Consider the following 72,089-nt stretch of genomic DNA (forward strand, 5'->3'; position numbering starts at 1 on the left):
TGAACCCTGATTGTAAGGGGATTTGACAGAGTACAGAGAATATTTATATTGTATGTTTGCCTAAAGAAGTATTTTAATACAAATCGTGTTGCATTAGTCTACAGAATATAAAGGAAAAATAAATGAATACCAGTATTTACCTTACTTTAGCTGAGAGATGTGACAATGCCAAGCTGCTGAAAGGTGTAAACTTCGAGACTGGGATGTGTGGTACCATAAAGGAGTCTGAGATTGGAAATCTCATCTTTACAACCTGTGCAAACAAGCTCACAATTCAGTTCAAGACAGACATATTTCAGACATTCCGGAGAGGGTTTGCAATGAATCTTAGACAGTTTCCATGGAGTAACCCTACTGGAGGCCCTGACTGTGATCCAGAACTCAATGGAATAGCTGCAGGAGGTGGGTTTTAGTCTTTAGTGGCTTTTCTGTTTCGTTAGATTTTGTAGAGTGGCCAGTATTTAGACTGAACCATATTTCATTGCAGCCAGATGAATATTTTCCTGTCACCAAAAACAAAAAATTTGGTATTTCCATGATAAATTATAGTAATATAATGGAAAGTGATTAAAAGTAAAGGATATTTGAGCCGTGCCATGGGAAAACCAACATAGTGGGTATGCGGCCAGCATGGATCCAGACCAGCCTGCGCATCCGCGCAGTCTGGTCAGGATCCATGCTGTTCGCTAATAGTTTCTCCAATTCCAATAGGCTTTAAAAGCGAACAGCATGGAGCCTGACCAGACTGCGCGGATGCGCAGGCTGGTCTGGATCCATGCTGGTCGCATACCCACTATGTTGGTTTTCTGATGGCACGGCTCATTTACATTTCAACCCTAGTTGATGTATTTGTTGCAAGCTGTACTTGGAAATCATTAACCCTTACCCTGCTATATTTCTATAATAAACTTGTCAGTCGTTCAGTATGAACAGTACCATTAACTGTTAAAAGGGGGGATTACCAAAAAGATACTGACTAAATGGCGAACAGTGCAAATCATGATCAGACTGCATGGATGTGCAGGCTGATCATGATCTACACTGGTCCCAAATGCAGAATTAGTCGTGACCAGCATGGTAAGGGTTAATATTCATGGAGGATTAAATGTCATGGACTTTGTGCTTTTGCCAAACCAAAACATTAAATCCAAAGGACCAAATAAAATTCCTATTGATTTTATCTTTAAATCATGGTGTCAACCAATTCTTGTCCACACAAAATACCTGTTTTGCCGGAAACCACATCTTTTTGCCCACAAAAATTATTTGACAGTAGTAGGACTCGAGCAATTACACATTAAAGTAAGTAAAATTCGAGCATTTATTTCACTTACATGAATACTCACAATTTTCGTGGAAACATTTTAGTTTATCTATATAATAATAAATCTTTGGATAGGTGGCATACAATCAGATTCCATATTTGTAAAATACTTCAAATAGCACTTTATTTTCTAAAAAATGAAATATTTTGTATGATTGCAGTTTGGAGGGACGGTACATTTAGTGAGTTCCAGAACACGTGGAATGAGCAGCCAATTATACCAGGTTACGTGCCGACTGGCACGGAGACAGACTACGATAAGGAAATCAATGGAGTACAGGTATCTAGCATATAATATTGTTCTCATTTTGAGTAATACAAATTCATTATTAATAGTTAAATCTGTTTTGCAGGCATGTGTTTATGTGTGGTGGGTATTTTTGATTTTCATGGATTTGTTTAATACTGTAAGATAATTTGATTTAGTGGGTACAAAATTTCTTGGTTTTGGTCAAAACAGCTATTTCATGGAGATATGATATTTCGGAGTCCAAGTTTTGAAGATTAGATTAATAAACACTGCTTTAAGCATTTGATTTTGTGGATTGACCCAGACACAGAATACATGAAAATTACTCCCATATGAAAATTAATGAATTCACTGTTACTGATTTATGCCAACAAGCATAAAGTCAAATGATGATAATTAAAGTTGGAATATGTCATTACAATATTTAATCAAAAGTAATTTAAAAGTTTCAAACGTAAGATTCAAATTCAGACATAATCTGGAGGTTTTGTCCACTTTCTGTGGACTTCATCAGTAGACTGACATGTTTCTGGCTAATGTGATTCTACACATAACAGGATTTGAAATATTACAGCCTTCCACTCATTTTGGACACTGTTAATATGGCTTGCAAAAAGTGTCAGGAGCATGTGACAAGGTAGTCTGCTGGTGAAGCTCATAGTGAGTGGACAAAAGCACCAGATACACTTTCAGTCTGGTGTTTGTGTTTCAAAGACTTGAATCAGGTTTGAAGTATAAATGATGTTATAGTAATCATTGCCTAATTACTGTCAATAATAAATCATTACTGGTTTGAAATGCAGGTTCATAGATATGGTAACTGAACTGTCAAAATTCATGCATTTCATAGAGGAGCCGGGGTGCTTTAGATAATGTTTAGTCTGCTCATTCCATACATCTCGGGTTCATGATCTAAATTTAAAGTGGTCATGTTCAGTTCATGGCTGTCCAGTAGGATGTCAATAACTAACTTATACTGTATTATATTTAGTGTTACGAGTGTACAAGTTGTCCAGTGGAACCATTTGATCCTGACAAGGATGGCACAGCAAAAGCCAGTAATTGTTACGTGTGCTCCAAGGTCTGGGATGATGGTAAGTTAATGGTTCACTTCCTCGGAATGTGTTCCATAATATTTCACATATATATTCCTTGATCCAGATATGGGGCCTCCATGGCCAAGTGGTTAATGTTACTGACTTCAGATCACTTGCCCTTCATCAATGTTGTTTCAAGCCTCACTCTGGGCGTTGAATTCTTCATGTGAAGAACCCATCCAGCTGGCTTACGGAAAGTCGATGGTTCTACCAATATGCCCGCTCGTGATGAAATAATGCACAGAGGGGCACTTGGGGTCTTCCTACACGGAAGACCCCAAGTGCCCCTCTGTGCATTATTTCATGTATTGATGGTGGACATCAAAGCTGGAAAGTTGCCATATTACCGGTAATTGTGTCGGTGCGACATTAAACCAAACAAAATAATAAATTGATCCAGATATAGCAGAACTCTAATGAATTAAAAGTTAATATGTCAATTTTTACAGAGAGCAAAGCAGTGATATTCATGTATCTGAAAGAGTGGATGTGCAGAAAAAAAAATCAAAATTCAAAACTAGTTTTAGTTACAGATTTACATAATAGTTATAACTGGTGTTTCTCTCTAGAAAAGTAGAAAAAGAGTGCAGGAGTTTATGTGACGTTACACCAGTAGGGTAAATGTTGCTAGGAATCTATTCTATCCTAAGTATTAGGTATTAACCTTTACCTTGCTAAATTTCTAAAATGGACTGGTCCATCATTCAATTTGGGCAGCACCATTTAGGCAGTATTATTTGAAGGGGTGTTCACAGGAATTTTACTTTCCGTATAGCGACTGATAGCAAAGGCAGAATCATTTGCCACCAGCAGGCAAAAGGTTAAACAGTCAGTGCTGCTGTTTAACTTTAAGAGGTAGATAGATTTTGGCAACAGATTGCTTTTGATGTAAAAAAAATTCAAAGTATTAACATAAAAAATAAACAGCAAGTATGATTGGAAATAGATAAATTTTGAATATTTTTTTTTTTTTTCACAAAATGTCTGTATACCCTATCATTTTTCTTAGCTGAATTTCCTTTAGGAACAGTGATGTTTTGAAAAAAAAATTGTTTAATAGAATTCTACATTATAGAACAATATTTGTTAAAATAGCAAAACTTATAGGAAAGACAACTTACTGTAGAAATTTAAATACTAAAATTCACTTCTAATTTTATTGATTACTTTTCAGAATACTACAAGGCAATGAGAAAATGCTACACAAGAACAAACTACCTTAGTGTAATACAGTCTATCAGAGGTATGCTTCCTTTCTATTGCAAACAAGTATAGTTTACTAAAGTAATTCCAGATAAAGTTTGGTCCCAGTTGCAGGCAGTTATTTTGTCTACATTCTTTGGTATTGAGTGGTGTCACGTGCTCCTACAAATAAATTGGCATTAACAACACTTCAGTAGGGTGGGTACCTCCATGTAAAGACAGATACTTTCTTTACCAGACGCCAATTTTCTTGTAGATGTTTTTCCCCAGAGCAACAACAACTGTACAGTAAACATTTTGGTCCACCTACTGGTGTTTCTCTAGACCAGTTTTGGTCTTCCCAGCAGTGTTACACTAGACAGGTTTTGGTCTTCCCACCAGTGTTACACTAGACAGGTTTTGGTCTTCCCAGCAGTGTTACACTAGACAGGTTTTGGTCTTCCCACCAGTGTTACACTAGACAGGTTTTGGTCTTCCCACCAGTGTTACAATAGACAGGTTTTGGTCTTCCCACTAGTGTTACAATAGACAGGTTATGATCTTCTCACCAGTGTTACTCGAGACAAATTTTGAGCTTCCCATTAGTGTTACTCTAGACCAGTTTGGTCTTCCCACTGGCATTACTCTAGATAGACTTTGGTTTTCCCACTTGTGCTACTGCAGATAGATTTAGTTTTCCCACTGGTGTTACTCTGGACAGATTTTGGTCTTCCACTGTTGTTACTCTAGATGATTTTTGTCTTCTCAATAAATTTGCCAATTTTATGTGTATTCTCAGCTTTAAATAACTTCTGTATGGCAGAGACAGCTGCTTTATTAAACTGTTTGCAACATGTTTTTTTTTATGGAAAAAAATGGCTTGCTTATTGACCTGATGCAAAGAGTAAAAGTATTTGATTAAGATTGTTGACCTCTGAAAAGAATGAATACATTTTCACTGTATGTCAATTTCAAATTATGATTTATAATTCATTTGTTGATTTCAAATTATGGTTTATTGTTCATTTGTTGTAAAAATAATTAATGAATTTTTTCATATCTGATTCCAGAGATTGATGAACCATTCCTAGGTTGTCAGAAGACAGCTGATGACTTTGGACGATCTGTGAACTACTGTTTCTGTGACTCAGATTTATGTAACAAGTCTGGGAGGATGATGATCAGTTACCTTGCAATGTCTTTAACACTGTTAATTTCCATCCTGCATATGTGCTTCTTGTGACTTGGAGTATTGATTCAGATTTGAAAGTGTATTAATGCAGTAAGAGACATTATACCTGTCAGGGACAAACAGGCATTATATCATTGTATTTCAGGAATGCTGTAGATAGATTTTGTCAAGTACTGAATTTAAGGTCAGAAATAGAAGTAAATCAGACCACAGTAGATGTAAAATCAACTGAAACTTTCTACAAAACATGCGGATTTTGCGTGATATCTTACAATTTATGTTGTGAAAGAACTTCCGTAGTTTATATATACATGTAGTGTAGTCACCATAAGTTGACCAGGCTTAAATTAGCACTCAAATTAGTTTTACCATTTATTTAGCTGATCTGAACTGAAATTTCAGGGTGAGCTATGGGTATAAGTGGATGTTCAAGCATCCAGTGTCCATCGTTCACAATTTTACATAAACTTCACTTCTGAAGCAACTGGTCAGAATTACACCAAACTTAGTCTGTAGAACCCTGGCAAGATGCTCTCTCAAGTTTGTTCATATGGTTCCCTTTTTAGGGGCTGCTAGAGCTGAAAATAGAAATACCTTTAAACAAATTCTCATGAACCACTTGATAGATCTTCTTCAAACTTAATCTATAGCATCACCTCAAGGTTCTATTCCAGTTCATTCAATTGGGTCAATTGACCCCATTTTAAGTGTGGGTTGCTGTAGCTAGAAATAGGTATACCTTAAAAAAACCTTTAAACAACTTCTTCTGGTAAAATGCTTGATGGGTCGTCATCAAAGCTGATTAATGGCCTCATTTTAGTGGTCTCACCCAAATTCATTCATATTGGGTGCTTGGTCCCCTTTAGGGTTCACTAGCTCTGATTAGATCGTCAGCAAATTTGGTCTGTAACATTATTATGAGGTCCACTTCCAATTTTGTTCAAATAGGTGCATTAGGCCCCTTTTAAGGGACAGCTATAGCTAAAAGAAAAGGAAGTATCTTTAAAACTATCTCATGAAATGCTTGATGGATTCTCATCAGATTTGGTTTATAGTATGGTTTTAGTGTCCTCTCAGAAAAGAGGCGCTTGGACGCTATTATGAGCCGCTAGAGCTAAAAATAGAAATACATTAGAATTACGGATCTTCATCAAACTTGGTTTGTAGCATCATTATAATGTTATTTTCCAATTTGTTCAAATGGGGGCACTTGACCTTTTTAGGGGTTGCTAAAGCTAAAAATAAAAAAACAAAACAAAAAAACTTTAAATTACTTCTAATGAACTGCTTGTTGGATCTTCATTAAACTGGATCTGTAGCAACTGTCACATTGGAAAAATCAAATTTCATAATTAGAAATACATGTACTATTTTACATATTGTCACAGAATACACTTCTGTTTTAAATGCGTTCATAGTAACTACAAAAGAAAACTTTATTGATAACATATTTTCTGTCAGATTTCTTACATGACTTGACATTACATTTTTGCTTTACTATCTTTGTATCAGCAAAGTCCATGTTTACTATGATGTGATGTGTGTATACACATTCCAAAGATGTTTATTTGGTTTTGGTTTTAAAAATTACATTTTTAGAATGCTGTAGTTTTGTAGTAAATATTTCAAAGTAAATATAATGAGCCGCGTCATGGGAAAACCAACATAGTGGGTTTGCGACCAGCATGGATCCAGACCAGCCTGCGCATCCGCACAGTCTGGTCAGGATCCATGCTGTTCGCTAATGGTTTCTCTCATTACAATAGGCTTTGAAAGCGAATAGCATGGATCCTGAACAGAGTGCGGATGCGCAGGCTGGTCTAGATCCATGCTGGTCGCAAACCCACTATGTTGGTTTTCTCATGGCACGGCTCATTTAACTTTGATAGATAAAAAAGAGCCTTCATTCATTTTGTGAGGTAATACAAACATCTTTTTATTTGAATCAGTCCTCAGGGTCGAGTGGATACGATACATCACTTCAGATTGTACAGTTACTGCGTTTTTATCTTTTGATTGACATTATTAAATTGTATAAATACATATCATAGACTAATAATGCTCATTTTAAGAACATTCCATACATTTGTTTTTATAATAATTATCTGTATGATATTTACATTTTTTTCTGTGATTTTTATTAGGGAAATTTTTATCATTGTATCAGCCTTATATTAGTAAAATTGGAGTTTCATTTTAACCTTTAGCCAGCTAAATTTCTAAAATGGACTGGTCTATCATTCAAGTTAGGCAGTGCCATTTATTATTTGAAGGGGAGTTCAATGAAACTTTACTGATTGAATAGCAAACAGTGCAGATCATGATCAGACTGCACGGATATCTGTACCTTTATATGTTGATTTTAAGGAAGTTCTGCATGTTTGGTAAACCAAAAATAATTGCGTTCCATCATTTATATGGAAAAAACAAAGAATAACACCTGGATTTGGCACCCGGAAATGAAAATCATTTTGTTCTATGAATTAATGGTAGTGAGTTCATTTACGAAAACAGCAACATTTCTATTTTTCAAAAATTGAAGAATTTGACATATGAAATGATTTCAAATTGTTTCTTAGAATAGGCTTGAAAAGTGCATATCTCTTTAACTATGGGCAGATATCTCAAAAACAAGCTTACTGACCTATACATTTTATTTCACCATATTATAGAATATATATATTTACGACTGTGAGAATTTTCATTAAAATCTACATTCAATTTGTAGAAAATATTTACAATAATTGTGAACCATGTTGTTACAATGATACTTCATCATTTATATAATACATATCATTGTCTTACATTCAAGTCTTTTATACTATGAGCCGTGCCATGGGAAAACCAACATAGTGGCTTTGCGACCAGCATGGATCCAGACCAGCCTGCGCATCCGCGCAGTCTGGTCAGGATCCGTGCTGTTCGCTAACGGTTTCTCTAATTGCAGTAGGCTTTAAAAGCGAACAGCATGGATCCTGACCAGACTGCGCGGATGCGCAGGCTGGTCTGGATCCATGCTGGTCGCAAAGCCGCTATGTTGGTTTTCTCACGGCACGGCTCCTATATATTTTTATATCACTTGAATTTTGTCTTTTAAATGTGAAATTTTCATTATTTATCAATTGCAATTTACATCATTAGTGATTATGTCTCGTAAGTCCATACACCCTTCTCAGTTTATATGGAGTTGGTTTCATGGTCATCAATTTGCTAGAAATTTCATTATCTTGTTTAACTCTGGGGCCTCCGTGGCCAAGTGGTTAAGGTCGCTGACTTCAAATCACTTGCCCCTCATCAATGTGAGTTCGAGTGAGACTCGGGGCATTGAATTCTTCATGTGAGGAAGCCATCCAGCTGGCTTATGGAAGTTCGGTGGTTCTGCTCAAGTGCCCGCTCATGATGAAATAATGCAGGGAGGGGCACCTGGGGTATTTTTCCACCATCAAAAGCCGGAGAGTCACCATACGACCTATAACTGTGTCGGTGCGATGTTAAATCTAACAAATAATAAAAAATTGTTTAACTCTCATGAAATTAATTGCTTAAAGTTGCTGAAATACTAACTTGATAACATGGGAATTTTTAGAATTATTTTTTTAGGAAAGAGAAAGAAATTTTTAGATTTAACTTAGCTGAAGAGCAGTAGTGTTGGCTGTTCTCTCTGTAGGTTGTGAGTTTCAAGTACAAATGATGATAAGGGTTTGTTACAAGGACTTTACATGACAAAATTTTCCATTTGTATATATTTTAAATAGCTTTTTTTAACATTGTAAATACTGTATATTGAAATTTTGTAAATATGTCATTGTACAGTGATTCAAATATTGTACAAAGATTTTTGTTTTCTCTTTTTATTTTTATAACATCATGTTTATTTTTATTCATTCACACATTAGTGTTGACAAAATATTTATTTTTTGTGCTGTCATACCAAAGTAATTAATAATTTCGAAGATTTCTGACACGAAAGACAGTGCATTTTATTAAATGTAACATGGTCAGCTTTTAAGTATCTTTGACCTTACATATGCCTGCATGGTAGGCTTTGTACAATGTATCTGGAGCACTGAACTGTTGATTTATAGGTTGTGTATTCAATCTGCTGGGAGGAAATGTTGCCCCTGGTTTTTCGACCAAAGAACTTTAAAATACAATTTCACTATGGTCAATGATTGGATGGAAGTCTGACGTTGAATCATATCAAGTAAAAAAGTGGATCACTATGTCATCAAAGGCAATTGTTAAATGGAAAAGGGTCTCTATTTCCCTTCAAATATTTTACATGCAGAAGACTGAAGTTTCATACATGTACATTTTTAGCTCATCTGATTTTTTTTTAAAAATGACGAGTTATTGTCATCACTTGATCGGCTTCGGCGTTGCCTGGTTAAGTTTTATGTTTAGGTTAGCTTTTCTCCTAAACTAAACTATCAAAGCTACAAAATCAAACTCCATCCTTCTTTTTGCAAGATTTATGGCCCCTTTTGTACTTAAAAAAATATTAGATTTCTTGGTTAAGTTTTATGTTTAGGTCAACTTTCCTCCTAAACTATCAAAGCTATTGCTTTGAAGCTTGCAACACTTCTTCACCATCATAAGCTGACCCTGTACATCAAGAAACATACCTCCATCCTGCTTTTTGCAAGAATTATTGCCCCTTTTGGACTTAGAAAATCAGTTTTCTTGGTTAAGTTTTATGTTTAGGTCAGCTTTTCTCTTAAATTATCAAAGCTATTGCTTTAAAACTTGCAACACTTGTTCACCATCATAAGCTGACCCTGTACAGCAAGAAGCATAACTCCATCCAGCTTTTTGCAAGATTTATGGCCCATTTTGGACTTAGAAAATATCAGATTTCTTGGTTAAGTTTTATGTTTAGGTCAACTTTTTCTCTTAAACTATCAAAGCTGTTGCTTTGAAACTTGCAACACTTGTTCACCATCATTTGATGACCCTGTACATCAAGAAACATAACTCCATCCTGATTTTTGCAATAATTATTGCCCCTTTTGGACTTAGAAAATCAGTTTTCTTGCTTGAGTATAATGTTTAAGTCAGCTTTTCTCATAAACTATCAAAGCTATTGCTTTAAAACTTGCAACAGTTTTTCACCATCATAAGCGGACGCTGTACATCAAGAAACATAACTCTATCCTGCTTTTTGCAAGAATGATCGCCCATTTTAGACTTAGAAAATCATGGGTATGACAATATTTCTATTATACAAAAAAAAATCAGATGAGCGTCAGTTAATTTAGAACTCGCGACACCTTGAATCTGTCCCAAAAATGGTCATTGAATTTGAAAAATATATTTTTTTTATAGTAAGAAGTGAGTATAACATTAAAGCATTATGTTAAAAAATTTCATTAATAATTTACTGATCTGATATATTCAAATAGTTGCTTTTAGTTGATTCAGTTGAAGCATGTGAAGTTTTCTTCTTTATTTATAAATCTGTATTTGATTTTAAAACAATGAATAATTTGCATAATAGTTATCTGATTAATACCCTAAAATTGATACAGGGCAAAAGAACCACCCAGTTATTTTGAAACATGTATTTTATGTTTGCTTATCTTTTTTTACCAGTTACTTTCTTAGGTAGATAGCCGGTAGGTCTACGGATCACGGGGTTGTGAGTTTGATCCCTGGGTGAGGTTCATGTTCTTTGTTACAATTTGCTAAAAGATATTTCATCTGAAATCATTCATCCTCCGCCTCTGATTCATGTGGGGAAGTTGGCACTTATTTGCTGAGAACAGGTTTGTACTTGTACATAATATAGGAACACAGGTTAGGTTACATAATTTGAAATACTGTTGAAAAACGGTGTTAAACTCAAAAACAAAAACAAAAATTCTGAGGTTAATAAGGTTGTATATCGTAAAGAAGTGTAATGATTATTTGTTATGAACTGAAGCAGGTTGCATTCAATGACTTTAGGGTATCGGTTGTGATTCTATTAATAAACAATGATAAATATGAAATTAAAAATGGTAAAAGTGCATTTTTGGCTTGTGTTTTGTTTTCTCCAAACATTACTAAAGGTTTTTTGACTGATAATGAATGAAAATATGAGCATCTCGGAATCATTTGCTATTCATATCTACCAAAAATTATTTGAATTTGAAAAGACAATGTTTAAACATTTTCTGCCTGAAAAGAGAGAGTTGGGGATAGTTGGGAGGTGAGTTAGGGGAGAATCTTATGGATATGAGATTTTTTTTTGTTGGGGAGGGGAGATTTAGACAAATTTATTATACAAGTTTCCTGAAGTTTTGTAAAAGGTTAAATTTCATTATCTTTAGCAAATCAGCATGTTTTACCTTGTATAAAACAGTTTTGCCTCTGTTTTAGTAACTGCCTTAACACCAATACATGTATTGAATTTGTAATTAGTGTCCTGAATGGTTCCAAACCTTTCATTTAATACGTAGTTTACCATCAGTTTATTGCTTTGGCTTTGTGAGGATTGTGTTTTCACAGGAAATAAAAGATGTTTTAGAGTAACAAGGCATGTAATAGTTACCTACCTTCTTAATACTAAAACCCAAGTACTTCAGTTGGTAGGTATGGACAGGTGTAATGGCAGTTACTTCCATCCTTAGGTATGGTCTGGTATACTGGCACACTTACTTTCATCAGTAGGTTTTGGTTATGTGTGGTATACAGTGCACAGTTCCCTTCCATACCTTAGGTATGGTCAGGTATACTGGAACAGTTACTTCCCTATCAGTAGGTATGGTCTATGGTCTGGTATACTGGCACAGTTACTTCCATCCTTAGGTATGGTCTGGTATACTGTCACAGTTACTTCCATCAGTAGGTATGGTCTATGGTCTGGTATACTGGCACAGTTACTTCCATCCTTAGGTATGGTCTGGTATACTGTCACAGTTACTTCTATCAGTAGGTATGGTCTGGTATACTGGCACAGTTGCTTCTATCAGTAGGTATGGTCTGGTATACTGGCAGTTACTTCCATCGGTTGGTATACTGGCACTGTTACTTCCATCAGTAGGTATGGACATGTATATTGGCCCAAGTTACTTCAATCAGTAGGTTTGGACATGTATATTGGCCCAGTTACTTCCATCAGTAGGTATGGTCTGGTATACTGGCTCAGTTACTTCCATCAGTAGGTATGGTCTGGTATACTGGCACAGTTACTTCCATCAGTAGGTACGGTCTGTATACTGTCACAGTTACTTCCATCAGTAGGTATGGTCTGGTATACTGGCAGTTACCTCCATAAGTAGGTATTGTCTGGTATACCGGCACAGTTACCTTCCTTCTTATGCCTGGGTCAGTATACTGGCACATGCAGGTAAGATACGTTCCTCATTCATTCCGGTATCTGGGTACTGTTACCTACCTCAGAAATCTGGTACTGTATACTGGAACAGATGCCTCTATCTGTAAAGTCTGTTCTTGATTTAGAAACAGATGCGTTTACCTGTAGGTCACCTGTAAGTCTAGTCTGCTATCAAGGCACAGTAAGTCTGGCCCGGTATAAAAGCAAAGTAAGTGGTCAGTAAATCTGGTCCGGTATCAAGGCACCGTAAGCTCGTCCAGTAACAAGGCAACGTAAACCAAGTCTCGTACCAAGGTACAGTTACTTCCATCCGGATGCTTGATTCTGTATTCAGAAACTTTAATATATAGATTTGCAGTCTTGTCCGGAATCCATGCACCTCCGTATCAATTTACTCATGTATGGCAAGAGAAAAAAAGTGCTATAAAAATTTCATAATGAGAGGATTTGATAACGGTTGTTGCTGGCTCAAAATCATTTACCGATATAACATGAACATATATGTGACTTTGCACTTCAACTCTCTGGGTAACAGAGTGACGATCAGTTCATATTTGTATCTTATCGAAAAAAAATCAACTAAAACAAAAGATTATTGTGTCGCTTGAAATTCGATCCTTTTTTACTTTCGCCAATAACATAAGCATACGTTAGAAAGATTAAATACTTTTGTGGATTAACCCACTGCTAGTGTTGTATTAGTAGATTAAAATAATTTCTAAAGAGGTCATGTATCTGATTGGGGATTATTTTTTTTTAAATATCCGCCTTTCCATTAAACTCACGAAAATGGTTTGTTTTAACTGTGTGACATGTGTTGATAATATGAAAGATGGGTTGTAAATTTTGTATTCCGTGTAGAAGCGGAACGTACAGTGCTAATCCGGGTAACCGACGGTTCAGTCGGAATGGAAAACGCATTCACCATGGAGACGAAATCCGAGAACGTTACGCCATTCCAGAAGGAACTTATCACGTTAAATTACGCGGAGAAAAGAACTGTATTATAAATAGTGCTGCATTTTTACCGACAGGGGATGTTATACTGTCTGATCTTATTAACAAGAAAATAAAAATGTTTACATGTAATTTTGAATTTATAACGTTTATCGAATTTCCGCTGCCAGTGCAATATGTGTGTGCGTCGCCAAATTTGCCGTTAATTTACGCGGCTTTCCCGGATAGGATACGCCAAATTCACGTCGACGGTGTGCAACTAAAGAGAAGCGGATTTATTAAAACCCCTGGTGTCTGTAGAGGTGTTTGTATAAATAAATTTGACGGAAAAGCAATAACTTTAAGTATGTCGGAAGACATGGGACAGGTGAACCTGCTAACCCCCGGTGGAAATTTACAAATGGAAATTTCTGAGGATCCCGACGGGAACAATTTATTTGTAAGACCTGAATCTTTAGTAGTGACCCGGGATTTAAACATTGTTGTAGCTGATAAAGGATCTAACTCTGTGATAGCGTTACATCCCGACGGAGAAATAATATTCGTTTATAAAGGAATACGATATCCGACGGCCGTCGTGTGTGACGAACAAAACTACATATACGTCGCCGGACCAAACAATATTCATCAGATAAATGAATACGGGGAGCTTGTGAAACTATTCATCACTAAAGCTGAAATAGGTTTTTCTCCTCTCAGTTTGTGTTACAATGCTCAGAAGAAACATTTACTCGCTACCGGGAAAGGCGCAAAGGTGGCGCTGTTCAAGCTAACGTAATTCTTCACTTTTCATTTATATTTTAAATTAAACACGCATTTAAACTGATTACTATTAATAAATCACTCCAAGTATCACTGAAGTCTTCAATTTGTAAGTTGTGTGTCCCAGTGCATTTGTGACTCAATACAGGAGCGGCCAGTTTGATGAACTTATCAAGTTTTGCCCCGCAGTCATCTCACTGGACCATTGCGAAGGTCTGCTCCAAAGTCGTCACCCAGAACCAATCAGTAGCTCTGCTTCACTTTCATCTCGCTGAGCCATTGAGTAGCTCACCTAGACCATTAATTAGCTATATTCCACAGACATCTCTCTAAACCATTTAGTCAGCGCTACATATAATGATGTCGAATGTTGTGAATCAACAAATTTTTACGAGTGTCCGGTGAAATTTAGCTAAAGCGGCAATAATGTTAACACTTAAAAGTCTGATCTGCGTATAGAGACCACTTGGCAATAAAACCACTAGTTTGCATTGCAGTTTATTGGAACAGTGAATAAAAGCTAGATATAATTACAAATGACTAGCCAGCTCTCACGTTGTTTTATACAGCTTTGTCTGCATTAAAGTCGAGTTACATTCATTTTATGGTAAATACTCCCGACAGCAGTTTCGTTTTCTCAAGACTTCATAGAACTTCATGTAACATTATAAACCCTTCAAAACTAAAAGTGTCATTTTCGGTGCAAGATCACTTACACCATTCACGTGTCTTCTGTTCACTTTTTATCTTGCCATATAAAAGCTCTCTTCTATCGCAGACAAATCAATAGCCTTATCGATGTAAACGAAATGTTTAGGTTTTAGTGTTCATTTCAAGCTATATACCAATAATGAAATTGTTCTTGTTAATAAAATTCAGCTCTTCAGAACAATTTTGTTACAGTTTCTGAATTTCACTCCGTCTAGACCGTTTTCCATAAGATACCCATAAACATTGCTTCCAAGAAGAAAAAGAAAAAGGGGTGCTGAATGTATGCAGTGAAATGCAAGTCAGAGTCGAAACCTCATTTGCCGCATTCAGTAGCGGTCCGCAGAAAAACCCTACTTTCAGTTTCAAGTAAAAAATGCGAATTTACATGAAGTCCATATTTTGCCATTTGGTCCCCGATTTCGCGCAAATGCGCGAAAAATGGAAAATTAGGGATCTGTTTATTAGGGACTTTTCGAAGCAACATTTGACCGAATCACTCATTGTAACTCAAACCAGTGCAGGGAATTGTGCTAATAAATAAGAAAAATTTCTGTAGCGATAACGCATGTTTCCGTGTTATAACATTGCAGAATCCGAGAGATTGGTTGGTGCCGAGCCGGTACCTTTGCCACAGACGTCCATATATACTACATTAGTATAAAGTGTTTAATAGCACGTGAGCGCAAAAATCGCAAGGGCCACAACTCAGGCTGAATGAAATCTGTAACAACCCCAGTGAACAACTGCAATGTGAATAAATTCCTTTTTATAATTTCATAATCTGGTCAAATACTTTTTGAGATACTGCGTATCAACTTAGGTATTTTATGCATACTCTGTCAGAGCAACACCTTGGATAAAATATCGATGTTATGTAGAGGTTTTGTTCAAAGTAAATTTGATATATATTTCAGCTTAGGGAATTTTGATGATGTTGTTATAGAAGTTTTTTCTAGAGAGGCCGCTCTGAGAGGTTTACTGTATATTTTTATAGTCAAGGCATAATGCGGTCTGGCTCTGTACGACTTCAAATGAAAACACAAGGTATACAACTTAATGTGATAAACACAATCTCCTGAGTTTGATGACTCTTGGACTAATATTTCTGACATATGCACAAAAAATTCGGACCGGTGGTTGCTGGGGTGGGGTTGGGGTGGAGGGTGCGCTTATGAATAAGAGAAAATGTCTTAGGTAACAAAGTTTTCTACGACTTAACACAGTGATCCAATTTTTACTTCAAGTAACCCAGTTTTGAACATCAATACCTAGATTTCACAGACTTACATTCTGATAAAGTTTTATAAAAATTAGTCATCGTTTTTTAACCTAGCGACCTATTTTTTAATTTTTTTTACATTTCCATGACCTAGTCTCAAATTCATCAAAGATGTGAATGAGAGAAACATACTGACCAAATTTCATTAAGATTGGGCAAAATTTCTGACAGGAAATTTTTTGATAAAACATGATGATACATGGGTATCACAATAGTTCACCATGTTAAAACAGTATGTAGGCGGTGAAATTTATTTACAAATCGCCTAAATTAGGTATTAATAATACTACATGGACCTGAAACAAAGACGAACAAAAAATTTAGTATTCAAATACCGACAGTAGTAACCAAATCAAGCCATATATTCAGTTCCTTCAGTAGTTACAAAACACAGTTAAACAGAGGTTCATATTTTGGGCCATATATGTAATATAAAGGTCAATGTTGGTGAAATCCTTGCAAAAAAAGCAAAGGGAATATACTAGTTTGATATCAATTATTCACTAGGAATTGAAAAGCATAAGTAAAAAAAAATGATTAACTATCTGCAAGTCGTTATTTTCAGAGCAGTAAATCACACTAACCACTTGATTTACCGACAAATGACAGTATAATAAAACAATAATTATTCATTTCATTTTTTCCAAAGCAGTCTTTTATTATGACAAGTTACGGCAAAACAAACCTGGAAACTTGAGCTGCTTTTGAGAAAAGAGCAAGTCTCCCACAACTGCCTAATCATCTGAATAGTAGTATATGAGACAACCATGCACCAAGACCTCAACTGCCTATCAGAATTTCAGTGCTTTGATTATCAAAAACAAGTTTCAATGGCCATAATTCCGAAGTGCCTTGGCCGATTTGGCTAGTTATCGAACTTGGCCGAGGACTTATTGGCAAACACATTTTGTTCAAGTTTGGTGATGATCGGATGAGAAATGCTCAACTTAACGAGTGCCCACAAGATTTGTGACAGACACAGACACACACACAGACAGGAGTAAATCAATATGTCTCCTACACCACTGTGTGGTGGGAGACATAACAAGAGGGTCATGATGACCCTGGATCGCTCACCTGAGTAATATGAGCTACATATTTCAAATGTCAAACTGATGCTAGAATATTAAGAAAGCAGGTCAGCAGGTCATATTCATTGTCGCTGAAAGTCAGTTTTAAGATCGGTGTGCAAAACTTTATTTGTCATCCAAATTTCAAGGCTTAAAAAACAAAAAAGTAGGTCAGTAGGTCAATGTCAAAGTCAGTCAAGTGACCCCTAATTACTTGGGCTCATCAGGTAATTATAATAAAACAGTGTAGGAAATATGATAAATTTTTTTTAAATTTTTTAAAGTACTTTTATCTATATAACTGATATAACAAGTGACCCCCCGGGACAGGGCCTCTTTTCACCCCAGGGGCATAATTTGAACATTTTTGTTAGAGAACCACTAGGCAATGCCTAGGCCTTGAACTTTCAGACAAGAAGATTTAAAAAAAAAAATCCTATATAAGTCTATGTAAAAATCCCCACCCCGGATGGGGCCAATTTTCATCCAAGGGTAGTAATTTGAACCATCCTGGCAGAGGACCATAAGACAGTGCTACATACTAAATATCAAAGGTCTAGGTCTTGTGGTTTCAGACAGAAAAAAAATTTAAAGTTTTTTTCCTATATAAGTCTATGTAAAATTTGGACCCCTTGGGTGGGGCCTCTTTCTACCCCAGGGTAATAATTTGAAGAATCTTGGTAGAGGACCACCAGGCAATGCTACATACCAAATATCAAAAGCCTAGGTCTTGTTTAAGAAAGAAGATTTTTAAAAAATTTTCCTATACAAGACTATGCAAAACTTGGGACCCCGGGGGCAGGGCCTCTTTTTAATCCAGAGGCATAATTTGAACAATCTTGGTAGAGGACCACTAGATGACGTCACATACCAAATATCAAAGCCTTAGGCCCTGTGGTTTTTCACAAGAAGATTTTCAAAGCTTTTCCCTAAGTAAGTCTTTGTAAACCATGTGACCTCCAGGGCGGTGCCATATTTGACCCTAGGGGGATAATTTGAACAATCTCAGTAGAGGACCACTAGGTGATACTACAGACCAAATATAAAAGTCCTATGAACTGTAGTTTTGGACAAGAAGATTTTTAAAGTTTTTCCTTTCGGTTGCCATGGCAACAAGAGTTCGGCATGAAATTCAATTCTTTGAATAATTTTGAAAGGGGACCATCCAAGGATCATTCCTGTGAAATTTGGTGCAATTCTGCCTAGTGTTTTTCTAGGAGAAGATTTTTTTAGAAAATGATGACGGACGGACGACGGACATTGAGCGGTCACAAAAGCTCACCATGAGTCTTTGGCTCAGGTGAGCTAATAACTATAAAAATGTATTTGAAGCATATACAAAAAGCCATAAGGGTAAGGACTAGAGATACGACAAAACACAAGGATGCTTTAAAGATTTGTACAATTTATTTGGTTAATATATGTTTATTACTCAACATAGTAAACTTTTACAAATTAAGTTATCTGGTCAACAAGTAAGCAAGTTCTATATAACAGTGCTATTAAATTATATCAAATATTGATGTGTGGCAAGCTCATATAACTTTGGTATCATTTGAAAGTGTATTATCTACTGAAAAAGAAAATATAAATTACATGACAAAAATATGTAAAAGAATTTTTCTTTTCTTCTTTATAGTTTTCAATGATACTTCAACAGAAATCCAGTTATCACAGTGTAAGAATTATCCTTTTGCAGTCAAAAAACATTACTTTAGTGATTCAAGCATATCATAATGGTCATCTTATTTACTAATTCTTGTTAAGCAGACACAACTCTTTCAAAGGATACCAAAACATGAGTGCCAGAATGTCACAATATACGCCCGTCACAGCAAATTTCTTTACACTAGCACCTGTATTTGCAAATGGAATTTTAATTTTCTAGTTGTTTACAATGTTGTTTTTTTTTTAGAAATTATTGTAATTCTTTTATTTTTTTAAGTCCACAAAAAAAATCCTTACCAGGTAGAGATACCTTAAAATACACCCAAACTTTGAAAGTAACATCCATGTTGTACCACAGAAAAGTGGTCTTGGTTTTTCCCTACGGTCAATTATAAAAAAGTTACAATGTAAGTTATTTATAGTAACAACTAGGGAAGTTAACCTTTAAAGAGAAAAAAAAAAAAAAAAAAAAATTACAAATCCTTACCAGGTAGAGATAGCTCAAAATACACCTCAGAATTGGATGTAACATGCATGTTGTACTACAGAAAAGTGGTCTCAATTTTTCCCTACGACTTGTAATGAAAAAGTTACAATATAAGCTATTTTCAGTAACAGCAAAGGGAAGTAATTCAAAAGAAGGGACCAGTGCATGACACTCCGTCTCATGATGGTGTACAATTGTGCCAAGTTACATCAAAATCCCTCCATGCATGAAGAAGAAATGCTCCTGACAAAGTCATTCTTGTATCTGACCTTTGGCCTCTAAGTGTGACCTTGACCTTAGACCTAGGGACCTGGTTCTTGCGCATGACACTCTGTCTCATGCTTGTGAACATTTGTGCCAAGTTGTATCAAAATCCCTCAATGCATGAAGAAGAAATGTTCCGGACAAAGTTTTCATTCTTGTATCCTTGACCTCTAAGTGTGACCTTGACCTTACCCCTAGGGACCTGGTTCTTGCGCAAGACACTCCGTCTCATGATGGTGAACAATTGTGCCAAGCTACATCAAAGTCCTTTCATGCATGAAGAAGATATGCTCTGGACAAAGTTTTCATTCTTGTATCCTTTGACCTCTAAGTGTGACCTTGACCTTAGACCTAGGGACCTGGTTCTTGCGCATGACACTCCGTCTCATTATGGTGAACAACTGTGCCAAGCTACATCAAAATCCTTCCATGAATGAAGAAGATATGCTCCGGACAAACTCATTCTTTAATTTTTCATTCTTGTATCCTTTGGCCTCTAAGTGTGACCTTGACCTTAGACCTAGGGACCTGGTTTTTGCGCATGACACTCCGTCTCATGATGATGAACAATTGTGCCAACTTTCAACAAAATCCCTCTATGCATGAAGAAGATATGCTCTGGACAAAGTCATTCTTGAATTTGACCTTTGACCTCTAAGTGTGACCTTGACCTTAGACCTAGGGACCTGGTTTTTGCGCATGACACTCCGTCTCATGATGGTGAACAACTGTGTCAAGTTTCATCAAAATCCCTCCATGCATGTAGAAGATATGCTCCGGACAAGGTCTGTGGACGCCGCCCGCCAGGGGCGTTCCCATAATACGTCCCGTTTTTCAAACTGGCGTATAAAAAAGGTGGGGTCACCAGACATCGAAATGTATTCTTGGATCGGATTCCTTAATGAATGATTTTTTAACGCCATGTCACAAGCATTTGTATTTGTTTAAGAAGTCAAATTATTTATTTCTTGGTATCATTCCTTTAACCTTTAGCCTGCTAAATTTCTAAAATGGATTGGTCCATCATTAAATTTGGGCAATACCATTTATTATTCTTAAGGGTGTTCAGTTAATATTTACTGACTGAATATTCTATATAAAAGACAGTCTTCACTGTATCAATGCAAAAATAAGCAAAACTTTATAAACAAGAGCTCGTCGAACACGAAATGCCCCCTTTGATGCATTTAGTAATTGCACAAGGAACAGAAATTATATGCTCAGTGTAAACAAAAGTTCCACCATTCTGGTTTAATCTGACCTTGACCTTTAACTTAACAAGAGATTACAAAGTGATCTTGGTGCCATCCACTGAGCCATTTTTGAATGTTCCAAATTTCAAGAGTAGCTCAATGTCTAAATCAAGGTCAAATTTCATTTCAGTACAAAATAATGTGTATGTGGTCCAAATATGAAAGCTGTGGCTTGAGAAATGTGAAAGTAGGTCACTAGTAGCAGATCAATATCAAGGTCAAAGTTCATTTTGGTAGACAGAAATATGCATGTGCTTCAAATTTGGAGGCTGTAGCTTGAGAAATGTGAAAGTAGGTAGTAGGTAAAAATCAATGTCAAATTTCAATTCAGAACATAAAAATATGCATGCGGTCCAAATCTTAAGTCTGTACAATCAGAAATGTGAAAGTAGGTCACTAGGTCAATCTCAAGATCAAAGTTCATTTCGGTACACAAAACTATACATGTGGTCCAAATTTAAAGGCTGTAGCTACAGAAATGTGAAAGTAGGTCACTAGGTCAAGGTCAAGGTCAACTCATGTCAAGGTTCATCTTGCCACTCAAAACCATACATGTGATCAAAATTTAAATGTTGTAGGTTATTGACAAGAAGATTTTAAAAGCTTTTCCCGATATAAATCTATATGAATCATGTGACCCCCAGGGCGGGGCCATATTTGACCCTAGGGGGATAATTTGAACAAACTTGGTAGAGAATCATTAGATGATGCTACATTACAAATATTAAATCCCTAGTCTTTGTGGTTTGAACAAGAAGATTTTCAAAGTTTTTCCCTATATAAGTCTATGTAAACCACGTGACCCCCCGGGCGGGGCCATATTTGACCCTAGGGGGATAATTTGAACAATCTTAGTAGAAGCCCACTAGATGATGTCACATACAAAATATCAAGGCCCTAGGCCCTGTGGTTTTGGACTAAAGGTTTTTCAATATTTTTCCATATACAAGTCTATATAAACCATGTGACCCCGGGGCGGGGCCATATTAGACCCCAAGGCAATAATTTGAATCATCTTGGTAGAGGACCACTAGATGATGCTTCATACTAAATATCAAAGCCCTAGGCTCTGTGGTTTTAGACAAGAAGATCAGAAACCGTTTTAACTGTTCCTGGCCAATATGACCTTGACCTTTGACCTAATGACCTCAAAATCAATAGGGGTCATCTGCTGATCATGACCAACCTAACTATCAATTTTCCTGACACTAGGCCCAAGCGTTCTTGAGTTACTGCCCGGAAACCATTTTACTGTTCCCGGTCAATGTGACCTTGACCTTTCACATACTGACCTCAAAATCAATAGGGGTCATCTGCTGGTCATGACCAACCTCCCTATCAACTTTTGTGACCCTAAGCCTATGCGTTCTTGAGTTAACATCCAGAAACCGTTTAACTGTTCAGGGTTACTGTGACCTTGACCTTTAAAATATTGACCTCAAAATCAATAGGGGTCATCTGCTGGTCATGACCAACCTCCCTATAAACTTTTAAGATCCTAGGCCAAAGCCTTCTTGAGTTATCATCCGGAAACCGTTTTACTATTCAGGGTCACTGTGACCTTGACCTTTGACATACAGACCTCAAAATCAATAGGGGTCATCTGCTGGTGACGACCAACCTCCCTATCAAATTTCATAATCCTAGCCCAAGCATTCTTGAGTTATCATCCAGAAACGGATTGGTCTACATTCCGACCGACCGACAGACCCGACCAACCGACATCTGCAAAACAATATACCCCACTTCTTCGAAGGGGGGGGGGGGGGGGGGCATAAAAAAGGAAATAGTTTTAAAAACTGACCACTCCTTTTTAAAATTTAACAATTACATGGCTCCTTCTAAAGGCCTTAAAAATATCCTTTGAAAAAAGAATCATAAATAATTTGGCAAGTTTAAAAATTTACCATCAAATAAGCGCTATAGTAAAATTCTGCAGCATAGAAGAAAACATACAACTTTTAAATATGGTCAGTAAGACACAGACTTACATTAAGTTAAACAATATCTCTGTGTAGGTAAGACGTGTATGTACATCAAAAATATCTCCCTATAGGTAAGACATGCATGTATACTTGCAATATCTCCATCTCAGTAAGACATATACGTACACTAACAATATCCTGTCATTAAGATACTGACATACACTGGCGGTAGATATGCAGATACACTTAAAATATATCCATGCCTAAAAGACACATACAAACACTAACAATATCTCCATACCTCGACATTAACAATATTTCCATGCCTTAACACACATACATTAACTGTATCTTCAAGCCTCAAGACACATACATTTACTATATCTCCATGCCTCAAGACACATACATAATCTATATGTCCACATACATTATCTATATGTCCATGCCTCAAGACACATATATTACCTATCTCTCCATGCCTAAAGACATACATTAATTATATGTCCATGCCTCAAGACACATACATTATCTATATGTCCACATACATTATCTATATGTCCATGCCTCAAGACACATATATTACCTATCTCTCCATTCCTAAAGACATACATTAATTACATGTCCATGCCTCAAGACACATACATTATCTATATGTCTATGCCTCAAGACACATACATTATCTATATGTCCACATACATTACCTATATGTCCATGCCTAAGGACACATATATTTCCTATCTCTCCATGCCTAAAGACACATGCATTAAATATATCTCCATTCCTCAAGACACACCCATTAACTATAATTATAGCCATGCCTTGTTTAATGACATGAACCTTTATGGCACTTTACGATTAACTTCTGTTAATTCACCTCGGCGATATATGACCATTTTGTGTCGATTCGCCGTAAAACCCAACTCACTCACTCACTCCGTTAATTCATAATTTTGTGGGTTTTACCAAAATAGCAATTCTGTAGGGATATGAAATTACATATTTCAAGTTTTGAAAATAAAGTGAATAGAAATTTCATGTGTTCACTGGGATACAATTTTGTGTTTAGATCGATCCACGAAATCCATGAATGTTAGTCCCCTATATGAATATTAATGATTTCACAGAATGCACAAAACAGCAATCAGATAAACATGAAACTGACTTTAACCCTTTTCAGTAAAATGTAAACTATTTAACCCTTAGCCTGCTGGCCGCAGATGATTCTGTGCAGTCTGATCATGGTCTGCACTGTTCGCTATTCAGTCAGTAAATTTTCAGTGCAAACCCCTTTAAATAATAAATGGTACTGTCCAAATTGAAAGATGGACCAGTCCATTATAGAAATATAGCAGGGTAAGGGTTAAACTGTTCTAAGAAAATAATATCTTCTACTTATAGTCCTTACAATATACCTCAAACCATTATTTAAACCATAGAAAGTAAAAACAATTTCTGCTTCCCTGCAGAAAGAGGAATTAAGTAAAACCAACATACTCAAAATTGTGATAAGTTTTAATTGAATTACATGTTTATGAAGGTATTACCCCCTTTCTGAAAATCATAGGAAGTCTTATAATACATCAAAACATCAAAGAAAATGGGAGGAACTATATAAGTTTTCTTTCGTTCTAATCCCTTTCATCTTTATGTTATATATGTATACTTGTAAAAGTTTGACTTGTTGTTATTTTCGAAATAAATATGTTTAAACTAAAGAAAATTAAAACCAACAAAAATCTACATAAACTTCCTACCTCCAGCGCAAGTTGAAACCAGTCTAATATCAAATTCTTAACTAGCGCAGATAAACAAAAATTTAAGCGAACTTTAGCTATATCAAATTCAACATATTAAATTCTTAACTAAATGCAGATAAACAAAAATTTAAAATAAACTTTAGGTACATTATACCAAATCCAACATATAAAGTTCTTAACTAGCCACATTAAGAAACGAGTTACCAAGTATTGCAGTGGCAAAACATAAGTTCCCTACCGGACCTTGACTTTTAACCAGCAAGCATAATCTTGCTTGCGTTGACACAATGGTGTGTAGCACTAAGATAATCTATCAGTGCATATAAAAGTTATACAGTAGAATCAATTTTTACTTGACCTTCAAAAGTGACCTTGACCTTTGACCTACAAGCATAATTTATGTATGTGCATAATCTACATATTGCCCTCTACAAACATACCAAGTTTTATGAACCTAGCTTGAATACTTTTCCAGTTATTGCATGACCCAGATTTGCGGTCACACAGACAGACGGATGACATTCCTATAGTCCCCTCCCCCTTCAGTGTTCCTAGGTAGGGGACTAAAAATTAAGCAAACTTATAAATGTATACCAAATCAACATAATAACTGAGCCATGCCATGAGAAAACCAACATAGTGGCTTTGCGACCAGCATGGATCCAGACCAGCCTGCGCATCCGTGCAGTCTGGTCAGGATCCATGCTGTTCGCTAACAGTTTCTCTAATTGTATAGGCTTAGAAAGCTAACAGCATGGATCCTGACCAGACTGCGCAGGCTGGTCTGGATCCATGCTGGTCGCAAATGCACTATGTTGGTTTTCTCATGGCGCAGCTCATATTAAATTCTTCACTAAATGCAGACAAAGAAAACAAACTTCAGCCACATTATAAATGTATTTCAAATAACATATCAAATTCTTAACAACATTATACCAGTTATCAAAATATATATGATCCCATCAATATTACCTAGGTTATATAAGGAGTACATATTGCATATGAAACCTATGCACTTGCTTAGTAAAAATACAAAGCTCTTGGGTATTAAAAATTACAAAATGAGTCATCGTGTACAAAAAATTCCATAAATAAGCAATTCTATTGGTGCGGTCTATACTCTACGTGGCAATTTTATGCTTCATTGTGTCTAAAAGGGCGGATGGACCATTATTAAACTTAAACAGTGACTGACTGGCTATTCTACTGATTCTTTTCTAAGTTTTCTATTAATGGATTTCTGGAATTATAGGTAAATCTTTCAAGATTATTCTTTTTCTTTTGCGAACAAAATTCCTAAACTGTTTAAAGCAAAAGTTATGAAGTCATCTTGTAGAATTAGGAAGATATGTAAGCAACCCAGTAGCACAGCAGAAACCGCACTGCAGCCTAAGTTTTGAATCTGGCTGCACATTCTTATCATCCTTTGACATTTGGCACCAAATATGGGAGGGTGGAAAAGTACCTTGGCGCATGGGTCCAGTAGCTCAGTCAATAAAGCATCAGTATAGAAATGGCACAGGCTTGAATCACAGTCTGGATACACACTTTTTCTCATTCTATGACACACAGACCAAATATCGATGACCATTTGAAAAGCTATATACACCACTACTTCTAATGGGGTTCTAAATCTACATACCGATATATAGAAAATTTATATAGAAACTTAAATGAGATCACACTAATATTATCTAATACTACAAGGCAGCTAAATTCACTATTTATTACGGGTACCCTTTATCAACTACAACTGAGACTGTACGTTAGAATAATCGGTAACAAAATGTCACTAGTAATATCAAATAATTTTTTTATATTTTTTTCACATGGCACAAAAACTTCTTGAGTCAAGGAAAAGTGAGCGAAGACTTTTTTATAATTTTATATTTACCACAACAATGTAAGATCCTAAAGCTATTTGAATAATCTTGCTGCAAAGCTTATAATTATGGATTATTAGATTTGTATTGAGAAATATGCACAAGCTCTCCCGTGGAGAAATATGTACAAGTTCTGCCTTGGATAAATATGAATATGTTCTGCACAAGTTCTGCAGTGGAGAAATATGCAAAGTCTCTGCAGTGGGGAAATATGCACAAGCTCTGCAGTGGAAAAATTGCACGAGTTCTGCAGTGGAAAAATATGTAACAATTCTGCCTTAGAGAAATATGGACGAGTTCTGCCATGGAGATATTGTGCAACTTTAAGAGCACAACATTATTCTGTGAAAGAACAAGGGCATATTTCTCAATGCAAAAGAAAAATCTTTTTATTACATACATACCTACTTACACTTGCAAATTATGTACATTTGTTCTCTGGCCAGAATAAAATGGAAATATCAGCATTAATGAACTTTTTAAAGCAATTAAACACATTTAAAGAAAGTCACAAATGATGTTACACCTTGATGCAAAATTTACAGGTGAGTAAGGGAAAATACTGATATCGAATTACAAGTTGAATTAAAAGTTTCACTGTAACATCACAGAGCTCGAAATTGAGTATGTAACTAGAGCTGCTTTTGAGAAAAGCACATGTCTCCCACAACTGCCTAATCATCTGAATAGTAAGCCTGTCTTTATATACTGTTTACTCACAGAAAATATACTTTTGATAGTTTTGGAGTAAGTGTTGGAGTAAGCGACCTATCGGGTAAGTGTTGGAGTAAGCGGCATATTGGTAATTCAAGGGTCATAATTCCGAAGTGCCTTGGCCAATTTGGCTAGTTATTGAACTTGGCCGAGGACTTATTGGCAAACACATTTTGTTCAAGTTCGGTGAAGATTGGATGAGAAATGTCGACTTAGAGTGCGGACAAGATCTGTGACAGACAGACAGACACCACACGGACACACAGACAGGAGTAAATCAATATGTCTCCCACCACAGTGATGTGGGAGACATAATAATAAAAACTGCAAATAAAGCTTAATTTTGAAGCAATGCATATTGCTATATACCTGATAAATACTGCACATATTAAATATCAATATTGCATCACTGAAATTTAATCATCAGACGAAGTCTCTTTTTTCGATTCACTTTTAAACTTTGCTAGACCTGCCAACATATTGTCCCGCCATGAACGCCGAGCTGACAGTTTGTCTAAAGGCACTTTTTTCTCCAATTCTTCCTGAATACTTATGGCAGTCTTTCTATCATATAGAACAGGAAGTGGATGAAACGTCTCCTGTTGCACATTGTACGCTCCATCAGCAAACTTATCACAATAATCTTCCACACCTACAAGCATAAATATTAAATTTTTAAATTCAAGAAATTTACATTAAACATTTTTCACCTGTGGATATTATATAAGAAGGAAGATTCGGCCAAAGAGCAAATAATGAATTAAAATATTTCAGTTTATTATAAAAATGTTATTTTGTACCTTCTTATTGACAAGCGTAACCAAGTGAAATACATTATTAGAAAGGCTTCCATACTTGCTCAACATGGATATGTATATGATTTTATTTTTTATTTAAATGAGCATTTTCCCTGTGAACAGGTCATGAGGAGGGGTAGGGTTCTGGATGAACATTTAGTTATTAATTTCTTTAATAAATTTTTTATTTAGATCTCCAGACAGACTTTAGCTATGGTTCCATAAAGATTTTATGACAAGACTATAGGAAAATCCTGTACTCACACAGCTTTAGTGGTTACCGATGAAGAATAGTAAAAGTATTACACTAAAATACATACTTTTAGACAGGCATTATTTAAAATTTGCTCCTACAACTTATACATTATAATATGGAAACATTTTTTTTCTTTTCTTGGAAGCAATGGCAGTCTTCCAGATGCCATTTTTGTCTTCTTTTTTTCTCCTTTTATGTAACTACTGATAACGTTTAATTTTTTTCAGAAGTTTTCACTGATTCAGTTGCTCAAAGGTTCAGCTAGAACCAGGAGTAACACATTACAAAAGCTACTATTTGAAAAATTTCAAACAGTCAACTAAAAAGATAATATTTACAATCATAAAATTTGGGTCAAAACCAAGCAATACAATGTTAACTGTGAAATTTGGAATATTTCAAAAGTGTCTAGCTGAATGCATGCCTTTTTAATTATCTCTTTAAAACAATAGGTGTCAGTGGGTATTTTGCCTCTCAATGCCATTCAACAAATGGGGTATAGGTTTGTTTGATGAAATAGTGTAAGAAATTGGATTGGACAAGTCTACATAAAATTGCTATTTTTTGTGTCTGAAATGCTGTCTTATTGGAAGAATCACATCTTATTTGTCATCTATCAATTTTTGGGTATGTGACAGAGTCATTTCCTATAATGGAAGCCTACGGAAAAAAACAATAGCAGTGCCTGACCACTAGTAATATTACATACAACTTTTATTATTGAACATTACCATGAGTTAGCTCCCCTACTTCATACAGCATATTAAATATTGATATGTTTTAAGTGAACATAACTGCAAAATCAAAATACAATGTATCAGAAACATAATTTTTCCACACAGGCTGATAATCTAGGATTTGTTTTTACAATGAATGAGCAATAAAATTCTCTTAATTAGTTTCTTTGACAAATGGAAATTTTTTGGTCATACAAAATTTTCTGTAGAAATTAAAGGTTACCATTTGCATTGAGATGCATGGTTTCTAGAGGTCCAATAAAGGCATATCTTCTTCCTAGACCTTCAGTACACACTTTATCTATGTCTTCAACACTCAGTAATCCTGTCTATAAACATAATACAAGTACAACAATTACACAAACATTTAAAACAAGTGTATCAAGGTGTTTGTATAATATTGACAAAAATAAAAGCTACCCTGTACAGTAACTTGTCCAGCAAGTTCATCTCACGATGCTGAAAACATGTGTACTCAGTTTAGCAGCTTTTGAGGAATCTGCTCACTTGTAAAACTTTTGTGACAGGGAGAGTGGTGACAAAAAAAGCACTACCATTTAAAAAAAATTCTAACAGTAAAGCTAGAAATTCAATCTGCCACTTGATTAAACTTACAATCTTTTGCCTTATTCATTTCAGAAATTTTTATATGTTCCTAAAATACTGTGTAGCTATTGATAACATTTATTTTTAAACAAATTTAGTTTCGAACATGCTATAATTGTTTTAAAAAAAAAATGGTAACAATAATTCTATGAGACAAAGAAAAAGCTTGAAATCTTGCACAATGGTATGGTTCATCATAGTGTTTATTGCTTAACCCTTACCCTGCTAAATTTCTGAAATGGACTGGTCCATCATTCAATTTGGGCAATACCATTTATTATTCAAAGGGGTGTTCACTGAAAATTTACTGACTGAACAGCGAACAGTGCAGACCATGATCAGACTGCATAGTCACTTGCCGCCAGCAGGCTAAGGGTTAAAAATATGTTAACTGTAAACTATCAGATTCCACTAAAAATGGAGCAATGAATTATATATTCTTACCTTGTACATATTCCAACATTCATTTATACAAGCATACTGTATTCTGTTCAGTGCGAAACCACGTGCCTCATATTTCAATGTGATAGGTGATTGGCCGATTTCTTCCATGAGCGACCGCACACGTTGTATCACACTGAGCCAGGTAAATGGTGCGGGAACAATCTCAACAAGTGGTAAAAAATATGGAGGATTCACCTGAAATATGAAAATGTATTTACCATTTTCTAATAAGAGTTCATTTTCATGAGAATTCGAGGGATTAATGCAAAAAGGTACCAAGTGCTGATAATTAAAGAAGGTTATGGTGCCTTTTTGCATTACCCCTTGATATCTGCCAACATGGTCCATATTTACAGAACTGGAACTTAAAGTGTTTGCTGGCATTTTTATTTCAAATTAGGAAATATTTCTAGTTTTGTGAATGTATAGTAGCAATTGAAATATAACTAACATGACAAGAATTCAAAGCTGATAGCAATCTGACTTAAGTACTTGATCTTCTAAACGAAGATCTGAGAATGACCCATTCACATTCGTCTCTGTATATTTTGGATTTCCAATATTGCTATTTTTATTTTCGCAAATCTATTTTTATTTAAACCAGTGAGACGACTGGATATAACAAGCATTTGGCTGAACCATCGAAATAGCTTGGAATGTCAAAGAGTAAGAAAAATGTGCAGTCAGTCCGGGGCTTGAACCCGGGACCCTTCGCTTACAGGGTGAGCGCCCTACCGACTGAACTAACCGGCTGTCTGATACTTTACGTGACAAAGTCCATACCATGACATAATATTATGATTTCATTCAAATCACGAGGGCGTAGTCGCGATGTGGTCGTCATAAGAATTGTAAATATGAAAAACCCAGGCTAAATATAGATTTACAACATGTCGTAAGTAAGGCTCTGATTGGCTAGTGGAAGAGACGTCAGAACAAGGCTATCAATAGCACGTCTTCAGATCCTAAGCGTAGCGTAATAGGAGATGTACTTTAGTCAGATTGAGCTGATAGCTTCTACATATAAATATTCTTTTTACCACTATTCAATTTTTATTCATTCGATTCTGTGTTGAGAATTTTTGCCACAAATTCGGAGAAATACTTCAAATTGGGGATATGGTACCCATTCTTAGAACAAAAATCAGACATATCTAAAATCATGTCTCACATGATGTGTCAACTGGCCTGGGATACAAGTTGTATATAAGTTGTAAGCTATTACTTCATTACGGAAGTTCAACCCCACAGTTAAGGTATGCCAAGATATCTTTTACGCATCAGACTACAATCCATTCAAATAAATTCAAGTTGAAGCGCAAAAACTTTTCCTGTACCCAGAAACGAACTTTGAGGAAGAGATAATAGAAAGTGAAATCATATATAATGAGATACATACTGGATGAGCAACTAGGATATTCTGTCTGTGTTTGAGATGTTCAGCAAACATGGAGGCTGTCAAACAACTACTGGAACTAGCAACTATTGTATCATCATCCATCAAATCGTCTATCTGACCAAACACTCTCTTCTTTAACGCTGTGTCTTCAGGTACGCATTCCTTTAAACATGTAAGGAAATGTGATCTTTTATTATATTATATACCTTACTATAAATAGTAACAAAACAAGAGGACCATGATGGTCCTGAATCGCTCACCTCTTCCCACATGACCCAGTTTTGAGTATGACAGCGTTTTTTCTATTATTTGACATAGTGACCTAGTTTTTCAGCTCATGTGACCCAGTTTTGAACTTGACCTAGATATTATCAAGATAAAAATTCTGACCAATTTTCATGAAGATCCATTGAAAAATATGGTCTCCAGAGAGGTCACAAGGTTTTTCTATTATTTGACCTATTGACCTAGTTTTTGAAGTTACATGACCCTGTTTTAAACTTTACCTAGATATCATCAAGGTGAACATTCTCACTAATTTTCATGAAGATCTCATGAAAAATATGGCCTCTAGAGAGGTCACAAGGTTTTTCTATAACTTTTTATAACTACTGGCCTAGTTTTTGACCGCACGTGACCCAGTTTCGAAACTGACCTAGATATCATCAAGGTGAACATTCAGATCAATTTTCATGAAGATCCTTTGAAAAATATGGCCTCTAGAGAGGTCAAAAGATTTTAATAATTTTAGACCTACTGACCTAGTTTTTGACCGCAGTTGACCCAGTTTCAAACTTGACCTAGATATCATCAAGATGAACATTCAGACCAACTTTCATACAGATCCCATAAAAAGTATGGCCTCTAGACAGGTCACAAGGTTTTTTTATTATTTGACCTACTGACCTAGTTTTTTAAGGCACGTGACCCAGTTTCAAACTTGACCTAGATATCATCAAGGTGAACATTCTGACCAATTTTTATGGAGATCCATTCACAAGTATGGCCCCTAGAGAGGTCACAAGGTTTTTCTATTTTTAGACCTACTGACTTAGTTTTTGACCGCACATGACCCTGTTTCGAACTTGACCTAGATATCATCAAGATGAACATTCAGACCAATTTTCATACAGATCCCATGAAAAATATGGCCTTTAGAGAGGTCACAAGGTTTTTCTATTATTTGACCTACTGACCTAGTTTTTGATGGCACGTGACCCACTTTCAAACTTGACCTAGATATCATCAAGATGAACATTCAGACCAACTTTCATACAGATCCCATGAAAAATATGGCCTCTAGAGAGGTCACAAGGTTTTTCTATTATTTGATCTACTGACCTAGTTTTTGATGACACGTGACCCACTTTCAAACTTGACCTAGATATCATCAAGGTGAACATTCTGACCAATTTTCATGAAGATCTAATGAAATATATGGCCTCTAGAGAGGTCACAAGGTTTTTCTATTTTTAGACCTACTGACCTAATTTTTGACCGCACGTGACCCAGTTTCGAACTTGACCTAGATATCATCAAGATGAACATTCAGACCAACTTTCATAGAGATCCCATGAAAAATATGGCCTTTAGAGAGGTCACAAGGTTTTTCTATTATTTGACCTACTGACCTAGTTTTTGATAGCACATGACCCAGTTTCGAACTTGACCTAGATATCATCAAGATGAACGTTCTGACCAATTTTCATGAAGATCTTATGAAATATATGGCCTCTAGAGAGGTCACAAAGTTTTTCTATTTTTAGACCTACTGACCTAGTTTTTGACGGCACGTGACCCAGTTTCGAGCTTGACCTAGATATCATCAAGATGAACATTCTGACCAACTTTCATAAAGATCCCATGAAAAATGTGACCTCTAGAGTGGTCACAAGCAAAAGTTTACAGACGCACGCACGCACGCACGGACGACGGACACCGTGGATCACAAAAGCTCACCTTGTCACTTTGTGACAGGTGAGCTAAAAACATTAAAAGCATTCGTTATGACCACCACTGATGTATCCATAATAGCATAGTATGCCTCATGCGCCATAATCAAAATTGCCCTGTGTTAACAAGAATGTTGTGGGGATCTGACATCAACCTCACACAGAAACATCATTATGGTGGTGGAAAGGGTACTGAATCATTTTAAGTTCAATTGTCAAATAATGATTGCATTGTGGATGAAAAACAAAGCAACATAAATGATGCTTTTAAGTTTGTGGAAAACATGTAAAATGAAAATATCAAGATAAGTATGAAACATTGGTATATATTAAGATGGTCAATAAACAAGTGCTTACACCTTCTAGCCATACTGTAATGGCACACCAAATTTCATAATGGCCTTGGGTAATTATGACACTAGATGTGCCATTATGGAAAGAAGGCACAACCTACATGTAGCTGCATAGTAACCTCATGATGTGTATTTAGGTAAACAATCCTATATCAGTTAAGAAAAAATATCATTTTATAACTCCACCTCTTCAGCTAAATGTACACATTCCTATAACATAATCTACAAAAAAACCTGGGTGTTCTAATTAAAACGTCAGTCTGGATACTATTGGGTTGCAAATACAACATACATGACGTTCACTAAGTTTCCTGCAAGAATTTTTGTTTCAAAACAGTTTGTTTGTTTATGTCAGGAGTTAGGAATAATGGACGGACACTGTAGTATTTACTAGTATGTAGCATATAGCCTAATAGTACCATTTATCTGGTTTTATCAATTTATTTCGCTTAATTAAAGTGAATAATAAAGTGCACAGAGACGTTCCAACATTTGATTTTCTTTACTTCTTTTTAGTTTATAATAATTTTTGTTTCCATATGATGGGATGGTGCACTCACGACCAGTGTGGGGTTCAGTAATACATGTATCATAACCCTTCTATGGATGGCACAGTTATGAAAAGGTCATGGAATAGACCCTGTTAATACCATTTTTAACCTCTGACCTCCAAATGTGACCTTGACCTTTAAGCTAGGTGTATGGAGTTTTGTGCATGACATTGTCTTGTTATGGGGAACATTTGTGCCAATGCCTTGATGAATGGTCGAGTGACTGACTGGACAAAAAACCATACTTACCTGTGCCTTCCAAGTGTGACCTTCACCTTTGAGCTTGGAGTCTTGGTCTGCTCATGACACAGCTTATAAAAGGGAACATATATGCTAAGTAATAATTTAATCCCTCAATAGATAGCAGTTTTGGACCAGATATGAAACAGACATTTTAATGCCATCTTAACTCGAAGTGTAACCATGACCTTTAAACTATGGATCTGAAAGTTGTGCCTCATGCACTGTCTTATTAGGGGAACATTTGTGCCAAGTACAAATGTAATATTAAAATCTCTTAATGGATGGTTGAATTACAGACAGGACAGAAATAAAGTCCTGTTGACCATTGAGCTCCAAGTATGACCTTGACCTTTGAGCTATGAGTGGGAAGTGCAGGTGACACATATAGTCTCATTATGGGGAACATTAAATTTTGTGTTACGCAATATTAAAATCCCTTGATGGATGACAGAGTTACTGACTGGACATGAAAGTGCTACCGAAGGAATGTCGGATGTACAGACTCAGTCAGACTGAAGCACAAACTTATTGTCCCCAAAACTTGCTTGGACTAATAAAAGAATGAAAACCTGTATGTACAAGTTCTCTGAAACCAAACATATACCTGCGCATAAAAAGCACCTCTTAGGCATTCCTGCAGGTTAGTTGTTCCTTTTATTCTTTCTGCCTGTTCCACTGCAGTTCCACTGCCCCTTAGAAGGCCCCTTTCTTGGTACCCAGCAAGAGTATGTTGTGTACTATCTAATGCCCGGCTCACCTGACCAGGCTCAACATCATACAAACATACCCGGAAACCAGCTCCTGCAAAAATCATAGCCCAGTTCCGTCCAATCAAGCCACTGAAATACACAATAATGAATACCAAAAACAATTATGACTAAATGGAACAGCCACTGAACCCCTTGATCAATATTTACAATGATAAAGATAATGTTGCTTTAATCTGAGCATTTAATTAAGTTCTGGGAGCAACTCTTTCTAAAACATGTCTGAAATTAACTGTTACGTTACAGTGCATTATACATAGAATATTATGTAAACAAGACTATCATTATCTCACTTCTTTGAGGTGAATTGGTTCTAGTTTTTAACCCACTATGACCACAATGACTTAATAGCACTAGTTGACCCAAGATTTATGAAACAGAAGGCAATCAATGCTGGTTTATCTTTAACTTAATGACCTGCTTTTGCCCGCGTTTTATCTGATCAAAAGGTCCTGGTCACCTCTTGACTTACAGCTGTTGATTAGTTTCAGTGATATTTAATAAATCCAGTCAACAACTTCCCCACAGCATAAATAATGCTGAATTAGAGAGGATAACTACCAATTAATAATATATATGAGCCGCGCCATGAGAAAACCAACATAGTGCATCTGCGACCAGCATGGATCCAGACCAGCCTGCGCATCCACGCAGTCTGGTCAGGATCCATGCTGTTCGCTAACGGTTTTTAATTGCAATAGGCTTTGAAAGCGAACAGCATGGATCCTGACCAGAATGCGCGGATGCGAAGGCTGGTCTAGATCCATGCTGGTCGCAATCGCATTGTGTTGGTTTCCTCATGCGCGGCTCATATTACAACAAGACTCCTTATATAAATGGTAGTACATTCTTAGTGTCATTGACCAGGTTGATTGTTTTAATTCCCAATAAAAGATTAACAGTTCCATAAACAGTACTTGGGTGTAATTTTGTAGAAAATTCATTTGTCTTTCAAATGAAGCTATGAGATGTACAAAAATTATTCCATCCAAGTTCTATCAGTTCTAATTCAACTTCCTGCTTTAGCTTTAAACCTGGTCTGTAAAATAGTTCTTTTACTCTATCTTTGTGATGCACATAATTTCTGTGTTTTTTACTATTTTTAACAGCTATCCCTGACAATGCACCGGCTAGTCATAATCGTAAATGTTTGCTAAGTAATAGAACATAGACATAGACATTTAATTGTATTGATACCACCCCGAAACTCAGAAATGGACCAAGAGTTTCTCATATTCCTGTGGATTTAGATTTGACTCTTCTGCACAAACAACTTGCTGAATTTAACACATTTAAATTACCTTGTTGCAACAATGAGATATATTCTGTAGAAAATGCATCAAGAAATAGGACAATTTTTAGCACAATTTATAATAATTTATGGCAATATTGCTTACCCCACCAGAAATAAATAAGTTTTTTTTTTAATTCAGTAAATTGCCAATACATTCATCCAACTTGAAATTTTCAGTGTTTCAGTTTTGTCCAATTAATACAAAAAAAACAGAATTTGAGAAACCCTGGGAAAATGAGAAACATCAGGATGAGAATTGGGTATTTTGATTCATTATATAGATATATTTGACACCTGGTCACAGTAGTGTGATTTTGATGGGATTTTACAGTTACCAAATGTGACAAGAGATATCCATCTTAAAAGATATACATGACCACTACTTTTTGTAACAGTCTCAGGAAAAATGTGCTGCCTCGACCAGGACTCGAACCTTGGACCTTCGGCTTACCATGCCAACGCTCTGCCAACTGAACTACCGAGGCCACCCAATATGAGAACCGCTACACACCTTCCCTCTAATTGTGAGACATTGGCACTCCTGGCAGAGACTGTTAATTCAGATGCACACCCCAGCCAGACTGATTCGCCCCGCATGGGCTCCAAGGGTGAACATCTCATTAGAACCTCCAAATCTAACAGTCTCAGGAAAAATGTGCAGCCTCAACCAGGACATGAATCTTGGACCTTTAGCTTCCCGTGCCAATTCTCAACCAATTGAGTAGGGGTGACTATTGAGGCCAATTTTGACTATTGCAATACTATTGATATTGCTTAAAAATTAATGCGATACTATTCTATTGCTGGTTACTATTGCGATACTATTGCAATTGTTATCGGCCATCATATTTTATACAGTAAAGCTACCAACTGGCATTGTTACACAGTGTAAGAGACTGCACTGTTTATAATTGCTGTTAACACACATTGAGATGTTTGTATAAATGAAATGGAAAGAAATAATTCTAACATTAAATATTTCTTGCCTTCCTCAGCTTTGGAACAATAAGTAAAACATTAAACCTATGCAAGGTATATCGAACGAATCGGCCATTTTGTTGCGAATGTCAACATGTTTAATAACCCAAAGCATCGAAAAAGACGAAAATTAACGGATCGGATTAAGGTGTACCAGCACTAAATGAAGGGCCCTACCGAACAGTTTGCTGTATAATACAAGTAGCCTTCTTTCTCAATGTCCATAGTACATTTTCTCATCTAAAATTAACAGGTTATTTAAATATATTTAATCACAGTTTCTAAGAAACTAAATCTATTAATTATCTCCCAGACTTCTCAGTCCTTTACGGTAGTTAAATTCCGTGAGGGTAATTATTGTAATGGAGACGTAAACATTTTCCGAGGCACAAATGAAAGCTGGCTCTGTTTCTTGGTTTATAAATTATAAATTATTTCTTTATTTACTAAAATTTCAAAACTATCGAAACTATCGATTGTTGAAGGAACAATTGGCGATTGTTATTGGATCGTGACTTTTCTATCGATGCATGCTATCGGGACACTTAGTATCGCAATGCATCGATAGTTCGATGTATCGTTACACCCCTACAATTGAGCTACCAAGCCCGAGGCCACCCGATAAGAGAACCGCTATTTTCTCTTCATATTATGTCAGTTTTGTTGTAATTTTTTAAAATGAGGCAAGGACTTGTTTTCTGAAATGGGTCTAGCAAAAGTTGGGCAAAAATTGTCAGTTGTAAAACAGAAATTTTGGGGAAATGCTAGAATGTGGAAACGTTTTTTTACAGGGGTAGAATTTTTAACTTTTCCCAACCGTTACAAATTTTTTTCCCAAGTATAAACGATCAAAACAATTTACCTCCTAAAATCGATATTTTTGCTTTCTTTTTGCCCTGTTTTTTTCCCTTTTTCCCCAACGAATCAATTTTTTAACTGCAGTTAAAAAAAAAAAATCTGTTTTTTTTCGCCAAAATAAAATTTCTTTTATTTTCAACCCTCCCAATCTCTTTCCCCCGGGTTTAAAGGGGTTAAAAAACATATCGCTTTGTAATTTTACCAATTTTTCAAAAAATTTAAATTTCAAATTAGAAACTACTTTACTTTTTTAAAGATTTAAAATTTATTCACGTTTGCCGAAAAAGTGACTTAACTAATCAAAGATCCCAACCCAAACTTTTTTTGGAAAGGGAAAAATTTTTTTTCTCAAAATTTGGCCCAAAAAATGAAACCAGGGGCCCACCATTTCATACCTGTTTTTTCTACTTTTTGGGGGGGGAGAACCCCCTGGCCCCCCAATCAAGGGGGGAAGTATCGTCCCCCAACAAAAATTTCATAAAAAAACCCTAAAAATACACCAGGGGCCACCATTTTATGCCTTTTTTTTAAAAAAAAATTTCCCGGGGGAAATCCCCTTTACCCCAACTTTGGGAAAAGGGGCCCCCCCCCTCCAAAACCTTGCACCTCGGCGGTTTTAAAAGGGAATGGTGCCACACCCCACACCCCCCCCCCCCCCCCCCCCCATCAAAATTCTGGTTTCCGGTTTTGGATAGCTCGGCCGGGACCCGGGGAAATTTCCCCCCGGGCCCTTTTTCCCCCTCCCAACCCCCAAAGGCGGGGAGCCCGGGGGGCACCATGGGACATCAGATGTAACTTTTTTCTGGTAAATAAACTAGATCTAATCTATCGCTAAAATGTTGCCTTTCTCAAGCTGTGTTTATCCCGGATTTTGAAGGTGGGAGGTTTTTCATTTGGGGTTTTTTCCCCTTTTTTTTTTTTTTTTACTACTCTGGGGAAAAAAAAACTTTTTTTCCAAAATATTGCCCCGTAAATTTCTGCGGGGAAACCCCTTTAAAATTTAAATTTCTATATCACTTTTTTGGCCGTAAAAAAATTGTTTTTTTCCCGGGTTTATCCCGACCTCCCCAAAAATTTTTGGGCCCCGCCCCTATATAAATTTTTTTTATTCCTTGGAGAATTCTTTTTAAATTTTTAACAAAAATTTTCAAAAACTGTATTTTTTATTTTTTAAAAACCAGGGTCAGTGTGTTTGAAATAAACCCTTTACTAAAGTTCTAAAGGCATGGGCCAAAACCGCCTTATTTTTTATTCTTTTTTTGACCCCAAAAATAATTTTCAAAAAACCTTTCATTTAAAGGGTGGCGTTTGGGCTCGTTTGGACAAAGAAATTTGGGCCCCCAATGGGACAGTGTTAAGTACAAGTTTGGAAGAAAAACCCACTGGTAAAAAAATGCTTTCAAAATGTAGAAAAAAAATTGAAAAAAGTTTCCTTTAAAAAAGCATGGGAATGAAACCCAAAAAAAAAATAAAAGCAGAATCGGTTTGTTTCTGTTTATGAGGGGTAAAAAAAAAATGGCAAAACCTCTCACCCCCCTGGTACTCACTAGTTAAGGGGAACTTTTTTAAACAAACCCAACTGAATGGACCCTTGCCCAAAGGACCAAAAAAATATAACAACTTTGACCTCTACCTAGCCCCACTATTTCCAGTAAAGACGTGAAGATTTTTAAACATCCCTTTAAAGGGAAATAAATCAGTTATGAAAGGGTCGTTTAAAAAACGAAAATTATATGTACTTTTTGTATTGTTTTATCCCTAAGGCAATGAATTTTTTCCTTTTTAAAGGTAGGAAAGTCATTGTAAGTAAATGACATTTGATCTGTCTATGCCCCCTTTGATGTTAATTTTTTAAAGAATTGTCATTGCATTTCATCTTTGATGTGTTATATTTAAACTGGGGGTCTTTTTAAACATTTTTTGGGGAATTTAATGTTTCAAGTTTAATATTTAGGTCTGTAAATTGTAATTAAATGGAAATTTGATTAATCTTTTCTTGATGTTGATTTTTTAAGAAAAATGTTATCATTGCAGTTCAAAATAAAATTTAGAGTTTTTGTTTTGGGTTTATATCTGTCACTGTCCCCAGGGTTCCCCATGATGGGGTCCCGTGTTTCCCCCGGTTTCGGGGTAAAAAGGGAAACATTTTAGTGCTAGTCTTCTATGTGATATCTCAAAAACGATAGCCCCAAAACATGACCATTGCTACCCCTCATGTACATAAAAGTTTGTATTTAAAAAATTTAGTTTTGGAAAATTTACAGAAATTTAAAATTCAAGATTTTTAGAAAAAACGAAAAAAAAAAAAATTTTTGTACCAATTTTTCCCCACCTCCCCTATTTTTTAAAAAACCCCCCGGGGGAAACCCCCCTATAGCAAAACCCCCCCCTTTATTTACCCACCCCCTTCCCTAAAAAGTTAGACCAAAAAATACACCAGGGGCCATATTTCATCCCCTTTTTTCAAAATTTTTCCAGTGGGGGGGGGACCCCAAACCCCCAAAAACGAGGGGGAGGGTTTGCCCTCGAAACCAAAACTCCACTCGCGTTTTTAAAGGACCTCGCCGGTGACGTCTTCGTTTAAAAAACTGCAGATTTTTTTTTTTGTTTTTTAAACTTTAGAATATCCCCCCGGGGTCATTTTTTTTTCTCTACACATAGTGACTGCTGATTTTTCACGACGTCCATGGATCATGAGCAAATGATCCTTGACGTTATCGATCTAATCGTTGAATTCTGGTCCCCCATGTTCACGGTTTCAGCTGAGTTTGAGACTAAAATTTTAATTGCAAATTCTAGTAGAAGTTCACGATGAAATTCCACTTGAGAGTAAATTTTTAAATACTTACTAACTTTCCCAAAAAATTTTAAAAACATGCAATTTAAATATAAAGGGGACAAATAAAGTTTTATTACCCAAACCCCGCTTTTGTGGGTCCCATATTAGATTTATTTTAAATACATAATTTATTTTAGGTCGATTGTAAAAAGTTCTAAAAAATTTAATTAACCCCCCTTTTCCCGACACCTCATTCCTGAGGGGAACCCCTCATTCCGGGAAGGGAATCCATCGCCACGGGGGAAAGAGAGGGTCTTTCTTTAGAGGGCCAAGAAAGGCCCCAAAAGGGTCAGTTATAATTAAGACCCCGGATTTGCAAAATTGGGGGGATATGAGTTCGGCCCCACACTTTTCCAATTTAATTAATTATAATTTTTGGGAAATAAAATTTTAGTTTTGCGTGATTTTTTGGGCAAATAAAAAAAAGGTTTTGAGTTCAGATCGTAGTTTTGGGTTCAAAAGGGTTTGTTTTTTAATTTCAAATTTATAAGGCCGAAAAACCGGGATTGATTAATTACGATCCATTTTGGAAAACAAAAAAAAAAACGTGTTTTTTTTGCCAAAAAACGCGAAAAATTTAATATTTTTTCCATTCTAACACGTTCGAATTCCCCGGGAAAGGGATATTAATTTTTTGGAACCCCCCGGGCCCCTTTTAAAGGCGAAAATGGACTTTTTATTTACTTGGGGCTTAAAAATTTTTTGGTTTTTTTGCAAAAACTGTTTTTTTCAACAAAAATACCGGTACTTTTGTTTTTTTTTTTTATAAAAAAAAAATTTTAAAAAAGGTTTTTTGAATAAAAGTTTTAAACCGTGGTCTCGGGGTTTTAAGATGTTTATCCCCAAAACACGTAAAGCACCACGCGAAAACATCTTCCACATTTTTTAAGGGGTTTTAAAACCTGGGACAAACATTTTTTTGGGGGGATTTTCTAGTATGTGCAAACCCTTGTAAAACACTAAGGGTTATTGTAGGAAAGCCACTGAAGACTAGTTTTAATGTCCACTCTTACTCAAGACTCAAATAAATTTATTCGAAATTCTAGCTAGGGTAGGCCTACACATTTTCACTTGGAACCGTTGCTTATATTTTTAGTTTTATAATCATCCACCAATAAATAAAATTAAAACGTTTTTGTATCCAGAGTGCCTGAAATTTTTCAATGGAAAAAATCCTTTTTAAATTCTTTTTAAAATAAATCTAAATTAATCAAAATATTTTAAAATAACACCGCCCCTGGGGGATTTTTAGAAGAGTATTAAATATTTTTGGGGGGTTTTTTAAATTAAACAGAAATCAAAGGGGAAAAATCTGGATTTAGACATTTTTAAAGAAAGGGAAAAACACCCTTTTCCCTTTCCTGAAAAGAAAACGCCCCAAATTTTCTCTATAAATATGCTCGTAATAAAAACCCTAAAGTTTTATTGACGTTTTTACGTCACAATAACAAGGGACCAATCAAATGCTATAAAAATATGCACCGGGAAATTTCAACGGGGCGGGATTTAGAAACCCTATCCAGGGGATGTGACTTTGCCCACAACTCGTTTGATCTACCCTGGAAAAAGCAAACGATTTTTCGGCGGTTTAAAAAAAACCCAGACACTACTTTAAATTTTAAATTTTACACAATATTTAAAAAACGATCTATCAAGTTCATTGATTTGTTGCAACCCGGGCCCTTTTTTCCCAAGGATTTAAAAAGTAATGTCTGCGACGGGGTCGGGCAAATCCCCAAAGGGGAAAAACAAAAGAGCGACCCCGAAGGCAGGGAGCCACATCTTTTCGGATTTAACCAAAATCCAAGGACAATTAACTGGGAAAGATTGGAGTTTATGCGTTTGAAAAAGTTACGCCTTGGACCAGAGAGGTATTCTCGTCACTTTCAAAGGTTTCAGGCTCCGCTAGATCAACCTAATCGTTCGATGTCCGAACGTGGTGAAGGACAACCAACACATTATGTGATCACAAAATCTGGCGAAATAAAAAAATCGAACTCGATGGCACCGTTTTCAACCGTTGGCAAGCCGACATGTGGATTCTTCTTCAGCCGCGGCACGGACAACAAGAAAAAGAAGATAGGAATCCCAGCAACCAACCTTGTGAAATGGAGATCCCTTTTTTAAAAGTAAAATTCGTGGGCATTATGTGATAAAGTCAAAGGAAAATATTTTAGGATTTTACTTTTTACAGAGCTGAAAATAAGGAATTTTTTGTATAATTTTTTTTCCAAAATCAAAAGGTTTCCCCCATCATTAAACCCTGTTTTCCCTTTAAAAATGAAATTAAAATTTTCCCAAAACCCTTTTGGGGGAAAATCGTTTGCGATTTTTTGTAACATCAAGACATGGGAAAAAACATCACAAAAAGATGAACCCCTTTTTTTAAAAATTTTTGACAAAAAGTGGGGATAAAAACAGCTACCCGAAACACTTTTTTTCATTACCGTAAATTTGTTGATGTTGTTTTGCATACTTTTAATTTTTGACATATTTAAATTTTTGGGTTTTCTCCAGTTTTTGCTTTTTTGGGATTGCTTCATAAAAATCTCTTCACTGTATGGAATACTGCAAGACATTTAGGGGGTACGCTGCCAGTGAGCACTTCTTTTTTGTGATAAAAATGTGATAAAATTAATATATTTTCTGATCAAATTTCACCATTGTAACACTTTATTCCAGGCTTATTCTATACACACGCCCAAAATTGTTAAATTACATGATATGTTGTTAATATAATTTACCATTCTTTCTTGTAAATGTTTTAAATATTTAGCTGTCGTTCGTATTTTTAACAAAATGTGTTTTAAAATAAATTTTTCTGTTATCAAAAATTTTATTATTGTTTTAAATTTTACTGCATCGGGTTCATTTGAAAATGTTTTTTTATATTTATAACTTTTATTTTTTTTTCAATTTTCAAATATAAATTTAATAAACCCTTTGTCATTAATTTCCAAAAATTCCCTTTGGGAAACCCTTTTTTTCGAATTTTTAAAACCGCAAATCGGTCTCTTATATGCCCTTTTTTCATGAATTTTTGTAACGCGAGGTAAAAAAAAGTGCATTTTAAAACCTTTAAAAATTTTCATAAACAAAACCTTTTAAAATACATTTTTCTGGTTTTTTATAAGGTTTTAATTTTTAAGGAATGGTTATGAGTTACTTTTTAAAGTGTAAAATTTAAATATATGGAACATTGTATTAATTTTTTTTGGCGTAGAATCGGGGTGTTTTAAAAATTTCCCAAAAATCCCGTTAATAGAAGCCCTTATTCATGTGCTTTAAGAAATATACCGTTTTATGATTTCATTTCCCCTTTAAAGTAAAAATATTTATTTATCAGTGTTAAACGGTCCAAAAACCTTTACAAAATTAAAAAAAGCAGCAAAAACGAGACAGTTTTTTATAATTTGTTACCAGTGTCTTTTTGTGGGCCCCAAAAACAGTTTTTCCCCGCCCACTGATAATTTAATAAAATTTCCCCTTTAACACCACTGTCAATAAAATCTAAAAATTTTGGGAAAAATTTTTTTTTGTGAATTTTATAGGGAAAAACCACTGAAAAAATGGAAAAAGTTTATGTACCCGTACATACACATGCAGACAATCACGTTGAGATATTAATAAAAAACGTCTGCTTCAGTGGTGATATACCTTAGACAAACTTATCTGCAATCGATCTTTTGATAATCTAATCACACCGTTATCTGAATTATTAAAAACCTAATAAATACTCTCCCTTATTTTCAACTTTAAATTTATCAAAGACACCTAAGGGGTTTTTCACTGAGATATGTCGCATTATCTGGGTTTTAATTTCCCCGTAATTGGCGATTTATCAGTCCTCCCACTGGCACTGACCGGATGAAAAAGCCCTGGTAATGTTAAAAACCCTACCCCTTAAAATATTTTATACCCCCACAAAACCCCTATATTTTTTTACCCAGGAGTAGGGTTTTAACCGTACAGAGGCATTTTTTTCTGGTATGGGCCAGTGGTCCCCCCATTCCCCGATATTGAAAATAAATATACAATGTAGCCAAAAGGTACTATGCTTACATTCCTCCCTACCAAACCCTTAGTCCCAAAGAATTTCTAAAAGTTGTTGAACTTGTTTTTTTCGCAAACGACTTTAAAATGAATTTGTTTTAAACTAAGAAATAAAGGCACCCTTCTCTCAAACAAGATTTTTAGGGGTATTTTTGTTAAAGTTTAGGGGTCACCAATTAAGCCAAAAAACAAATTTTTTACGGGGCAAACGTACTTTAAAAAAAAAATGTTAAAGTTTTGTTATTTTAAAACCTCGGGTTCTCAAAACGTTCTAAAAATTTTTTTTGGGTCCTATTTTAACTGGCCCTTTCCAGTTTTTATTTCAAAACAAAAAAAAACTTCTTGATCCTAAAATCAATTTCGGTTTAAGTAAATCTACTACTTTTGCAAAAACCTGTTAAAACCCCGGGGCCAAATTTTTAATTTAAACTCGTTTTGTTTTTTATATAGATAACATCGCCCGTGCTCCAAAATTGGCAATTTAAGCAGCTGCTTCATAAGTTGAACAATTTTCGCAAATGTAAAATTTACATTCTCGATTTATTTTATGTCACAATGATAGTCATGTTTGGCCAGTCTTGGTTGAAATCATTTGCGACCATACAGTCTGGTCGTAGGAAGGATTTGGAGACGAGTCATACCTTTGACGTGCAACTGAAAAGAACCCAAAAATTTGTAGCAGTAATTTACACGTTTCCCCATTACAGTAGCCAGTCCTAGCTTGTGGTTCTGCCATTGTCCACAAAATTCAAGTTAGGGTTTATTTTGTTTTCCTTTTAAAAAACTTTTCTGAGGAGCATCACATCCGCCCCCTGCCCCACCCCCAACTCCCCTATGCACACGGGCAAAAATGATTTTCCGGTTCTGTGCACCCCGCTGTTCTGCGCTTTTAAAATGAAAGTAAAAAAACACTTTGGGGTGTACTTTTTTCGATGGTCAAAAGGGGGGACCTTTAGAAAATGTTTTATTGTTCGTAGGCCTAGCCCAAAGCTGTAAAAAACGAAATTTGAGTTCAAATAACATAAAATTTCTAAATGGGGTTCTAAAGACAGCTTTGGGAAAGCATTGGATAAACTATCATAAAAGTTTCCCAAAAAAATTATCATGGGGAAAATGTTTTTTTCGGGGCCTGGGGGGTTGAAAGGGGAAAAAGGGAGGGGGCTTAGCGCAAAATTTACACGGCGGAGTATAAATTTAAGAGTTAGGGGAACTGTGATACTAAGAAAAAATGAGAAAAAAGTGAAAGAAATGTAAAAAATGGGGGTATAAGGAATATATAAAAATTTGAGATAAAATTTGTGTGAGAAAAAAGGGGTTTTTTAGGGGGGGGGAAAATTTTGGGTGGGGGGGGGGGGGTTTTTTTTTTTTTAATGGGTGGGGGGGGAGGAGGGGGGGTTTGAAAAAAAGCGGTGCAGAGGTTAGAAAATTGGTAATAGGAAACTTTTTGGATGTAAATGGGAATTTCAAAAAGTTCCCGTGAAAACTTATAAAACATATTACAAAGTCCGGACCTTGCAGTTAAGATAACTGACCCATAACAAAAACTTAGTTGACTTTATGGGGACCATTTCTGGATCAGCCTTCTTTTGTATGGGAGTATTTAAGAATTGGGGTTATAGTAAAAATGGGGGAAATTTAACCAAAAAATATTAAAATTTTCAATATTTAAACCCTAAGCCTGGCCTTTAGGTACGGATCCTAAAACTCCCATTGTCCCCCCCCTTACAATAGGACAGCGTTGATAGTCGTAATAACTTGTTTAAAAAACAATGCGACGCCGACCCCCGACGCCGTTGCGAGTAAATATTAGCCCTACACCCGAGGAAAGGGCGTGCTTTAGACACCTTTTTTTGGGGAAATTTTAACATTTAAATTTTATTTTTTTAAATTTAAAATCGATATTTTTTAAAAAATTTTTTATGTCTAGACTGGAGTGCTTTTTTTTATTTTGACTGAGAGTTTAACCGAATTGAAAAATACATAAAAACGCCTTCTATGTACTTAATTTATATGCTTTCATTTTCAAACTGAATAAACATTGAAATCAAATAAACTTAGTTTTTATAATGGCTTTCCCTTAAAGGAAAATAAGAACATAACTATTTATTGCACGAAAATATATATTCAGTGCTTTTGATCAATTCTTCTGAAAAAGTAAACCTTTTTGCATTCCCACAAGGGTAGAAAAAATATTTCAAACAGTGCTCGAAGATTTTCCCTAAATGAAATAGGTTCTACTAGTCTGTGTAAATTGATTGTTTGGTCTTTAATATTGTGTTTTCTCTCGGTGTATCTCGTTCTGATTCCATGTTAAAATAAATATCAGTTTTAAAATGAGCCGCGCCATGAGAAAACCAACATAGTGCATTTGCGACCAGCATGGATCCAGACCAGCCTGCGCATCCGCGCAGTCGGCCCAGGATCCATGCTGTTCGCTAAATTTTTTTTAATTGCAATGGGTTTTTGAAAGGAAAAAACAGTCTGATCCATGCTTTTTGCAAATGCACTAGGTCGATTTTCTCATGGTGCGGCTCAATTTATTACAGCTGTTTAAGCAAGGACTTAAACCTTTGACTCGTCTCTTGAACCTCCAACTTTTTGCGATTATTAACTTTTCACTTGGACTGAAATATGCCCCTTAAAAAAGAAATTAATGTACCCGTGTGTTCATCTACTTTTAATGTCCCCCGTGTGTAAATCACTTAAGGTTACTTGAATGAGATAATGCATAAACATTTCCTTTTCATTTAAATTTTTTTAAAGAAATTCCAAAAAGGGGACTATTTTTTCTTTGCACGAAAAATTTTTAAATACTTCTTTCATAATTTGGGGGAAAAAACGATTTTTTTTGATCAATACCTTTAAAACCTTTTTGAAAGAACACTCGGAAAGGAAATTTTTTAATTTTAAAACCCCTGACGTTTGCCCATCTATAAAAAATCTTTTTAATTTGGTTTAACCAGTCATACAAGGTAAATCCTTAAGGACAATGATATGAGTTATTCCATTAATGTTTTTTAAAGGAAAACGCCCCAGGAATTAACCTTTTTGGCAGAAGGAGGCTTATTTGAGCCGCCCCATGAAAAAACCCAAACATGGGGCTTGCGCCCAGCATGGTCCGCCCCAGCCTGCGCACCCGCGCAGTTGGTCGGGCTCCATGTGTTCGTTTTTTTTAAAGCCTATGGAATTTGGGAAAAACTATTAGCGAACAGCATGGAGTGACCAGACTGCGGATGCGCAGGGGGGTTGGATCATGCTGGTCAAAAAAGCCACTATTTTGGGGTTTTTCTGGCCCGGCTCATTTATAAAAACGTCATTAAAAACCCACGCATGAAGGAAAAATTGATACATAAACATCCCTAAATAAAACAAACGCGAAATAAATTACTCCCGGGATTTGGGGCTGAAAAAAAAAGCTGCGAGGTCGATTCATCAGTGCTTTACAGTAACCTTTTTTAAATGACAGCGTTTTTTGCAATTTTGGGTACCCGAAGGCCCCTTTTGTGGGACATGTTGCAAATTACGTTGAAAAAATTCGCTTTACATTCATTTTTTTTTAATGTTTTATTCAAAACCAGTGGCATGTCGAGCTAGTACATTAACATACAATCTGTAATGTAGCATGAAGACATTTACATAATAATTTACATAATAACCTGATTTTATATATGTGATATATACACAACCTTTTATTTCACATATGATATCATGTTTTTACAAAATATCATTGTTCCATGACTATTGGTATGGAATGAACAAATGTCATGTCCCATGCCAATTGGTATGTAGAGAACAAGTGTCATTGTTCAATGCCCATTGTTATGTAGAGAACAAATATCATTGCTCCATGTCCATTGGTAAGTAGAGAATAAATGTCAGCATTCTCTGTCCATTAGTATGTAATGAACAAATTCATTGTCCGTGGGCCATTCCTATGTAGGAACAAATGCAGCTTCTCAGCCACTGGTATGTAATGGACAAAATTCATTTCCAAGCCCATTGGTAGTACGAAACAAAAATCATTGTTCCTGCCCATTGTTATGTGAGGGAAAAAAATGCCATTGCTCCGTGGGCATTTGGGATGTAGAGAACAAATGTCATTTTTCAAGCCCCGTGTTTTTGTGAGAACAAAGCTTGCTCCTGCCTTGGTAGTAGAGAACGAAAATCGGCGTTCTCTTTCCCTTGGTATTAATGAAAAAAAATTTTATTTCCTGCCCCAAGGATGTAGAAAACAAATGCCATTGTTCAATCCCATTGTTATGAAGAGAACAAATGTCATTGCTCCGTGTCCATTGTTATATAGAGAACAAATGTCATTGCTCCGTGTCCATTGGTATGTAGAGAACATAGTCATTTCTCCGTGTCCATTGTATTTTTTTTTTAGGAAAACAAATGTCATTGTCCCTGTCCATTGGTTTTAGAGAACAGATGTCATTGTTTCCCTGCCCATTGATGTAGAGAAACAGTCACTGTCGTGTCCATTGGTATGTAGGAACAAATGTCATTGCTCCGTGTCCTTGGATGTATGAACGGGTGTCATTTTTCCCCGTCCATTGGTATTTTTAGGGGAACAAATGTCATTTTTTCCCCAATGCCCCTGTATGTAGAGAAAAAAGTCATTGTTTTCCTGTTCCTTTGGTATGTACAGAAAAAAAATGTCATTTTTTCCCCTGCCCATTGGTATTTTGAGAACAAATGTCTTTGTTTACGCCCCTTGTTAGTAAGGGAAAAAAAAAATGACATTGTTGTAGTCCATTTATATGAAGAGAACAAATGTCATTGTTCCGTGTCCATTGGAATGTAGAGAACAAATGTAATTTCCCATGCCCATTGGTATGTAGAGAACAAATGTCATTGTTCAATGCCATTGTTATGTAGAGAACAAATGTCATTGTTCCGTGTCCATCGGTATGTAGAGAACAAATGTCATTTCCCATGCAAATTGGTACAATATTATAGAGAACAAACGTCATTGTTCCATGCCCCCTTGTTATAAGAGAACAAATGCCCTTGCCCAATGGGCTATTGGTATGCAGAGAAAAAATGTCTTGTTCTGCCCGTTTATGGAAGAAAAATGTCATTGTTGTGTCCATTGATATGTAGGAACAAATTCTTTTTTCCCAATGCCCCTTTATGTGAGAAAAATTTCATTACTCCCCTGCAATTTGGGAGTAGGAACAAATGTCATTTTTTTGCCCCTTGATATATATATATAGGAACAAAAGCCATTTTTACTCGTCCCCTTTGGTAAGTAGAGAAACATATTCTTGTTAAGGCCCCTTGGATGTAGAGAAAATGTCTTTGTTCCAGTTTATTGGATGTAATGGAACAAAAGTCATTTCCCCCTCCCACGGTACGTAGAGGAACAAATGTAATTTTTCATGTCCCCTTGGGATGTGATGAAAAATGCCATTTTTCCCTTTCCCATTGGTGTAGAGAACAAAAAGTAAATTTTTCCATGTCCATTTTTATGGGAGAGAACGAATATCAGCGTTCCTTTTCCCCCTGGTGTGTAATGAAAAAATGTTTGTTCCCTGTCATTGGTTTGAGGGAACAAAGCAGCGTTCCACCTGCGCATTTGGTTTTATAGGGAACAAAGTCATTTTCCATGTTTTCCCTTGTTATGTAGAGAAAAATGTCAGCGTTTTCATTTCCATGGTTGTAAAGAACAATATCATTTTCCGTGTCTTGGTTTGTAGGAATAAATGTTCAGCGTTCCCTGCGCTTGGTTATAGAGAAAAAAATTTCATTGTTCCCTGTCATGTTTTTGTGAGAAAAAAATGTAGGTTCCATTTCCATGGATGTACTGAACAAATGATTTTCTTCGTGTCCAAAGGCTTGAGGAATAAAAGTCGCGTTCCATTTCCCTGGTATGTAAGTACAAAAGTATTGTTCCATGTCCATTGTTATGTAGAGAACAAATGTCAGCATTCCATTTCCACTGGTATGTAATGAACAAATGTCATTGCTCCGTGTCCATTGGTATTTGGGGAATAGTGTCAGGTTCCAGCGCTTGTTATATAAAAAAAACAAATGTCATTGTTCCAGTCCATAAGACCATTCTATGGTCATTTTGTGTTTTTTTTAAAATTAAAAAAGATGCTTAAAAATATGTTTCTATGAAAATATTTTGCGAATTGCAATTTGCTACAAAAATCCGCGCAGCCTACAAAAATGTAGTGAACTTTTACAGTTCGTAAAATTGAAAGAAGGAAACATTGAATAAAAATAAGACAATTTTTTTATACACAAACCTTTTCATTTTTGTAGGTCCGGGGGCATTTTTTGGGGCATGATTTTTTTGGATTTAATGTACGTGTGAAGTTGAGCTCTGGGGTCATGCGACCTTGCAAGTTTCCTTTGTATACATATTATAGTACTAAATAGTTTTTATTTTATTTTTCAATCCATCGGAAGTCATATTTCAGACACAGATTAATGCATTTCAATAAAACACTACATAAATGTAAACTGTAGTTAGGAAATGTTGCCCTGCAAGATACAGTGAAATTGTTTCAGGAAGACATGAGTTATGACCCTAAGTTTTATGAGGGGGTGCCTGAGAAAAACAACAAAGGCTTTGCGACCCCCCCTGGATCCGGGGCCAGCCCTGCGCAGTCTGGTAGGATCCCTGGGTCGCAAAGCCCCCTATGTTTGTTTTCTCAGGCACGGCTCAATTAAATTTACTACTAAGGCAATTTTTTTGCAAATTTAATGTCTTTTTAAGGTCCATTTTAGATATGGGATATTGTGACCAAGTTTAATATAGCTTTCTTGGAAACTGACGTACGGTATACGATCTTTTAACTAGGTCAAAGGGAAGGGAGTGTTACTAAAACAAAGCACCCCCTTTTCGGGGTTTTGGCGCTCACTTGATTTTTTTGTCTTGTATTTGTCCACCATGATTTTTTTAAGCCAAAAAGGGCCCTATTTTTTTTCAAAAAGCAATGTAGAGTTATGTTTCTTTTGTACAGGTCAGCTTTTGATGGGAAAAAGAGTTGCAAGTTTTAAGCAAAAGTTTGATAGTTCAGGGGGAAAAGTTGACCTTAACTTAAAAATTAAACCAAGAAGTCTTATTTTCTAAGTCCAAAAAAGGGGCAAATTTTTGCAAAAAAAAGCCCAAAAAAGGAGTTATGTTTTTGGTAAAAAGTCAGTATTGTAGTGAACAAAATGGGTTTTCAAGTTTTTTTAAACAATGCTTTGCATTTGGAGAAAAATTGCCTAAACATAAATTTAACCCCGGGGAAAGCAGACGCGCCGCCCAAAACCCCCACGCCGATCAAGTGATGACAATAATATCTTTTTTCCCCCTAAAATCGAAGAAAAAAAGATTCTGATCAATAACTTCAGTAAAGAATTTGGCTATTGGCTCTTTAAGTGGAAATAAGTTTTCTGGTGGCCGTGGTTTTTTGATGACATTTTTATTTCGGATTCTTAGGTCCAGGTCAGATCATTAACCCTTTAAAAATAAAAAGTGTTTTTTTTTCAAAAAATTTTAGTTGGAATATTAGATACAAAACTTCATAGCCTATTTTCGATTCCCTTTTGGCAAACAATTTTGTTACAAATGTAGTTAAATGGTTTTTTGATTTTAAAATTTTTTTGTAAAAAAGACTGGGAAATTCCCGTTGCATTAAAAAGGGGAAAAATGCGTCTTTTTTTAAGGGGTGAAACCCTTTTTGTACGGCGGGGGATATACCGTTCACAATTTTCTTGTTTTTTAAATGACACGGGAAGTGAGATTTTTCATTTTTGCACCCTTGCCCAGGCAGGCGGTGGATAAGGAATAATTTCGGCGCCCGGGGGGAATGTTTTAAAGACTGAGGAAAATAAAGAAAGTTTTTAAAAAAATTTTTGTTTATAGTTTCATAAAAGTCGTTTTAAAATTTTTTTATAAATTATATAATTTTAAATACTAAAAAATATATAAAAATAGGTTGTTTAAAAATGTTTTCACACAACATTAATGATGCTGATTGACTGACGTCTGTGTGAGGAATGCGAGTTTAAAAAAAATTTTTTAACTTCAAAAGGACACACCTCCGTTTAGTTTAACTTTTATTTTTTTAGTGATTTTAAGTAAAAATGTTTTTTGTATAAAATCTTTTAGCATCTTAAAAATTCGTTTAAAAAAGCTCCGGATCTCTTCTTTTTAAAAATATCAATTAAAATTCACATGGAAAAATTTCGATTTTTGGCATTTTTTTAAGTCATTTAATAGTTTGGGGTTTAAAAAAGATATTTTTGATGTATATCAATATAAGTATATTCCTTTAAATTGATATTTATTTCATGTGGAGATTTTGGATATATAGCGAACACATTTACAACGCTTTCACTGAAACACAAAGCTTTTTTTAAAAAAAGGAAACTGTCAATTTTGCTATTGGGGTCTAGTGAGGGGCCCTCCCGCTTCGGCGTTAGGGGGTTGTGATCAAAGGCCCCTCTCCGTGCCCGCTACCAGGCCCCTTCAGCGCCGTTATGTGATCACAAGCTTTTTTTTTTTTCTCAACCCCGTTCGTTCAGGAATCTTCTTTAAAAGTAGTCGCGTGGAAACAAAATATCAATAAAAATTTGGTTTTTATACTGAATGCTCGATTAACACATCATTTTTCCAAAATGATTTGTATTCCGGGGCATTTTTTATACGTTCAAAGAAATCAGCAGCCGATTCATTTTATTATTGAAAAAAATATACGAAGCTAGATCAAAAAAATGGCTACGGCGCAGGGGGAGTGATTTTTTTGTGTAATGCTTTTCAACGGTTCAATCTTGCATAGCCGAGAGTATTTTTTTATAGTTTTTCATTAAGTATCGTTTGCCGTTTGTATTCTAGGTCGATTATTCTCGACTAATTAACTGTATTACTTCCGTATAAAGCGGGCAGTATCTTTTAAGGTAAAATGAAATAAATTAAAAAAACCATTTAAATTAAAAGTTTTTTTTAAAAAGCCGTGCCATGAGAAAAAACCAAAAATAGTGGCTTTGCGACCAGCATGGATCCAGACCAGCCTGCGCATTCGCGCAGTCTGGTCTGGATCCATGCTGTTCCCTAACAGTTTCTCTAATTCCAATAGGCTTTGAAAGCGAACAGCATGGATCCTGACCAGACTGCGCGGATGCGCAGGCTGGTCTGGATCCATGCTGGTCGCAAACCCACTATGTTGGTTTTCTCATGGCACGGCTCAAAATATCCCTGAAGGGCAAACATTTTCAAAACATTACATTATAAACTATATTAAGGCTAAGAATACTTATGTGAGTATACTTCCGATTAATATTTTTTATGAAAAAAAGTGCATCTTAATTAACATGCAAACATGATTAATCTTTGTAAAAAGAAAGAAATAAAAATATAAAACAATACTGGCTCGCAAATCGAACTCACCACAAAGTACAGCGTCGTACCGCTCGACCACACTGCGTGTGAATTTATTTACCGGTTTTACATTATTATGACACCTACACGCAGTTTAGTAAACACAGTAAGAATATCATATTTAATGGTACAAAAAAAACTTAGAACTGGTTGTAACCATAGTTACTATATGACATTATTGTCATTGCTACAGCTGCTCTACATACACTGTTTATATATATTACCAATTAACTACATTTGAACGAACATCTATTGATGAAGTGGTCTAATGAAAGAATGGCATTTGATCTCGTCTTTACCGTACGGCATTGGATAGTTTTTATTGTAAACTATATGAGAATGTATGGCAGCTTCATAATGTTCAGTATCAAAGTCGTGAATGCAGTAATAACGACTTATTTATTATTGCGTGTTTATAATATACGCTAGAAGTTTTAAGATACCCAATTTTTCCTATCAAACGGGAGACAAATCAGTGATGTTTTACAAGAAGAAGCCCTTGGATTATGTGCCTGTAGAAAAGAGCTATTTTATGATTTTATTTGACCAACTTTTTGTATCTCAATCAAAATTTCACATACATGTTATAGATATATAAATAGTACATATATAGACAGTTTGTCGGTACTGTTATACACGAAAAAATACTATGCGCATTCTTTGAATGCAACCGAACATTTAACCAACCTGCGGATCCTCGTGGTTACTGGCGATCTTGTGAAGGTCAAGAAGAGCCTGGTTCACAGTCTTTTCTAGCTGTAACGCTGCTTTCATCGCATCCAGACCAGATCCCCACTCATCACGGTCGGGCTTCTGTAAAAATCAAATTTCGGTACTATGTTGCAAATACTTGTAATTCATAATTTGAAAGGCAGTAAAAGGAACAGAAGTTAATCTCAGCTGTTAAGTCTATCTTGTGCAATATCGCTCAAAGCCAGTACATATGCGTTGGCGTTGAAATATTTTTACAACACAAGAAAAGACTAAAATATAAACATGAAATATACCGAAAGTAAACAAAACGTTTTATAATTTTATTTTCTGAATCAATCCAGATTATACTGAATCAAATCTGAAAACGCACGCGCGCACGTGCGCACGTTGACAGAGAAATCATGATAAAGTTTGTACTTACTTGGATATTCTGGAGAACGACACGTCCACCTCTTTTATTCTGATACTTCATTAACTTCTGGGCGTGCTCTCTCTCCTCGGAGGAGGAATGACTGAAGAATTTCGAGAATCCAGGCAAAGCCACATCATCTCGGTCAAAGTAAAATGCCTGAAAGCGGAAGTAAAAATCTCAAATTAAAATTAAAGCTAAAATCTTCGCATGAATCCGGAAGTAAAAATCCTTAAGATCTTCGCACGAGTCCGGAAGTAAAAACCCCAAATTAAAATTAAAAGCTAAGATCTTCGCATGAGTCTATGGAATATCATACGAAGTTGCCGCTTTTATCTTATAATCGAGACTTGTACCCACGAGACAACCATCCATACATTTAGGACATGAAATAATAAATCTGAACAAATATCAAACCGAGTCTGCCAATATTTTGCTGGACTGTGTAGTATGCTTCTAAAGGATCTTACAGATTAAAAAGAACTACTCAGTATCAGAACAGCAGTCTTCAAGCGCATGTGTACAGTGGCCGTAAAATATCTCTCATGCAACCGAGTCTCCAATTAATTTTTTTTGCGTATGCGTTCTATAGATCTTCTTAAAGAGCTGGCTGATGCATGGTTGTTATGCTCAACTCCACCTTTTTTCCACGAAAGGGCTACATGTATATATGTCTGATTCCGTGCTTGAAACTATTTTCCTGTTTTTTTTTATAAGATATGATTTCAGATAAACAGTATTCATGCTATAGGGTGCAGTAGCGGATAAAATCTAATTGTTATATAGCACCAATGTTTGAACACCCTGAATTGTTATATTAAACCTTTATCGATAAGGTCACTTTGAATTCTATAGGATTACGTATGGCATCAGCTCTGGGATCAATAGAATGGTATGTCATCACGCTGGAACATATTGAGAGATGGGCACATACATAAATCGATAAAATGTATCTTTATTGGAATATATGATATAAATCTGACATATACCCATTATATCACCATGACTTCAGACACCGTAATTCAAAATTGATCAAGAATGGCCAGTTAAGTCAGACTAGTCATATCTGTGAAATATAACAGTGTTAATTAACACCTTATCTACATATACTACTGTACATGAATTTGCTAATTATGTGCACTGACGAAAACCATCAAAACATTTTAATTATTTTCTTTATTTCTGTAATAAATGTATGTGAATTGTGCAAATCAATAGGTCGGTGAAGGTCTTCCTAGAAAAAGACATTTGAAGGTCACCTCTATATATATTTATCCTTTAAAAGACATTCAATGAATACCTTGAACTGAAACAGGAACTTAATGACTTCACAATTACTCCCATAATGGTCGGGAGAAAATCACAATTATATAACATCTGTATGTCCACTGTTTACATAAAATTAGGCATAATATACACATGCAGTTAATTCACATATAAAAGAGAATGCATCATAACAAACTACTTAAATACAAACAATTTTACGAATAAATCAGCTTTCAAAAACCACAAAACTTCCGTATTGCGGCGACGAATATATACATAAATAATTAAAAACATAAAGACTTACCATAGATTGATAGGCATAACTAGCGTGTAATTCCATGTTAATCTGTTTGTTAATTCCAGCTTCACAGTCCTGATGATAGTTTTGGCGAGGTCTTGAGTCAGCCATGTTTCGTTTAATTTGTCCCTGCGTTCACTGAGGCACAAAATTTGATCCTATCTCTTTGTTATACACGCGCAGTATACTGGATACAATTGACTGACAAAGCAAATATCGACCGCAAACAGGGCTATCTAATGTAGTTAATAATAGTCATATAAGGCGATACGCTTTTCAGTTACTGAACCACTCCGGAAACACTTACTATTTTCATAATACAACGTAATTTCAGTTTTGATATGTATTCACTCATATACATTTCAAATATCTTTTTTTCTGGCTGAAAAGACAATTTATAGTATAATATACTCTAGTATACACTTACTGGCTAGATCTCGGGCAAATAGTTTAAAGCCATTCAGTAAGGGTTTAGTTATAAATTTCGGATATATTTCTCGAGTTTTGACCCTGTGTTGAGCCATAGACTAATCAATAGTAGAACAAACTACTAATGTACACTGATTGAATGGCTTGCGGGTCAAGTTAAAATTATTGCCCGATGTCCAAAGGCTGAAAGGTCAACGGTTTTAATTATCGACCGGCAAACCGTTATATAAGTATAAATTAAATGACATGTGAAATATATGGTGGCTGATTTCTGCCATTTTGTGTGTTCGTGTCGGCGAGGCGAAATGTCGGAGTAAAGAAAACAAGAAAGGTCGAAATGATGCTTATTTGTTCGTGTCGGTGGGTCTAAATGTCGAAGACACGAAAACACGAAAGGCCGAAAACTGCTTATTTGTCGTATGTTCACCTTTCGACTTTCGAGGCGAACACACGACGACACGAAACATTGAAGGCGAAATAACGAAAATTCAAGGTCGAACACACGAACTTTGTATTAATCACTTTTCGTGTCGGCGGGTATCAAAACTTCGTGTTGTCGCCCTTGTTTTGTCGTGTCTTCATGTATTCGCCTTGAAAGGCGAAAGGCGAACACACGACATATTAGCAGTTTTCGACCTTTCGTGTTTTCCTGTCTTCGACCCGCTGTGGCAACGTTAAATGTCGCAACGCCGCTAAATGTCGCAACCATCGTTAAATCGTCTGCCGCTAAATGTCGCACCTTTAACGTTAAATGTCGCAAAAATTTGCCCACCGTTATATGTCGCAACACCAACGCTAAATGTCGCACTTCCAATTTGACACTATGATTATCAATTCTTTGTGTATATTTACTTTTTTGAGGGAAGAAAAATTAACAGGTTCATGTAATACAAATATAGTGTTGTTTGTTTGTGGGGGTTGGGTATGGGTGGGGAACGGGGTGAATAACGACACAGAAATCGAAGACACAACATTATGGACAGAATGGCTAAAATGCAGTTTTAGCCGTTTTTAAATGCAAATGGAAGCAAGATGCCATTGAATTACTTTAAATATTTTTGTATCATCATTTTTTTTTGTTATAATTTCACGTCATAACAGTGATAAAATTTGTTTCAGAGGAGAAACAGTATTAAATGTCCTTTAAAGTTTAGCGAAAAACGTGTTTTTGCTTGCATTTCATATACTAGGTTACATAGGGAAATACTATGGCTGATTTCAAATGAAATTGGAAGCAAGAAGAAATAGTGTTACATTAATAAAAATACACCAATGGAAAGATAAGAAAATGAATTTTATGGTGGGAACAGTGATAAAATTAGATATATAAACTGAAAATAAGAATGGTCGAAACAAAATTTAATCCTTCTATATTTCAATGTAAATCATAGGTCTGTCTCTGCGGCGGCTGTTCTCGCACCCCGCTGCGGATGAAGGGGGGGGGGGGGGGGGTTGTATGTGTGGGTAGGAGGAAAAGTAAGATAATGAGGGGAATGAGACTAAACCAAACAATTTTAAGAGATTTTAAGAGACTAAAGTAAAATAATATCAAAATTCCCGCTTTACCTGAAAGAATGTACAGAGGGCCACATAGGATCTTTCTCGGCCATTGAAGCTTGATAGTTACCTTATGACTTTAAATGTAAACCTCCAAACAAAGAAATAGAACCCATGGCTGATTAATAGAAAATCTTCGTTTTCTATAGCTGGTACAAAACACAGACTTCGTGTCGCGTAGTTGAACATCCTGTTGTGTAACAGGCCTGGATTGTTGCCCGAGCCGATTCCCCCCACCCAAACCCCACCCTTGTTGGCTTACTATTGACTTATATTCATCAAAGTTGCACCCAACTATTTTGGAAAAAATATTTTCTCAAAATGTAGACCCAAAAGGCGTTTATACTTATATTTCAAAATTCACCAGGGGGAAGAACCGTTGACCCCTTAAATGGGATGTGTGTGTGGAGGGTGTGGGGGGGGGGGGGGGGGAGGTGAATACCCCTCCAGTACCTTAAAATTAAGAAGAAAACAAATGCACCAGAGGCAACCATTTTATACATATTTTTCAAACTTTCCCGGGGAGAGATCCCGAACCCTCGAAAATGACAGGAATAACCCCTCCCATAAATCGAAATTTTGAACAAAAAATGCAATTAAAGTCAAGCATTCCATACTTGTTTTTCAAAATTGTCAATGGGAAAAGACCCTAACCACCTAAAATAAGGGGAGTGCCCCTCTAGTACGTACCTAAAAAATAGACAAAAATGCACCACAGGCAAACATTTCATACCTGTATATAAAAACTTTCCCACAAATACGGACAGAGGAACCCCATACCTACCGCACGTCGCCGGTGACGCTTTTGTTTAAAACTGGTGCCCCCCCCCCCCCCCCCCTCCCCCACCCCCACTCCCATCCTCCATCAACAATTTCTGGCCCCCTGCCTGTTGTATAACGAAATTCAGGTCGACTAAAGACATGCCATACAACGCGCGACAATACGGAGCGCGAGCTGAATGTCTCATGAGCTAAACAGGACTCCATAGAATTACATAGTTTAGACCTGAAATAAACTAGTACTGTGGCGAGTACCACGTTAGTGCTTAAACCTTTAGATATGAAATATATAACGTATGTATGGTGCGGAACCACTGAAAAGCAAACGTGCAGATTAGAGTGAAAGGTCAATTCAGCCCTTCCCAAATCAAGCATGCATTACCCAGTCTTATCTCTAAATTGTGAAGACTGTTTAACTTACCTTATTATGCTGTGCGACATTTAGCGTTGGTGTTGCGACATATAACGGTGGGCAAATTTTTGCGACATTTAACGTTAAAGGTGCGACATTTAGCGGCAGACGATTTTACGACATTTAGCGGTGGTTGCGACATTTAACGTCAACATTGCGACATTTTACGGTGGTTGCGACATTTAGCGGCGTTGCGACATTTAACGTTGCCACACCCGCCACTGACACAAACACACGAAAAATGTGCAGTTTCGTCCTTTCGTGTATTCGCCTTCCGGTAGACATGCGCATAACAATTACACATATGCTGCTGAAATGAAATTTGCTATAAACTATGTCAGTAGAGGGAAGAGTTACATCCTTACTTGGTAATGTGTACGCTGATAATATCCTTTTTTCTCTCTCAGCAGAATTGGGCTTTAAGACGGACTTTCTCATAACTGTTTATACCTCTTTTGTGTGCAACCTACATGAAACATCTGTCGTGTGTTCGTGTCAGCGGGTCGAAGTAACGGAATGTCGAGAACAACTCAATTGTCGTGTGTTCGCCTTTCGACATTCGAGGCGAAAACACGAAGACACGACAAAAGAAGGGCGACGACACGAAGCTTTAATACCCGCTGACACGAAAAATGATTAATACAAAAGTTCGTGTGTTCGCCTCTGAAATTTCGTTATTTCGTGTATTCGCCTCGAAAGTCGAAAGGCGAACACACGATAAATAAGCATTATTCCGACCTTTCGTGTTTTCGTTAAATTTTTCCCTCGCCGACACCAACACACGAAATGACAGAAATCAGTCACAATAGAAATAAGTGTTCATAGATTTCTTTCTTAGTCCAGCAAACCTATAAAGGTAAAGGTAAAGGCCTTGTTTATTATAGTGTCACCCCTATTGAAAGGGCCAGCCAATTTGGCTTATGAGACACCTTTATTGTGCATACCAATTACCTCCCAACTCCTAACACTATGTCAGGCGCCAGGCGAATAGAAGTCGGTAACCATTCATTTATAACTAGCTCGCGGCTTACGAACCGGCCTTTTCGGAACAAGTCCCATGATAAACATACCCCGGACGAACGCTCCCTATGGGGCTCGAACCTTCGATCTCCCGATCCCGAGGCGGACACCTTAACCACTGGGCCACGGTGACCGGTTATATCCCTGTTTAATAGGCGAACCTCCCTAAACTTGTATCAATTCTTTTTTCAAGATATGAACTAATAGTTAGATTGATTTACATTTTCCATGAGAATCTTGTTTATGGTATGTTTCTTTTTTTGCCTTTTGTCCATTTTCCCTGTAAACATGAAGTCATTGGGCCAATGACTGAAAACCGTCAAAGGATAATCGTTGTTGGCCAATTAATAAGTATTATAACTACAGCTATTGGGTCAAAGTTGAACCATCTTTAAATTTCAGTCAGATAAATCTCTGCATTGGTCCAACACTGAATTTTAAGAAAAGACTGTCACAGAAAAAACATCTAGTCTGTGTTCAGACCCTATGTTTTGTTCACAGGAGATAACTCATGATGCTATAATTTTTGTATGAGTATCTCCCTTTTCTTCTCAAAACACTGGAGATAATCAGAGCCAAGAAAGATTGGTCAGAATATATAAATGAATTATTTTTTTCAAATAAAAAAAGATTATCTAGTCGGTAGCCAGACCAAGGAAAGGAGAGAATATACACCATACTTTGTGTTCTAGGATGTAGTTGTTTAACAACTGTCCAGGATCTTCTGAATCTGAACGACAACTGCGTTTGGAGATCTCATGTAATGACAGTCCAAGTACGAACTGATTTTAATGGTTTGCATCTTTTAAAAAGGAAGCAGGCTCGTTGTTGCATACTGTATTATTTGTTTATAACTGTGTGATATGGACGTGGACACGATAAGTTAGGTAATTTCATACTTATATTACTAGCCAAGGAGTGAGCGCTGTTTTGCGTCACGGTGGCAGTAACTGCAAATCTCATTGTATTTACATAGAGCGCCTGCTGATCATGAACAGTCTGCACGCCATTGTAGATTTAGACTTCAGTTGGAGAGGATTTTATGGGAAAATAAAGTGCGATAGGCCTTTAATACTTTGGGTTTGGCAGAGGCAGCACTGTGGCTTGTGAAACCTGTGAGTGACAGTTTTGAATCGACGAAACAATGTTGAAAACCTGGTTGAAAACCCCCTCTCGCATGTAATACTGTAAAACATCAATTATGTCGTTTGCTTGCTTCGAGCTTTGGGATTACAGCTATTCTATATGAATAATTAAGTGTGAAGTGAACTGTTCTTTTTTTAATCTAATCGTTTGCAGTGAATCAAAACAAAAGGGCTTAAATAGCAGCAGGCACATCTTAGCATGCTGTATGCATTTTGGCAGAGCTTGATACTAACTTTTGTTGAGTGTCCGTCGGAGGAATCCCTGTCTATTAGATTAAAAACAGAAACCTTGACAAAACTGTTGTCCCTCGTAAAAATCTGATCCCGAGCACAGTTAGTGTCGAGGCCTGTTTGGATATTTTTTAACACTATTTATGGTATCAAGTTTTTACGGTTAAGGCGACTGCATATTAATATTAGCCCGAACAGTCCACAAACACGGTCACAATTGGGGTAACTGCATACACTAATCTGCAGAATATGAGCAGTCCGTTCTGATTGTCTGCCACACCGGTGTAGACGTTGAAGGACGTTCTCTGAAAAAAAATAAAAGGAGTTATAGTCAGAACGTCTCTGGGAGTTGAACATACTGTGTTGATCTGGAGTTGAACGTCTCTGGGAGTTGAACGCATTGTGTTGATCTGGAGTTGAAACATATATTTTGGAGTTGAACAACTCTCGAAGTTGAACATACTATTACTGGATTGCTCTGGAGTTGAACATCTCTCGGAGTTGAACACAATTATTGTAATTGATCTGGAGTTGAACATCTCTGAGTTGAACGTCTCTGGGAGTTGAACGCATTGTGCTGATCTTCTTTGAGTTGAACATCTGTCGGGGTTGAACATATTGTGCTGACCACTTTAACTTTGCAAATTGTTGAGTTGAGCATCTTTGAGTTGAAAGTACCTTTTGGAGAAAAACTATAGTAAAATGGCAGGGAAGAGACTTGCTTTATAATGTTTTTTAGATATTGTCTTAGATAGTTGTTAGACGTTAGTTGTACTTTGTGGCTGCATTTTCAATGAAATTATGGCGTTTTCATAGGTAAGTTTGGCTAACTACGATCAAGCTGCTGAATGTCTACCTACTACAGCTACGGGCAGGCAATGTGTGCCATCTTGCTTTATGTTCTTGTTCACAGCTAGTGAGGTACAGTCGTGTGAAAATATTGATTCTAGTTCTTTAAATGAAATTTTGTTTGCTGGCAGTTACTTGTGCTGCGCTCTGACTCAATGAAAAAAAAAATGACTGAGTTTACACGATGTCTGTCCGTAAGGAACCTTGTTGCAGACAGAAATTCTTATTATAGTGCCTCTGTTGAGCAGTTACATGTTCCAGATGTTACACAACACTGGTTAGACAAAGAACAGTCGGCTACAGATGTTACACAACAGTGGTTAGACAAAGAACGGTCGGCTACAGATGTTACACAACAGTGGTTAGACAAAGAACGGTCGGCCACAGATGTTACACAACACTGGTTAGACAAAGAACGGTCGGCTACAGATGTTACACAACACTGGTTAGACAAAGAACGGTCGGCTACAGATGTTACACAACACTGGTTAGACAAAGAACGGTCGGCTACAGATGTTACACAACAGTGGTTAGACAAAGAACGGTCGGCTACAGATGTTACACAACAATGGTTAGACAAAGAACGGTCGGCTACAGATGTTACACAACAGTGGTTAGACAAAGAACAGTCGGCTACAGATGTTACACAACACTGGTTAGACAAAGAACAGTCGGCTACAGATGTTACACAACACTGGTTAGACAAAGAACGGTCGGCTACAGATGTTACACAACAGTGGTTAGACAACAGTGGTTAGACAAAGAACGGTCGGCTACAGATGTTACACAACAGTGGTTAGACAAAGAACGGTCGGCTACAGATATTACACAACACTGGTTAGACAACAGTGGTCAGACAAAGAACGGTCGGCTACAGATATTACACAACACTGGTTAGACAACAGTGGTTAGACAAAGAACGGTCGGCTACAGATGTTACACAACACTGGTTAGACAAAGAACGGTCGGCTACAGATGTTACACAACAGTGGTTAGACAAAGAACGGTCGGCTACAGATGTTACACAACAATGGTTAGACAAAGAACGGTCAGCTACAGATGTTACACAACAGTGGTTAGACAAAGAACGGTCGGCTACAGATGTTACACAACACTGGTTAGACAAAGAACGGTCGGCTACAGATGTTACACAACACTGGTTAGACAAAGAACAGCCGGCTACAGATGTTACACAACACTGGTTAGACAAAGAACGGTCGGCTACAGATATTACACAACACTGGTTAGACAACAGTGGTTAGACAAAGAACGGTCGGCTACAGATGTTACACAACTCTGGTTAGACAAAGAACGGTCGGCTACAGATGTTACACAACAGTGGTTAGACAAAGAACGGTCGGCTACAGATGTTACACAACAGTGGTTAGACAAAGAACGGTCGGCTACAGATGTTACACAACACTGGTTAGACAAAGAACGGTCGGCTACAGATGTTACACAACACTGGTTAGACAAAGAACGGTCGGCTACAGATGTTACACAACACTGGTTAGACAAAGAACGGTCGGCTACAGATGTTACACAACAGTGGTTAGACAAAGAACGGTCGGCTACAGATGTTACACAACACTGGTTAGACAAAGAACGGTCGGCTACAGATGTTACACAACACTGGTTAGACAAAGAACGGTCGGCTACAGATGTTACACAACAGTGGTTAGACAAAGAACGGTCGGCTACAGATGTTACACAACACTGGTTAGACAAAGAACGGTCGGCTACAGATGTTACACAACACTGGTTAGACAACACTGGTTAGACAAAGAACAGTCGGCTACAGATGTTACACAACACTGGTTAGACAAAGAACGGTCGGCTACAGATGTTACACAACACTGGTTAGACAAAGAACAGTCGGCTACAGATGTTACACAACACTGGTTAGACAAAGACCGGTCGGCTACAGATGTTACACAACACTGGTTAGACAAAGAACGGTCGGCTACAGATGTTACACAACACTGGTTAGACAAAGAACGGTCGGCTACAGATGTTACACAACACTGGTTAGACAAAGAACGGTCGGCTACAGATGTTACACAACAGTGGTTAGACAAAGAACGGTCGGCTACAGATGTTACACAACACTGGTTAGACAAAGAACGGTCGGCTACAGATGTTACACAACACTGGTTAGACAAAGAACGGTCGGCTACAGATGTTACACAACAGTGGTTAGACAAAGAACGGTCGGCTACAGATGTTACACAACAGTGGTTAGACAAAGAACGGTCGGCTACAGATATTCCTTGTGATGCTCACCTTGAAGAAGGTAATAAAAATTTGAAAAAACAATTGCACCAGGAGGACCAGATTATGTCTGTTCTTGTTATACACAAACCTTCTTCCGTTATTGCATGAGAGATGTTGAAAAGTTGTCTAATACGGATATATCTGCAGTCTCTAAATTTCTTACTAATTGTAAGAGTGTTGGAAATGCTGAGTGGGTGTGTCAAAGCTGTTTAGATGCAGTTCGCTAGCGGAAAATAGTCAAAATACCCAGGTTTTGGGTAAATAATGGCTTTAAATTTCGGGTGAAACCAAAAGGGCTTTTTTCGTCAAGGTTACCATCCATGCAGCTGCTCGAAATGCCAAGGGCCGGGCAAATCAATTTGATAGGTTATATTGTCAATGTCCCTGCGGATGTCAATAGTACAATAAAATCACTGCCAAGAATGATCAATGAAACAATAATGCTTAAACTGAAGCGCAAGCTATGTTACAAACATCATGTTACTTTCGAAAACATAAGAACACACAAAGTATTTGAGGCAGCAAAATGTTTGGTTGGAAATAGCACTTTGTTTAAAAACGAGGGCATTGTTGCAAATGAAACATGGCTTGACAAGCAAACATTTCAGGAAAATAGTGTTTCAGCTTCTACGGAAGCAAAATATTAATCTAGTGATCATTGGACAGAAAATGACAGTTTCTTTAACAGACCTACAGGGACCCTTGATACTTGCTTACAACCTGTGGAATTTCGAGAGTTAAATTATGTTTTGTCTGTTGCTCCGGGCGAGAGAAGCTCTCCGATTGGTCTTCAATCGGTTCAAGATATTCATTCTGGATTGCTTTCCTTTCCCTCTATTTTTTTGCGAACAAATCGGGTAGAAAATGAAATACGCTTAGTATCATTGCACTACAGTGGTATTTGTCAATGGGAATTTAAAAATGTTGACAGAAGAGTTGCACTGAGTGTATCAGATATCTTTTTGAAGTTGAAGAGGCTGCAAATAAAACAGATTAAAGACAAAGTTTCTTATGCAATAAGAAAGTGTAAAACAAATAGAAAGAAATGCAGTTAGTGAAATACTTGCACCAGGTTTTGTTGACAAAATGAATATGCAAAATGATGGATACAGAGTTCCCAGGACTTTAAGGATTCGCCATTTACTTGGAGGCCACCAAACGAGATATGTTTGAAATGATTCGCCATCTTGGAATTCCAATATGGTTCCGCTCTTTTGAAATATCTTGCCAAGCTTGTTCAAGGCAAAGATTTATCAGCAGAGGTAATAAATGGTCTAACTTGGCAAGACAAGTGTACATTGATTAAATCTGATCCTGTAACTTTCGCTCGTTACTTTGATCATAGGGTACACACTTTCATTAGACACATTTTAAAGCATTGTTTAGAGCCAGTTGGTAATATTCAGGACTACTTCGATCGTGTAAAATTCTAACACCATGGTTCCCCACACATATACATATTGTCATTTGGATTCTTGGTGCTCCAATAATGAAATATCATCTGATACTGCTGTGGCTCAGTTTGTTGAGAAATACACTACATGCCGTAAAGATGAAACAATACCCACTTTAATCAATTATCAGACCCAAATGCATGCCCAGGCATGTAGAAAACATGGAAAACCTACATGTAGTTTTAATTTGCCTCCACCTATGCCTAAGATAGTTGTTTTACATCCTTTGGATTATACGACGGAGAAAAAGGTTGATCATACAAAAGACTATGAGAAAACAATCTCTGCTCTAAATGAGCTACACAACACGAGGACTTCCTTGCACACCATGATATGACATATGACACCTATATTCAAATAATAAGATCAACATCGGCTAGGGCAAATATCAATGGCAAAAGACGTTCTGTTGCAGAAAGTAGGATCAATGAAAAGGATCTGTAAGGAGAATGTGGATCATTTAAGCAAAGCTTTGAAGCAAAACTAGAAGAAATAAATGTGAATCAGGTACACTATGGACAGCATTATGATGGTTTCTATGAAAACGTTCTTCAAGATGTAAGATAAGAGTTTGATTCGGATATAAACCCAGAAACACAACACCAGGAAATAATTGATGTAGATAAAGGTCCTTCTGTATCAGCATCCTTTGGCTGCTTTGATCAGGGAAATTAGGCTGATGAACCAGACAGCTATGATCTTGTGGAAGATTTAGGGGTCAGCAGAAGACCCGTTAGTGATGGAATTTTACCTCGAAAAGAATTAGATAGTGAACAGTTTTTAGATAGTGTCCGTATTTTAAGCACTGAACAAAAAAGGTTCTTTTATCATGTTTTAACAAGTCTAAGACCAAGTCTTTACCATTTTACACATTCTTCTCAGGCTGGACAGGATGTGGGAAATCTGTGATTGAGCTTGCAGTCAGTCAAGCTCTCTTGATGTGTTTTAACCATAGACACAATGAAGACTCGAGTACGATAAAATTGTTGTTGTGTGCCCAAACTGGTAAAGCTGCCCACAATATTGGTGGTAGCACAATTCACCCAGTCTTCCACATTCCAGCAAACCAAGGTTTTTATTTCAAACCGCTCGATATGCAGCAGCTCAATACAGTGCGGTCTCGGTACCATGATTTGAGGATTGTTATTATTGATGAAATTTCTATAGTTGTCTGGTCGGGAGATGTTTAACTTTGTAAACTTGAGGTTGCAAGAAAACAAAGGATGAACTGAGCCTTTTGGTAATTAAGTATTCTAGTTGTTGGTGATTTGTATAAATTGAAACCTGTTCATGATGCATGTGTGTTTTCGCATGTGTTCAAGGTAGGTCAGCTTCAGTGCATAGGCGCATAGATCGTTGGATAGATTTATTTGATTTCTTTGAGTTGCACAAGGTTATGAGGCAAAAGGATGACAATGGATTTGCTCTTCTCTTGAATAGGCTGCGGGAATCCATACACACGAAGGAGGATCTGTGTTTACCTTAAAGTAGGTGGGTCCTGAATTTGCAAATTCCCACTGAGGAAATTAAACAAAAAACCTCATCTGTTTTGTAGGAGAGCAGATACTTATACTCACAATGAAGCTATTCAGTTCGACATGCCAGTTACAGAAATTATATATATAGAAGCCATTGATACAGTTTCTGGTAATATTAGCAGACAGTGACACGATAAAATTCTGTTAAAAATACCACTGAACCCAAGCCAAACAATGGGCCTACAGAAAGCTCTTGTACCGGGCCTTAGTATAGTATGCCTACAAAACTGTGTTCAAATATTGACACTGTTGATGGCCTTACAAACGTTGCATCATGCTGTTTTAGAAAGTATGATTTTCAGAATTCATTCAGATGTAGTATATTTGGGTAGAATCTAATGATAGTTCAGTAGGACAGAACTGGCGTATTAAGTACAGGCATTTATACCAGCAGGGCATACAAAGTTCATGGACTCCATTTCTTGGAGTTTGTACACTTAGATTTACATATCGGTTCTACATTGATATCTGCTCAAATTCAGGTGCCTATGGAACACGAAGCAGAAGGTGCCAGGCTTATCCATCCCCCGCCAACGGAGAATGTTACGATTGCCACGTGGCTCTGTCCTCACCTATTAAAAAGAAGGTGTCAATTAGTGGAAAAATTGTACAGAAGGGATTGTGAATGTCGCAGTCAAAATTCACGGACGGAATTCGAACCCGCGACGTCCAGGTTAGGAGTCCGACGGTACTTCTTAGGTAGGATTTAATCTTACCCCTACACCACGGGGCCTCTCAACAATCCGTGAACCTAATGCATATTGAAAAAAAATGTTTCAAGTTTATTAAAGTTTAAAAGTATTGATTGCTTGATTAAAGAAATCTAGACTGTGCTGTAAAATGTGTCGCACCGACACGTGATAGGTCATACGGCGACTTTCCAGCTTTAATGGTTGAGGAAGACCCCAGATGCCCATTCGTGCATTATTTCATCACGAGCAGGCACCTGGGTAGAACCATCGACCTTCCGTAAGCCAGCTGGATCGCTTCTTCACGTAGTACAACTGCATATTTTGAAGCGCGTATACTGCACAGGTTATTTTCCAGCTGAATAATTATTGAAATGGGCACCTGTTTAATGAATAATGCGTAGTAATGTTTGTCACAGTCTATATTTTGACGCTACAATGAAGTGATGCTACGCGTTCATCAGGATATTCTAAAATAAATCCATACAGAACGTCAGTCACAGTTACCAATGTCACCACAAGGTATTTTCATCAAAATTTTGATGAAAATTTTAATTGTTTGTTTCTGTATTTTTTATACTGCTGATGCACTAAAGTGAATTACGAAAACTTAGATAATAAAAAATAATTTAAATCTTTTTTTCCATAAAATCACGTGATATTTCTAATGTCACGTGAAAGCCTGTGATCTGAAAGCAAACGGAGTTTATCCAATCAAATCGCTGTGAGGAGTTTGATTGTTTACAATTACGTCACTTTGTTCGTTAGTCATTTACCGGTCTGGCTATTGGCTAGGTAATCTTTTTTTTATTTAAAAAAAAAATCTTTAAATATTCTGACTTCATCAGTCTTGGCTCTGATTATCTATGTTTTGAGAAGAAAAGGGACACAATTATACAAAATTATATAGACTCAGTAGTAATCTCCTGTGAACAGAACATAGAGTCTGAACACAGACTATCATTGCCCGTATACTTTATCGCAGCGGCTTTGTCGTACAACAGTTTATTACATACGCGTTTCTATTCCCCGTTAAGTTATACTGGTACCGGAAACGTCAATATTTTTCCATACACTGACGCCTGAATTTCATATCGGGTGCGTGACGTAATTCAGTGCTTGTTTTTGCACTATTTTGTTTTTCTATTTTGTTCAGTATTGTCAATCCTTTTCAGGCTATTGAACAAATTTATGATATTTACATTATATTTATACGTGTAGATGTGTATATAATAAAAAGGTTATTATCTTTGCATCGGAAAATATGCACTCGTTCTTCAGCGGAAGAATATTGCGCTCCTAAAGTCGCGCAATATTTCCGCTGAAAAACTCGTGCATATTTCCCGATACAAAGGTAATAACCTATAAATATAGGTGGTTCCCTTATATATGTGACCGGTTGTTAGAATAATAATAAAATGTTTAAAACTGGTACTATGTGATGCAATTAACGCAAAAAGACGTCAGTCTGGACAGGGGCGTATCTAGGCATACGCACTGACGCACGTGCGTACATTATTCTGAAAGAGGGAAAGAAGTAAAAACTCTATACATTTAAAAATGCAATTAAACTAGATAGGGGAGCGTGGTTAGGCCATTTTGTTACTGTCACTTCGTATGTACTTATAGCTAATTTTGACCCAGGTACGTCCCTGTTCAAAATTGATCTATAATAAATTAACTAAAGTAAAGTTGACAAAAAAAAAGCTAGGAGTTAAATAATTTGTGAAGCAGACAATTTAGTTCAATTTCACTATACATCGATTGTACAGCTACTTATATGAATTTTCATTGGTTGCTACTTGTTGTTTTCTACCAAAAACTATTCTCACTGAAAGGATTTTGAGAAACTGTGGTTAAAGCTCACGACAATCAAGCTTTTGACCTCAGTATTAGGAATCGGACACTAAATCATGAAGCCTCCCCAAAAGAAAAACAATTTAATTTTTCAAAGTGCTACCTCTTCTTAAATTTACAATAACCTCTCTGATAGACCAATGGGAGCCCAGCACTGGTCCTTCCGAGGGAGAAACTAGGAAATTGGTTGCAGGCTCTCTTTGATTACTCTTGTTACTCGATAGGACCATCATCGACCTCGTGTTAGAATTCTAAATGTAATGATATATCAAGTGACAGTGCCTTGTTAAAGCCCCAGTTTCACATACAGATCAAAATATTTTCATGTATTTGTAAAAGTAGTATTTGAAACCAAAATCAAATCGAGTGATGAATGAATGTGACAAAGTGCTGAGTGCATTTCATGAACTTTTACTGGAGAAGGAAAAAAGCATTCTTGTTGCTTTATAATTCTAGTAGCTGTTGTAGTATTTTTAAATCTGATTAAAAACAACTATATTTTTTAAAATCTAGCAGGCATTTTAAGAAATTTTGATGAAAATGTCACTTAGAACTTTTTCGCACTCCA

General features: G+C 36.4%; 3 protein-coding genes across 4 annotated transcripts in view; 1 reads left to right on the forward strand and 2 right to left on the reverse strand.

Annotated features, from left to right (window-relative positions):
• The window catches only part of LOC123551631 (uncharacterized), a 20,378-nt gene extending 12,444 nt beyond the window's left edge, over positions 1-7,934 (forward strand). Inside the window, exons 4-8 of the mRNA XM_045340699.2 lie at positions 151-402; positions 1,486-1,604; positions 2,566-2,668; positions 3,846-3,914; positions 4,924-7,934. Of these exons, the coding sequence (XP_045196634.1) occupies positions 151-402; positions 1,486-1,604; positions 2,566-2,668; positions 3,846-3,914; positions 4,924-5,096 (716 nt within the window). The 3' untranslated portion in view covers positions 5,097-7,934. The remainder of the gene's footprint in view (positions 1-150; positions 403-1,485; positions 1,605-2,565; positions 2,669-3,845; positions 3,915-4,923) is intronic.
• Positions 7,935-18,527: 10,593 nt separating this feature from the next.
• Positions 18,528-35,291, reverse strand: LOC123551632 (lambda-crystallin homolog). 2 transcript variants are annotated; one of them, XR_008370593.1, is made up of 6 exons: positions 35,036-35,291; positions 31,333-31,494; positions 29,934-30,128; positions 29,107-29,212; positions 24,106-27,745; positions 18,528-23,937 (listed from the first exon to the last, which is right to left on the reverse strand). XR_008370593.1 is itself a non-coding variant. In XM_053541105.1 (5 exons), exons 1-5 carry the CDS (start codon positions 35,243-35,245, stop codon positions 27,510-27,512), a joined length of 909 nt encoding a protein of 302 aa, XP_053397080.1. In that variant the 5' UTR covers positions 35,246-35,291; the 3' UTR covers positions 18,528-27,509. The 2 variants fall into 2 exon arrangements, 1 of the variants encoding a protein (XP_053397080.1); XM_053541105.1 differs by having other exon boundaries at positions 18,528-27,745.
• A 19,965-nt stretch (positions 35,292-55,256) lies between these two features.
• LOC128556351 (soma ferritin-like) lies at positions 55,257-57,477 on the reverse strand. The gene is made up of 3 exons (XM_053541106.1): positions 57,293-57,477; positions 55,735-55,881; positions 55,257-55,412 (listed from the first exon to the last, which is right to left on the reverse strand). The coding sequence occupies exons 1-3, from the start codon at positions 57,395-57,397 to the stop codon at positions 55,278-55,280; spliced, it is 387 nt and encodes a 128-aa protein (XP_053397081.1). The 5' UTR covers positions 57,398-57,477; the 3' UTR covers positions 55,257-55,277.
• Positions 57,478-72,089: the final 14,612 nt, after the last annotated feature.

The sequence above is a fragment of the Mercenaria mercenaria genome, chromosome 4, assembly GCF_021730395.1.
Source record: "Mercenaria mercenaria strain notata chromosome 4, MADL_Memer_1, whole genome shotgun sequence".
Classification (NCBI taxonomy): Eukaryota; Metazoa; Mollusca; class Bivalvia; order Venerida; family Veneridae; genus Mercenaria; species Mercenaria mercenaria.

What these genes read in the sequence shown, in the direction of transcription:
- LOC123551632 (XM_053541105.1), bottom strand. Translation starts at nt 35,245, where the DNA reads ATGATTTTTGCAGGAGCTGGTTTCCGGGTATGTTTGTATGATGTTGAG. An exon ending in GAGGTGCTTTTTATGCGCAG is followed by an intron (nt 31,495 to 35,035) that starts GTATATGTTTGG and finishes ACATGTTTAAAG; the next exon opens with GAATGCGTACCTGAAGACAC. An exon ending in CATGCATCTCAATGCAAATG is followed by an intron (nt 27,746 to 29,106) that starts GTAACCTTTAAT and finishes TTATGCTTGTAG; the next exon opens with GTGTGGAAGATTATTGTGAT.
- LOC128556351 (XM_053541106.1), bottom strand. Translation starts at nt 57,397, where the DNA reads ATGGCTGACTCAAGACCTCGCCAAAACTATCATCAGGACTGTGAAGCT. An exon ending in GTTATGCCTATCAATCTATG is followed by an intron (nt 55,882 to 57,292) that starts GTAAGTCTTTAT and finishes TTCCGCTTTCAG; the next exon opens with GCATTTTACTTTGACCGAGA. An exon ending in TCGTTCTCCAGAATATCCAA is followed by an intron (nt 55,413 to 55,734) that starts GTAAGTACAAAC and finishes TGATTTTTACAG; the next exon opens with AAGCCCGACCGTGATGAGTG.